Raw genomic sequence first — 61,192 nt, forward strand, 5'->3', positions numbered from 1 at the left:
GCCAGACCGGCAGGTCCCCACTGACTGACGTTATCTGTCTCCTTTGCTGGCTCACCCTCCTCTAGGCCATCTTTAAATGCTAATGTGTCCCAGGACTTAATCACAGTCCCCTTCTCTGCTCTCAGCCCCTACAAAAGCACTTCTCAAACTTCAGTGTAGACACAAGTCACATGCAGATCTCATTAAAATATAGATTCTGACTAAGCAGTTCTGGGGATGGGATTCTGCATTCCTAACAAGCTCCCAGGTGATGCTGATGCTGCTGGTCTGTGGACCACACTTTGAAAGTCCAGCCTCCTGGCTCTATAAACTTTCCCCAAACTAAGAGTCCCAAACTTATACTTCCAATCCAAATCTCTCTCCAGAACTCCAACTTCCAATCAAAACTCTTAGTTGATACCTCTATTTGGATATTTATAAGGCATCTCCCACAGAGTTCTCAAACCTGCTCCTCCCCAACTTCTCCCTCAGTACTCAACTGCTCAAGTCAAAAATCTAGAAGATTATGTATGAGTCTCCTTTTTCTCTTAGCCTCTGCATCCAAACTGACAGCAAGTGCTGTCTACTTTACTTTCAAAGTATATCCTGACCCTGTCTCCTCCTTCCCCATCTCCACTCCCACCACCCTAGTCCAGACTGCCTCATCTCTGTGTGAGCTACTGCAGTAGCCACCGACCTGGTCACCCTGCTTCCTACCAGCCCTCTCCCCACTATCGATTCTCTATACATTACTTAGAGTAATTGTTTTAAAGTATAAATCAAATCACATCACTTTCCTGCTTCATTAAATTCTTCTAGGAGCTTACGTATCACTTAGAATTAAATCCTAACTCCTTACTCTAGCCTACAAAGCCCAGCATGCCTGGCCCCTGCCCTCCTTCCCAAACTTCATCTTGTGCAAACCCCTGGACCGCAGCAGCGATGACTTCTCTCCAGTCCCTGAGCAAGCCCAGTCTCTTTCCCCCTTGGGGCCTTTGTCCGGACACTGCCCTCTGCCTTCTGGTCCTGGCTGGGCCTTTCTCATCATTCAGATCTCGGTTTCTGGGTCTCCTTCCCTAAGAGGCCTTCTCCTTGATCACCCCATATCTGACCCTAATGTAACTCTGCAAGTCACATCAGCAGCTGACCTTTGTCTGTTTCCCCACTAGGAAACAAGACCCAGGAAAACAATGACCTTGTTTTCTACTTGGTTCACCAGCTTCTGGAACAGAGCCAGAATAGGTACTCAGAAAAAATTTATTATGTGAGGAAATGTCATTACCTCTCTGAGCCTCAGTTTCCCCATCTCTTAAGCAGGGATAGTAATAATGACAGCATCTACTTCACAGGGTTATTAAGATTAAATGAGAAGTACAAGCAAGGCCCAGGCACAGTACCCAGCACTCGGTCACCGGTGGCTAATAACCCCATTACTGTTATCAACACCATAATGGAATCCCTGGCAGGAATGTGCGGGCAGGGCCAGCGGGACTCCCACATGCTCCCCAACAGAGCTCCAAGCAGCTGGGCTAACTGGCCCTGGTCCACTACTTGTCACTGCCAAAGTCCTGAACACCTAAGAGCAGAGGGAGGGCAAATCCAGGGATGAAGAGTGGAGGCGAGCATGCTTCAACTCAACTGTAAGTTTATTAGAAAGGCCATGGACAGATGAACCCTGAGTTACCAGCTGAGGAAGAAATGAAAAAAGCCCCTGCCCCCTTAGCCTGCCCCACAGGCCTCCTGTGAACTCTGTTCAGTGGCAGACTCCAACAGAAGTCAGCCAAAAAGTGCTTTCCGAATCCTCCTCCAGGGGCTGCCCAACCTGACTGCAGGGGACCCACTGGTGGGGCCAATGGGGATGCTGGTGCCTGGAGCTGGGAGCCACGGGGCCCTGGTCCTCTCTAGCAGGAAGTGGTTCCAGACCTCCCAGCAGGACAGAGAAGGAGCTGACTGGGGATAGAGTAAGTTCTGCTAAACAGCCAAGGGCTCTGGAAGGTGATGCTGGACTGCCTTGGAGGTGAGTGCAGATGGCTACAGGTGGCCAAACATGGGGGGTCCCCTAGGGGACACCCCAAAGATGCTCTAAGGAGTCTCAGACACAGAGAGCCCTAGTGTGACTCACTGCCCCTCCTGGGGATGCACTGGCTTTCTGCTCCCAGAAAGGCAAATGGATCTTGTAAAAATCCATGGTGGTTGATGCCATTTTTTCCTTAAAAAAGATAAGAGTTTGTACAGTGAATCGATTTCAGCCAGCAGAGCCTGAGCCGAGAAGAATCCGTCCTAGGGAAAGAGAAGGCACTTCTCACACCCTCACTGGGGTGACCTGGGCTGGCTGCTTCCTGGGCCCCTCAGGGCTCCGCTTCCTCTGGCCCTGTGACTCAGGCCCACTCCCTCTGGGAAGTATGCTGCTTTCATAGAGCTAGCACCGCCCTGCAGCCTGGATGCTCTGGCCCTTCACAGGGTGGTGGACGGCAGCTTCCTCACCCGCCGCTGGGCCAGGATAGACGACTCGATGGGCTTCAGCTGAGGGGTGGGCTTGGAGCTGTTGAGCGCAGAGTATGTAGCTGCCATGGCTCCCTGGGGGAGAAGGTGGCAGGTCAGTTCATGATGATGGGAGGGACATGTGTTCCAGGCCTGGACCAGCCCCTCTCAGTGTTCCACAGCCCACCCAATCCCCTGTTACTCCATCTTGGTGGTTCATCATGGTTATTAGTCCTGCCTCCTCCATCAGACTGGAGGCTTCAGAGGTCAGAGGCTGTGCCCTCCAGAGGACTGGGGACCCATGAGTACACTGTTGACACCCCTGTATGTCAGGCTAAGGTTCCCTGGAGAGAGACAGACATGGCATCTCCTGGCTCTGCCACCCCAAGTCCTTCCCCATGGAACCTTGGCCTGGGCCCCTAGATGCCTGGCAGTCAAGGTGGCTGTACCTTAACCAGCTGCAGGTCCTGGTGGGACAGCTGACTCTGGGGAAGCTTGTCTTTCTGGGTGATCCATGGGTGCTGCAGGACCTGCTTGGCTGTGAGGCGCTGGTGGGGGTCCACGTGTAGCATCTTGGACACCAGGTCCTGGGGGAACAGCAGGTTAGGAGGTTGGTGGGAGGAGCTAGCAGGGAGCAGACAGCTGTGTCCTGCTGATGGGGAATGGGTAAGGCAACCATCTCCTGCCGTCTCCCAGTGCAGTGTTGGTGGTATAGTGGTGAGCATAGCTGCCTTCCTGCCACCTCCTGCCTGAACCCTTGCAGTAGACCCCGTGATCCACTCTCAGACCACTCCAGGGCCTCCCTGAGCATGTGCCCTTCTTTGGGACTGCTTCCTGGAAGGCCCTTTCCTTTCTCCTTCACCTTCTAGAAGCCATGCAGGAAGGTGGGAAGAACCTAAGGTTGGGGCTGGGCAGGTTCAAAGCCTGACTCTTCTGCTCATCAACTGCACATCCTTCAACTGAGCAAGTTACTTCAACTCTCCGGGCCTCAGTTTCCCCTCTGAGAAACAGAATAACTGCAATGCCTGACTCATAAGGTCACTGTGAGGTGGTATTGTTCCTTAAGGGCTCAACCCAGTGTCTGACACAGAGGTTCCCATAACTGGAATCTGTTGCTAATATTGAAAGCTCAGATGTTCCCTCTGCTGGAAAGGCCTCTCTGCTTGGCGTGGCCAGTAGCTCTGTCTGCTCTGTGCCTCCACTGCCTGTACCCCTAGCCAGGAGGCCCTGCCACTCTCTGCACCTGGCATCTCAGTTCTTTGTGTGCAAGCCTGTATCTCCCTCCACGCTAAGTTCCCACAAATCAGGGGCTGTAATTATGCAGCCCTCTGTCCCCCTTCAGGGCTCAGAACACGGGAAGGGCCAGTGAATGTTCCCCAAGTTGTCCAAACAAGGGGTGGGGAGCAGTCTGCCTGGGAATCTTTAATTTGGAAAAATATAGTAACAGAGATTTGTGGGATTTTCCACTTAAAGAAATGAAGCTGCAGGTCACCTGTTCGTGAAATGCTAAAAAGCCCTGGGATGGGACTCTGCCTCCCCACCCCTAAATGAGCCGGGTTCGGGCCTTGCAGACTCACTTTGGCTGTGTCTGAAACTGTGTTCCAATTTCCCCCGCTGAGGGTGAACTTCCCACTGCCGATCCGGGTCAGGATTTCCTCTGGTGTGTCACTGGGTCCATTGGCAAATGGAGTGTATCTGAAGAAAAGTCCACCCAGTCTGGGTATAGCCTCTGGCCTCCATCCTGGGGCCAGTGTGGGTTGGGGGACTGTGTCTCCTCCTTCGGACTGGGTGTTCCCAAGGGCGGCCCCTTCCTCCTCAAGGTGGAGCTCCCAAGGGCAGGGCCATGTCCCTATCTTCAGACCTTCCTGAGGCAGGGCTGAGTTTCTCCCATCAGACAAGCAGCACCCTAGCCTGTACACTAGGGCTGGAGGAGGGGTGGGGGCGAGGGGGATCCAGGCAGTGGGGCACTCACCCCGCCAGCATGGTATACAGCAGAATGCCCAGGCTCCAGATGTCGCAGCCCTCATCATAGCCCTGGCGCTTCAGCACCTGGCAGGAAGCGAGGCAGGGGAGGGTGGTCAGTCTGAGGGGCAGCGATGAATGGCCCCATATGCTTGCCTGCTACTCCCTAAAGGGTAGGACAAGGGCCCCAGGTGAGGGCTGATCCTTCCTTAGTACCTGGGCCAAAGCCACAGAGACTGGAGTCCGGGGCAGTGTGGGGCCTCTAGAAGGGAGGGACACAGGCCTCCTGTGACAGGTCCCCTCACTCTTACAGCTGAAGGGGCCAAGCCACTCACCTCGGGTGCCACGAAGTTGGCGGTGTAGCAAGGTGTCATGAGGAGCCCATTCTCAGCCCGCAGCTGCTTGGCGAAGCCAAAGTCGCAGATGCGCAGGCACTCGGGGTTCCCAGACTCATCCACATACAGGATGTTGCTGGGCTTGAGGTCCCTGTGCACAACCTGGGGGCAGAGTGCCCGGGTCAGTTCCCAATGTGGGCAGGCTGCCAGTGGCCCAGGTCAGCTGCCATGGATGGGAGACTTAGGAAGATGGTCCCAGAGAAGGGGGCAGAAGGACTCAGAATCTGAAAGGAGGGGAAGGAGCTGAAAAGGGGCCTTAAGGCTCCTGGTACTACCAATTTGAAACCTCTATGTCAGTGTCTGCAAGGCAGTTCTAACTTCACCCATCCACGCTGAAATCTGCGTGTCATACAATCTCAACCTAATGGCAACTCCATCCTTCCTATTGCTTGGGTCAAAATCTTAAGAGTCATTCTCAATTCCTTTTTTTTTTTTCTCTCTCTCTCATATTCTTCAATCAGTCCATTAGCAAATTCTGTTGGCTGTACCATTAAAATATATCCAGAGCCCAATCACTTCCCGGCCCACTACTGGCAGCATTCTGATCCCAGCCACCATCAATCCTCCCCTGGATTATGGCAACCACCTCCTAACTGTTCTCCCTGCTTCCACCCCTGCCTCCTACAGCCTGTTTTAAACAGAGAAGCCAGAGTGATTCTGTAAGTCAGATCTTGTCATCTTGGCTTGAAATCCTCCAGTGGTTCCCCTTCTAAGAGGAAAAGTCTTCATAACGGGGCCAGGTGGCCCCACCTGATGTTTCCCCCGCCCTTACTCACATCTCTTGCACTCTCTGGTCCCCTAGCAGTCTCCTCCTTGCTCAGCTGGCTTCTGCCACACCAGCCTCTTTGCTCTTCCTTCAACATGCCAAGCATGCTCCTTCCTGCCTCAGGGTGTCTGCACATGCTGTTCACTCTTCTTGGAACACCCTTCACACCCTTCCCTCATCTGCCTGGCTGATTCTCTTGTTTCTTTCAGGTCTCAGCTCAGATGTCACCTTATCAGCGAGGCCTTCCCTGGACCATTCCACATAAAATAGCAATCACAAACCAGCACTCCTTAGTCTCCTCACCCTGCTTTATTTTAATCCACAGCATTTACCACCATTGGACACAATATTTACTTAACTGGTTTCTGGATCCAGCCATGGAAAGTAAGCTCCATGGGTGTTTTGCTGACTGCTGTATCCCAGCATTCAGAATCATTTCTAGCACATAGTAGGTATTTTACAAATATCTGCTGAAGGAATGGATGAATGACACTTACTATTGAGGCCTCAAGCAAATGACTTTCCTCTGGCCCCATCTGCTTATCTGTAACCTGAGAACCACTGAACCACTCTACTTAACTTTTCATCCCTCCCTCTCCCCCTGGCATGGTTCTATTCATAGTCACTCCTCTAACTGTCACCTAATTGTCAACAACTCTCAGATCTCTAACCCTAACCCAGAACGTTCCTGACTGCAGGCTCATATAGCCGCTTAACCAGACAGCAACCACTCAATGTTCCAGAGACCCTAAACCCAGCACATCCCAGGCTAAACTCATCTCACCCTCTTGCTCCTCCTCCCATGAACTCATGGTACCTCCCTGGGCATTGTCCAAAACCTTCAGTGGCTCCCTACCACCTGAAAGATAAAGCCTGGAGTCCCCATCCTGGTGTGGGAGGCTCAGCTACCTGTTCCAGCCTCACTGTCCACCACACGATTCAAGCGCCCTGAACTCAGGTCAGTGGGGGCTCCTTAGGCCATAAATGACCGTATCAGTCTATGGAAAGCCTGCTCATCACCCCCACACGCAGCACAGGGCCTCACACAGAGCAAGTGCTATGTGAACTTTGTGCAATGAATGAAGGAATCACATCTCAGAAACCCATAGAGACCTTGCAGGTAAGATCAACTGCATCCGGCATATTAGTTGGCTTTATGAGATGGTCCTTGCATAGCCCCAGCTGAGCCATACCAACCGGGCTCAAGGGCAGATGCAGCTCACTCCAGCTGACAGTCACCATGCAGCAACTCAGGCCCAGGATTCTAAACCAGCCACAGTACCAAACCAAATCCCAACCAAGAAAACACACACATTGTGCAAGCCAAACAAAGTATGTGTGAGGCCAAACACAGCCACTGAGTCAACAGGTTGTGGCCTCTCTGGAGCTGTGATTTCAGTTAGGAGGCAGACAGGCCTGAGTGTGAAACCTGGCTTTACTAAGGAACAGCTGTGTGATCTTGGCGTGTCATTTTACTTCTCTAGCTCTTGGTTTTCTCATCTGTAAAATGGGGCTGATAAGGTGCTCAGTCCCCAGGGTTATAGGAAGCAGTATTTGAGTTATGCACCAGGGATATTTAGCACAGGACTTGGAAAATGGCAGCTGCTGTCATAGTAACCCCAGCCCTCCCTGGGGCTGAACCCCACCAGCAAGCTGGATGTTAAGATACAGTGAGTGCCTGTTGAGAAGCACTTAAAAATTAGAGGACAAGAAAGACAGGAAGACGAGAAGACAGATGCTGTCCAGAGCAGCATCAGACACACACAAGTCAGCAGCACACTCTCTGAAGCCACTTCAGCTTTTATGAGACTTTTTCTTAAGCTCCCAGAACCTCTGCTCCCTCACCTATAAAATGGGCAAGATGATAATACCTTCTTCATAGGTTCATTGGAACAATTAAATGAGTTGATACATAAAGAGCTTAGGACTCTGTGTGGCCTGTGTAAAGTGCTATGTGGTGCTAGCTGCCAGCATCAGCCACAGCATCTTTGTCATCATCAGCGTCACTGGAGGAAGTGCCTGTGACCAGCCACACACACACACACAAAAAAGATAAAACTCTTCTATGTAAGTCATCTGGTTAAACAGAGAAGTCACAGTGTGAAGCCCTACTGAGTTCTCAAACAGGCTGTCCCAGGCATGCTGGGGGAAGCTAGAGACTTGAAAGGGCTCCAAGTATTAAACAAAGTACTCTTGCAAAATAAGATGAAAAAGGTAGACAATCCAATTTTTTTTAAATGGACCAAAGACTTGAACAGGCATCCCATAAAAGGGGCTGTCCAAATGGCAATAAACCCATGAAGAGGTGCTCAACTTCATCAGTCATCAGGGAAACACAAGTTAAAACCACTATGAGCTACTACTCATCTCCTGGAATGACTATGACTAAAAAGATGGAAAATACCAAGTGTTGGCGAGAACCAAAATTCTCACGCTTCTGGGGGAAAACTGGTAAAACAGCTTTGCAAAACTGACATCTACTACATCATAGTATGGTGAACATACACACATACTCTGACCCAGCAATTCCACTGTTAGGTTTACACCCACTGTTAAATGGACATGTGTTCACCAAAGATGAATGCAGGGATGTCAAAGCAGCATTATTCGTCATAATCAAAACTGGTAACAACCTCATGTCCATTAACAGCAGAAGGGACAATTAAATTGTGGTCTGTTCATACAGCAGAAACCGCACGGCAATGAGAATGAGTGAGCTGCAGCCACATGACATCATGGGTGAATCTCAGAGAAAGAGTGCTGAGTAGCAGAAGTCAGATATAGAAGAGCATGTTTATATCAAATTAGAAGTTCATTTAGAATGGTTATCCTTGGGGCAGGGACTGGAAGGGGTGTGAGGGGGTTGGGCAGAACTGGAAATGCTTTGTTTCTTGATCTGCGTGCTGGTTACCTGGGCGTATTCACTTTTTGAAGATTTATTGACTTGTATATGATGATTTGTGTTTATGCGCTATTTCAATAGAAAGATAAGATAGCGTTAAAACTAACAGGAAGTCCTAGCGGACTCTGCTCCTGGTCACCCTCTTCCCATTCCTTGGCTCTTGTAAGATTCCCGGCTTCGAGACCATGGTTGCTGCCAAAGTGAAACTGGCCCAGAGAATCTCCCTCCAGATACCTCAACCAGAGCATCCCACTCCTTCATCATCTGTCCCTGGTATTGGGAAAGGGCCAAAAACTTTGGAGACCCACAGACTCCAAAATCCTAAAGATTTTCTTTGGGAAAGGAACAGTTTTCTCCCATAACACCTGCACAGAGTCTGTGCTTGGAGCTCACCTATCCCTAATGGAGAGCTCACTACTTTGGGAGGCAGCTCCCACTCTGGAAAGCCTGTCCCTTCTCTGAGCTTTAGGCGGCCCACTGGAAACTCACTGCTTCAGCTCTGTCTTCTAAATCTTCTTGGGGGTAAATTCAGCTAGCATTCATTTGAGAACAAAAACAGGAAAAGGAAACACATTTACTGTCTAACCTGACATATTTACATATCAGTCTGTTTGCAGTGGCCATTTCAAAAAACAAAACCACTTCAAACATGACCATTAACAGTTCACGCAGTAACCAAACTGAAGCTCTGGTTATGAGGTAAAGTTCTTTTTCACAAGAGAATCCCTCCTAATAAGTTAGACAGAATCAGACACTGCTATTTCTGCAAACCCTAATGAAATGACTGATTTAGGCAAAGGTCCTGCAAGGATGAAACCATTGCATGAAGGGCTGGTGAGTATCTTGATGATACACCTCAGGCCCACCCACTGCCTGCCACCCATACACCCATCCCCAGACTGTTACCCCCCGACATGACTGATGCCTAACGGAATGCTGTGCTCGTGGACGTGATGCCGTATGGAGCACACTGCACCCATGAAGTGTTTTTTACTCCTCACTCCCAAAAAGAAGTTGAAGCTGAATCTAATTAAGACTTTGGAGCACCTTACAGTTTACAGGAAATATAGGCAACAGAAAAATCAATTAAAATGATACTACAAGGAAGCAAACAGACACATTCAGAATGTGGAACATCCCACAGAACTGCTCTCTTCAAAAAGGGAGGTATCAACTATACTTTCTATAAAAAATAAAGTAAAATAAAATGTATTACATGCAGGAAAAAAGGGAGTTTTTACTATGGAGGTGACATGGATATACACATTTAACAAAACTCATCCAATTGGACACTTAAGACCTACTGTACTCAAATTTTATCTCAGTTTTACAAAAGAGACTTAAGGGGTATAACAAGGGAACGAAAGGTATGGATTTGCAGAGATTGAACTTGTGAGTCCAATAAACTAATCACAGAAAGGCATTTTTGAAAGGACCATAAACGAAACATGCTATTGACTGGGTACTATGTGAAAACAAGGAATTGTTAATTTTGTTAGTTGTTATGAAAGAAAATGTTTGCCTTTTTTAGAGGCATAGATATAGAACTAAGATGATGTGAGGGCTGAGATAGGTTTTAAAATACTTTAATTATAGGTATTTATGGGTCAAGTGTCCTAATGTCTGCAACTTTTTTTTAAATGCACCCATAAAAAAATATATGTATATACTTGTATATATATATAGAGAAAGACAGAAAAAGAGAAAGCAAATGTGGTTGACTGTTAAGATTTGGTGAATCTAAAAGGGAAATGTTTTTCATTATACTATTATTTTAATTTTTTCTACAGGTTTGAACTTTTTCCTCAATAAAAAGTTGGGGAAAATATTTCAGCAACAATAAAAAAAGAAAGAAAATAGAAAACAGAGAGAAAGGGAAAGAAAGGAGAGGGAAGGAAGAAAGAAGGGAGGGAGGTAAAAATCTTGATAATTCTTGAATCTGGTATCTGGGGGTTCATTACACTATTCTTATAGTTTCGTACATGTTTGAAAATTTTGTACTAAAAAGCTAATGTTAAAAAAGGCATAGCAATGATCTGGTCCTATTTCCCCCTAACATTCCTGTGGCCTTTTTCATGGGACTGCACTGGGTAGTGCTCACCCAGCACAGCACTCGCTTCATTCCACATCCACCCTGTGAGGGGACAGCTCTTTTACCATGAGTTTGCAGATGAGGAAGTGGCACAGAGAGGTGAGAGGCTTTCCCAAACTCACACACAGGACCTGGACACAGCCAGTCTGATTCCAGAGCCTCATCCTTAACCCCCACTAAAACATCACCTCGTCCAGACAGAAACTCATGCTGACTCTGTTTTTGGCTTTGATACCTATAGGGACCTTTTCCAGCTCCACCTTGTGCAGTGATAAAGGCCAGTTTCTACCATTTGGACATACAACTCCTCTGTGTTTCCAGCAGCATTTCCTCCTACATCTACTTCCTCTGTTCTAACAGCCGAACCCATGGCCAGGTTCACCTTCATGAAGCCTTATAGCTCCCACAGTGATCCTGCTGCTTCCTAACTCAAAAACCCACTCCCATCTGTAGTTCTCCACCCAAGTTCCTCAGACAGACATTCTGGCTCCATTCTTCCCGGGCTGTGTGACCTTGGGCAAGTGAACTCACATCTCTGAGCCTCAGACGTCTCACCTATAAAGTGAGGCCAGTAACAGCACCTACTGAATAGGATTGTTGTGAACATCAATTGAGATAATGTAAGGAGAGAATTTAGCATGACGCCTGCCTAGGTACTGAAAAAATGTTCCTTTTCACAATTCGGCCTCATCTCTGCCTACCTCCCTCCCTCCCTTCCTTCCTTCTGTCCAACTACTTGCTCAATCACCCATCCCTAGTCTCCCCTCTGTCTGTCTGGCTGAAGACTCCCTCTGCCTGGGTGACCTATGGTTCATGCACTCTGCTGATGGTATGACCCCTGGCAGCCCCCCCACCCACTCGGTGCCCCCTACGCAAGGCTTACCCCTTGGGAGTGCAGATATTCCACTGTCTTGCTGATGGTGTGCAGGACGAAGCTGGCCTCACGCTCCGAGAAGAATTTCTGCCGTAGGATCTTGTCCAGCAGCTCCCCTCCCCGCATCAGCTCTGTCACCAGGTACACGTGTTTGCCATCATCATACACCTGCCAGAGACCTCACCATCAGGCCCCTCCCCTCGATGCCAGGCCTGGGCCCCTTGGTCAGCAGCTCACCAGGCCATGAGCCTTGGGCATGTGCTATGCTCTGTGCTTCAGTCACTTGGCAGGGCGTTCACCTATCTGGGCCCCTGTCCTCCCTGGAAAGGAAGATGCTAGCTCTGTCCCCTTGATGAGCAGGAAAGCTCTCAGAGAGTGCTCCTGGGGACAGCTAGACTAGAGGCACCAAGGGACCTCCCCATCCATGAGCAGAGGAGGAGGATCAAAAGTCAAAGGAATGGCAGCCTGAGACCAATCCTGGAGTCAAGTGCTCCAGCCCCCATCCTTCTCAAGGACCCCCACTCACATCTTTCAGAGTGATGATGTTGGGGTGCTGCCCATACCGCAGAAGAATCTCAATCTCTTCTGAGGGATCTCGCTTGCTCTTGTCGATGACCTGAGGAAAGGGGGTGCATGTGGCAGTGTAAGGGGGACAGACTCCAAAGTCCCTCCCTGCCACAGAGCCCACACTGCAGGGCATGGAGTCTCAGCTGCACACCTTTCGCCCATCTACAGAGTCTGAGGCACCAACCTCCCTGACCAAAGGGCTGGGGCTACACTGCCCCCACCCCAGCCCTAGCCCAGCGTTCCCGGCCATGGTCAGGAGGCCCACCTTGACAGCATACTCCATGTTGGTGGCCTTGTGGACACAGCGCTTGCACTCAGAGTAGGAGCCCACACCAATCGTTTCCTTTACCACGTAGCCATCGCTAAAAACCAGGTTCTTCCCATGTAGTTGCTGCAGGAGACCAAAAGGTGGGACTGACCCTCTGCTCTTGAATGCAAGGGTCGACTCCCAGAACCTACTGGCTCAGTAGAAATGGTTCCATATCAGCCAGGAGGGCTGTTATGGAATGTTGGCTGTGTGACTTCAGGCAAGTATCTGCCCCTCTCTGGGCCTCAGTTTTCTACACAATGTAATGGGCACACTCGCTGGTTCTAGGCTACCTGGGCTGCAGTCTGTGGTTAGGGGCTGCTGGAGGGGGCAGACAACGAGCTACAACAGACACATGGAGTGGTCTGAGGCTCTGAGAAGACCAGGCAGGCCTGAGAGGGATGCAGGAGCCCTGAGCTGGGTCCCAGCTCTGCCACTTACTGTGGCTTTGGTGAGCTGTCTCCCTTTCTGGATGACAGAGCCCACCTTGTGGGGTATCTCAAGGCTCTGAGACATTAACAGTATCAAGTGCTTCTATGGTGCTTAATGTGTGGCAGGCATGATTCCCAGCACTTTTCACCGGGTGACCCACACAGCCCATGGACAGCCCTGGTTTATGCCTGTCATCCTCACATCCAGTCTGGTTTAATATTTGTCTGGAACCAAGATATTCCAGCTGGAAAATAAATCACACAGTCACCTTAACTTTACACACATTAACTCCCATAATCCTCGAAACAACCCTTGGAGACAGGTTCTATCATCATCCCCATTTACAGATGAGGAAGCAGTTCCTGACCTTGGAAGCCCTGAACACAGGCAATGAACTTCAGAGTCTGTGTTCTTGGGTCTCAACTCTAAATTTCCTATGGAGCTGGGAAAGTGTAGAAATGGGAGGCACGAGTGCCCTGCCACCTACCTATCCCTGTCAGGACCTGACACCCCCAGCACTACCACCCTGGGCACTCCCAGGCATTTATCCAGGCCTTACAATGTCCTGGCTCTGTATCAGGAAATTTATATACATGCTGTCATTCTTGTTTTACAGATGGGGAAACTGAGGCTCAAGGAGGCAGGAGGCCCAATGGGCTCCATGGTGGCATCAAGGTTTGAACCCAGGCCTACCCAAGTCCAGAGCCTGTGTTCTCAGCTGTTCTGCCCTGGAGCCTTATAGGTGGAAAAGGACAACTGAGCAGCAGTCTCCTGTCCCTCACCTGTACCACCGAGTGCAGGGGAGCCTGCGCAGCCCGAGACTTGCCATCGTCCTCCATTAGGCCAGTAGCCACGAAGCTGAAGCCACGAAACAGCTGATGGGCACCAGCACTGGGGGGGATGCCTGGGGAGTCTGCAGGGGCAGGAGGGGGATGTGAGCGGAGGAGGTACCCTTGACCCAAGGTAGCCCAGCAAAGTGGACCACAGGTCTTCCAGGCCTGTCTCAGCAGCTGGCTGTGGTGGGAGCCTGTGCAGGGCCCCTCATCCTCAGCCTTAGTTAGCCCACCGGTCCATGTGTGCTTAGACCAGCCCAGCCCTGACACACAAGGAACATAAAGACCCTTACATCCACCACCCGGCCCAGGCCAAGACACTTCATCCCTTCCTGGAGGCCTCCCTGCCTCTGGTCTGCCCCTTTGGGTCCATCTCCCGCACAGCAGCCAGAGGGATAGTTCCACCACAAATCTACCCCTTGCCTGTACCCTTTAAATGCTCCCCTCTGCCCTCAGGTGGCAACTGAGGTACTTGTGATCTTAGCCTCCTCTCTCCCCACTCCACGGCTCAGCCATGCGAGGCATCTCAGATCCCTACGAGAGACTCTGAGCCACTGCATATGCTGCTCCTGCTAACCAGACAATCCACTCCTGGTCCACCCTTTGAGGCTTAGCTTACACACTCTCGTCTGAAGAATCTGGCCTGATGCTGCTCCTCCGCCCCTTGCCCCTATTAAGGGGCACTTGCCATGCTGCCCAGTAGCTGTGCTCACATCTCTTCAAGCCCCACTAGAGCCTGAGCCATATGAAGGCAGGGCCTGGGTCTGTCTTGTTCATCATCAATCCCCCCATGGCTGGTGCACAGTAGGGACCTGGTACACATCTGTCAGATAAATAAACATGGGACAGACTGGGCAGAGAAATGTTAGCAGAGAAATGCTAAGCTCTCTAACATCAGAGATGTGTAAGACACAGTGAGAAAAGCAGCCCCTCTGCTAAAACCTGCCCCTCCAGGAGGCCTTCCAGAACAAACACTCTTCTCCAGTACCTGGCCAAAATACTGGATTTACCAAGTTCCCTCTAAGAAGCCCCCTCCTTGGCTTCTAGCAGTAACCCCATGGACTAAGTGGGTCTGTGGCTGAGCCCATGTTCCAGATGAGTACACTGAAGCCCAGAGGTCAGAGCAGCTCAAGCTGATTCCCACACTTGCCCCTGACCTGTGGGCGCTGTCACCTCTGCTCTCCCAGACTGTCTCCACCTCATGTTTTTGCTGGGTCAGATTCTTTAGCCCTGATGAAAATGTGAGCCTGATGGGTTTGGTCTTCCCAGTGGGCTAAAGATGCCCCAGGCAAGGGTTCTGACTTTTCTATTGTGGCCTTAACCACCCACTCACCCCCACCCCCTCACCCAGGCACAAAGAGGCCCACAGAGCCCTGGAGTGGGAGAGCCAGGCAGAATGAGATGGGGACAAAGAGTCAGACCCACCCGCCTGCCTGCCCACACACCTGGGCCTGCCAGAGTCCTGACCACTTCTAAGTCCCAAGGGGCCCCCAAGTCCCTGCATCCATCCTACACCAGCCAAAGACAAACCAGACAAGGAACGCACCCTTGGGCGTGCGGGATGTAAACTCAGTGTCAAAGTAGAAGGTGTCATCGGGTTGTGCCACAGCTGGCTTGAAGGGTGGCTTGATCTCACGCCGGTACAGCTTCTGCAAGGTGGGGGTGGGCACCCTGGTCACTGTGGCACCCCCAGAGCCCGCCAGCAGCCCCATGCAGGAGGAGGTAATGGCCTGGAGCACAGGCTATGCAGACAGAGCATAACTGCTCGCCCTTGGGAGACCAGCCCGTGTCTCTAAGGCCATGCTGTCACCTCTGCTCCACATGTGAGGCTCCAGTCAGTAGAAGCTCCCTCCCACCACAGCTGAAGCTCTGAATGGGTCTCTGGGGTGGACAGACACACTCACATTCCAGTCAATGGTGGAGTAGAAGACATGCCGCTTGATTTCCTCTGCCCCATCAGGGCCGGAGCCTGAAAGAGCCCAGATGAGGTGTCTGCCCCTGGATGCTCCAACCTCCAGACACCCACCCTGTCTGCCAAGTGGCCTCACTGTGGTCTGGGACCAGTGGCTGAAGCAGGAGGGAGGCTAGGCTCACGCTGCCCCAAATCCATCCAGCCATCACCCCAAGGCCTATTGCCCACTCAGCATTTTCCACTTTCTGGGGCCCCTTTATGATCAAGTTCCAAAGTACTGATGGGAGAAGGAAGACCCAGAGAAGAGAGGCTCAGCAACTAGTCCAAGGCCACACAGTCAGGACAGAGGTTGAACCTGTTTCAGGATCTGCAGAGGGCTCCCACCTCCCTCCCAACCCAGGCCTCATCTCTGCTGCTCTTATCCCTTTACCCTTGTCAGCCACCAGAGAGGCTCTTGCTCCATTCAACCCCAGGGACCAGGACAGGACCTTACAAAGCCAGTAATGGTCCAGGTGAACCCAGGAGCCAACACATAATAAGCACCTACTACTACTGGCACGTTCACACAACTTCATTTAATCAACAGAGCTTGAGACCATTGTCCCCCATGGAGACGAGAACCTGGGGCTCTGGGGGGTGAAGTCAACTGCCTTGGGTCACTTCACTCATAAATGGCACTCATTTGTTCAACAAATATTTGTGGAGGGACCACTGTGTGCCGAGCAGTAGGGACCTGACACGGGGCCGAGATCTGGACCTGAGCCTTCTGACGCCTGAGCTCGTGCTCCTGCTCCTGTGCCAGCAGCCTTGGCCGAGGAACTGTGGGGGGGCCTCTGTCCTCATCCCCAGGGGGAGTGGAGATGACTCAGTTCCTGCCTTCCCCACACACACAGGTCACCCCCCTGCCACAAACACCACACATGGAGCCAGAAAGCAGGGTGGCCGGCGGCATTGTCTGCCCAAACAAAGGACAACGGCCCCTTTCAGCCCCAGATGTGGCCCCATGGCCTAGGCCACAGCTGTACCCAGCTCCCCTCCCCTGAGTTGGGGCTGCTTACCGAGCCGGTTGGCAGGATTCCGCTTGAACAGGGCCCGCAGGAGGCTCTGGGCTTCCGTGCTCAGAAACTGGGGCATGCCTAGCTTCGCCCTGAAACAGCCCCGGGGTTTCATCAGGGCTGAGCCCCGCCCCAGAAACCCTGTCTTAGCTCCCGCCTCTGTCCAGATCTAGTTTCCAGCTCAGTCCAGACAAGCCATCCACTCACTCACCTACCTCCCAAAGACTTAAGGGATTCCCTCCCACAGGCCCTGATGGGTGACAAGGGAGCCCTGGAAAGCATAATGCTTGACCCAGCGGAGTGTCTCATTGATGGGGAATCTCTGGCAGGTATAGAGCGTTACTCTGGCCCCCAGACTGGGATCAGGGGTCAGGGAGACCCTGAGGTGAGGGGCCGGAGCTTACTTCAGAATCAGTGTCATGGTCTCCTTCCGGTCCTTCCCTTGGAAGGGCAGGGAGCCTGTCAGCATCTCAAACTGCAGAGGACAAAGGTCTATTCAGGTTCTGGTCCCATCTCCCATGCCCCACCTCCTCACACCCAGGCCACGTAGCTCCATTCCCAGGATTCTTGCTGGCCTATTGGAGGTCCACCTGGATCATGAATTGTGTCTGCCCCCTCCCCTCTGTCAGTCACATCACGAGGAGCAGTGGTACTAATGACCCGAGGCTGGAAAGAAGCCCAGTCCTGGGCTGGGGGTACCTGGGGTAGAGCCGAGAGTCCTCCCACAGAAGGAAATTGCAGCTAGATGGAGGGTGAGGCCAGCTTGGCTATGAGAGGACAAGAGGACAGCCTTAGAGACCATCAACCCTTGACTATACAGATGCGGAAACTGAGGCCCAAGGCTTGGGCTGCATGCTTTACCCCTGCCTGGGCACTCACCATCAACACTCCATAGGACCACCAGTCTGCACTGTGGGTGTGACCCTGGCGATTGACAACCTCGGGGGCCATGTACTCCACCGTTCCGCAGAAGGAATAGGCCTTCTTCTCGTGGTCAATGGCCTCCTTGCTCAAGCCGAAGTCTGTGGCAATGAGGGTAAGAAGACACATCTTCAGGACCTGCCTGCCTCCCTCACTGCCACCCCTGCACACTCATCCCCCCTGCCCAGAGGCCTGAGGGGATCACCTCCATAACACTCAGGAGGAAGCTAAGGCCCACAGAGGATAGGTGACTTGCCCAAGGTCACACAGTAGGGAACTGGGATTCAAACCTAGGCCATTCCAGGTCTGAGGCCTGGGCCTTTGACCACTTCCAAGTGCCTGGCACAGCCTCTCAAGAACAGATCCCCTAGCACTCAGCCCAGGCCCATTAAAAGTCCATCCTGCCCTCCCCTGAAACCTAAGGGGGCAGGTGCCCTCCACTCACCAGTGAGTTTGATGTGGCCCTCCTCATCCAGAAGGATGCTGCAATGGAGAGAAGGGAGTCAGGACCCCTCAGCTGCTGTGGGCCTTGGTTGGTTCAGGTGACACCAAGGGAGCTGAGGGGGTTGGGCCCAGCCCAGAGAAGGTGATCTGCCCAGGTCCCTCTGATGAATGGGTGGGTGGAGCTGGTGGTGGCGGTGCTGTGTGGGTTTGTTGCCTACCTTTTTGCTAATTCTTGAAACAACTGTGTGAGGTAGGTACTTCCACGGCCCCATTCTAACGATGAGGAAACTAAGGCTCCGGGAGGTTAAATAACTCCCCCTGGTCATAAAACTTGTAGAGGGTGGAGACGAGACTTAAATTTGGGTCTGCCTGACTCTAAAGCCACATTTCCTTCCACCTCAGCACCTGCCCCTGGCCCACAAGTTATCATTTGAGGATATTTAAGTGCTAAGGAAAATTCCAGAGAGGGTCATACCAAGGAATGACCTTTAATGGTGGCATCGAGGTAACACCCAGGCACAGAGGTGCCTGGCCCCTGGTAATGGTAGCAGTAGTGTTCAGGCAGCCCCCCTAGTAAGCCTGCTGCCACCACCACTCTGCTCCGCCTGCCCATTCATGGGGCACCCCAAAAGAGCAGGACTTTCTTGTGGGGAGTCAGACCCATCCCTGTCAGGCTAGGGGAGGCTGGGTGGGGCTGGGGCTTCACTCACTTCTCAGGCTTCAGGTCTCTGTAAATAATGCCTAGGCTGTGCAGGTGGTCCAGGCCCAAGGCCAGTTCGGCCAGGTAAAACTTCACATCTTCCTCCGTGAACATAACCTGCAATAGGTGGGAAGAGGCTTCCGCTGGGATGGCTTCTTCCTCAGGAGCTGGGCCACTGGGCAGTCAGCAGCTCCCTGGTCCTTCCTTAGAGATTCCAGTGCCATTCACCCTTCTCTTTATGAAGGAGTTTGAAGAATGAAATGACTAATATCCAAGTCACTCACAGACTCACAGTAGCATTGAAATGCAAATAGCAAAAGGCTGGAAACAGCCGAAGGGTCAAATGGTAGACTAGAATAAACTGTCTCTCCCCCACATAACGGAGCGCTATGCAGCCATAAACTAGAACAAGGAGTTAGTTCCTCCATGTTCTGATACGGATCCATCTCCGAGACATACTGTCTTGAAAAGTGCAAGGTACATATACAAAATAATACTTTTTATGTATGAAAGTAGGGGTCAAGGTTTAGAACACATATTGAATTGGTTTGTATTTCCAAAGAAACATGGGAAGCTTAGACAAGAAACCAATTTTTATGTTTTTATGTTTACCTATGGGGGGGGTAGAGGGGGCTGGGATGGGAGGACTTCTCAATGAATATTTTTCTTTGCAATCATGTATTACCTATTCAAACATTAAAATAGCATTTTAAAAATTAAAAAAAATTTGGTTCTGTTCTGAAGTTTAAGTTATATTAATGGTCTCATTTTTACATCTGGCTCAAATTCTTGGATGTCAGTTTAAGATCCTTTTGGTTAACAGGTGGACATAACGTTCAAGTATCTAGCTTCCTGGGTAGAACCAGCTTTCTCCCTATCCTCATAGCTCTGCCCAGGGAAGCCCTGAAAGAATGGAAGTGAAGAGGTGACAGCCACCCTTAGCTCCTGGAATCAGGGTGGCATCAGATCTGGGGCCTGATCCTCCTCAGTCCATCTTGAGGGAATCCTTCAGATGCTTTCCCAGGGAATGGGCTCTGTCCCAGGGTGGGTCAGGGACTGCTAGGCAGACCTGGGGAGCCCGAGGTTGAGGCCACATCGGACATGTTCTTCACAGAGCCCTGGGATGGGAGGCCTCACTGTCCCCCCAGCTCCACCCTGGGGCCCTCTGGCAGTGGGGCATTATCTCACCTCCTTAGAGAGCCGTGTGAAGAGGTCCCCACCACGCAGGAAGTCCAGAATAAGATAGAGTTTGCCCTCGGTCTGGAAGGCTAGGGAGAGGGGAAAAGGCCATGGTGGAGCCAGCTGGGCCCTGAGCCCTACCCCTCTGCCCCTGGCTCCCTTGGTCTGCTGGGTGGCAGACAGGGCAACATACAGCGAAGGCAGCAGCCCACCGGCAAAGGGCAAAGGCTGGCAGGTAGGGTGGGAGCTCAGGTAGGGTCTCTGGTCTCACCATAGTGCAGCTTCACCACAAACGGATGGTTTACGTCAGCCAGGATGTCTCTCTCCATCTTGGTCCGAACACGGTCACGCACTGGCCAGAGGAGGAAGGCGGTCACCAAGAACCTAGCCACCCAACACAGCCATCCCCCCAGCCCTGAATAAGAAGGGATCTCTTTTCTACTTGTTTCTCAAATCTCTTGGCAGTGCCCAGGGCTGGGCCCTTGGTGCCCTGCCCATCTCTCCAGCCCTGTCTCTCACCATACCCCAAGGAGGCCATTGAATCCAGCCAGTCTAGCAACTTGTTCCCTGTGTGCCCTTAGCCTCTGCCCCTGTGGCTTCCCCTGAGAGCCTTCATCAGCTCCCTCTCCATCTAGCATAAAAGTCCCCAATTCCAGTCTGGGGCAGATTCCCTGGGCCTGAAATTCAGACTCATGGGTCTCAGCAAGTATCCCACAAACACTTTTTTCTTTTTTTAACTTTTTTAAAGAGTAAAAGATGCTAGGCAATTCTGATCATCAGTAGGTTCTTCTTTGACTCAGTTCGGGCTTCCTCTCCTCCAGGAAGCCTTCCTTAACCTGCCAAGCTGAGTTGGGGCCTTCTGGACTCTTGCAGTGCTATGATTCCCCCCTTCAAAGCACCTTTCACTCTTATTTTAACTTTCTTTGTTTCCCTCACCAGACATGACTGAGACCATGCTAGATAAACTATCCTAGTCCCTGTTTTCCAAGTACACCTTACATTTTCAAACCATGTCTATACTTCTATTCAGACATAGTTACTCCTTCCTGGGGTATCCTTCCTCTGCATTTTCAGTCTGGAGAACGTCTAACTCATCCTTCAAGGTACGGCTCAAATGGCTACTCTTATGTGAGCCCAGCCCTTATGAGGGTATAACCCACCCTTCCCTGGGATCCCCGGTCACAGCACCAATTGCACTGCATGGTGGGATCTGCTCAGCCTCTGCCACCCCAGCCTGGGAGCCCTTCACAGCATCTTTCTCCTCCTACCATCCCTCCTGGGGAAGGGCTCCCATCCCTACCAGGCTGGCTTTGGGGCACCGCAGCTACATCACCCCACAGACAGCCTTTGTAGCCGCACGACCCCAAGGCCAACCCCTCCTATTCGCCTCCCTCACCTCAGCTGGGCCTACTCCACCTGGTTCCCAGGCTGGTCAAAGAGGCACTGCCCAGCCCAAAGCCCAGTTATCAACCACCCTCAAGCCCCTTGTAAGTCCTGGAATTCTAGAACTAGGCTCAGCTCCCTTCTGAATCTCTCTGCCATCCACCTCTGTGGCCCTGACTTGACTGACCCTCTCCTACCTGCCCGGCTGCCTCCGCCCTTGGGTTTCCTCCTCTCATGCCCTTCTCTACCCTGAGAGGTTTGAGCACTGCAAAGCAACTCCACTGACAGAACGCCTCTATCCAACCAAACTGATGCCTGATATCTGAAGCCCTGAGCCCCACAAACACACTGCCCTTAACCTCTGCATTCTTCCAGAGAGTCACGTTCAGCTACGGTCACTGGCATTGGCTTAGGGGGAGAGGGATGGGGTCAGGTTAATCCTCGGGCGTCTTTTCTTCTGAATGGACCCTGTCTTTGCCATCAGGTGAGGGGAGGGATAAGGAGTGGCTGAGAACAGGCCTGTTTCTCTACCTTCAGACCATGTACTCCTGGTGATAGAGCTATCTCCTCCATCAGACCCCAGGTCCTTGAGAACTGGGCCATCTCCTTCAATCCTGTGCCCAGCCTGGGCTCTGCACGAGAGGTACCCCCCACTCACCTTTCAGCGTTGCCTTCTTTAGTACCTTCATGGCATACAAGTGCCCACTGTCAGGCCGGGTGACCTTCCGCACCAGAAAGACCTGAGAAGGCAGTGAGGAAAAGCAGGGGAGAAGCTGGGGAGGGGGCTGAACCTGACAGCTCTCACGCATCAGCTTCCAGGCTGACCTCCAACTTCCCTGAGCACCAAGGCGACCCCTGGGTATCAAAGTGACCTCTCTCCTCCTCCTCTCAGATCCATCAACCCTAGCCCTCTAATCTTTTGAGCCCCAAGGTAACCCTCCCACCCCCATCTCTGACATGACCAGTGCTGCCCTCCCAGCTCAGGACTCACTTTGCCAAAGGATCCCTGGCCCAGAACCTTGAGGAGCTCAAAATGGGACGGGTCGGCCTTCTCGGAGCCAGCCTTGACATGGTGCGTGATGGAGATCTCCTTGAGGACGCCCTCATCCTAATGGAAGAATAGAGCTGGTAGGCACAGTGGGCCCCACTCAGGCCAGCATGGGGCGTGTCCCCCCATCCAAGTCCACTCCCACCAGACTTTAGCAGACAGGGTCCTACAGGCCAAACCAGACAGCTACCCTGATAGGGCCTCCCAGTTCATCAATACCAAAAGGGCCTCAAAAGCTGGGGAGGGTCAAACTACCAAGGTGCCGGCTAAGGTGAGGCACTGCTCCTATTGCTCCTGCTGCTCCAGCCTGGTCAGGCCCAGAGGGATGCCTGGGCACAGCCAGGCTGGCCAGGCTGAGCCAACCCCAGGCTCTGACTGAGGCCCACAGACCTGCCCCAGGTCCTCCCTCCCCCTGCTGCAAAGCTTTTGGTTTTGCCACAATAGGAAGTAGGGTTTGTTCTCACACTAGGAAGGTATGGCTGGGCTTTTGTTCCTGGTCGGGATGGATGATAGGCTCTCTCTGGCTAGAAGGACAGGGCTGAGATACACAAGGACCCAAGTCACCTAAGGCTCTACCACCAACCCAGTGAGTGCCAGTCTGGGGTGGGTAGGAGCTAAGACCAGAGACTCCATGCCCCACCCTCTGATACTTCCTTCATACAAGTCTATTAGAAACCCCTTGCCAGGGGTCCCAGTTGTTCTAGGACCCCCCTGCTCTCCCTCCAATCTAACCGATATTGCCCTGGAGCCCTGAAGTGTCTCCTCATTTCTCCTGGTAGCAAGTCGTGGCAAGGTCCAATCACCCAGGAGGGCCAGACCTCGGCAAGGAGAGCCCAGAGCCAGCTGAGGCCAAACTGGCTACCCAGGCACCTGCTCCAAGGGCCACAGCCAAGCCAGGCCCAGACATCTGGGCACACTCACCGAGTCCCGCCTGGGGCCAGAGCCAGGGCCAGAGGCAGGCAGAGAGGTCTGGCTGATCCTGGGCCGCTGCTTCCTGGGAAGCCAGGGGAGCAGGGCCCAGAGCCGCAGACGGGGCGGCTTGGGATCCTGCTCCATCCGCCCCACAGGGCCGAGGCACCATGGCAGGAGCAGGCAACGGGCCGGGGCTGCTGCGGAGGTGGCCAGGCCCAAGGCGGATGTGCAGGGTGAAGGCGGGGGCTGGGCCCAACCCAGGGCCACCAATCACTCAGGGCCTGTGGTTTCCCAGCTCCCTTACCACGTTCCCTTCCTCTCTCTTCCCCCCTCCCCATTGCCTGAGGGCTGCCCTCTGGCCCTCCCCCCATCCTCCCTGTGGGCCTGCAAAGGGAAAGTCCCATGCCAACCCAGCTGCTAAGGAGTAGATAGCCACCCAACAGGTAGAGACAGATAAAGAGGGACACCCAACAAGCAGAGGCAGACACCCAATAGGTGAAGACAGATGAAGGCAGGCATCCAACAGACAGGTAGGAGAGTACACATGCCCAACAGGCAGGGATGGATAGGAACATGGACCTAGCAGGCAGAGGCAGGAAGAGACTCATACCTAATAGGCAGAAGTGGACAGAGACTCATGATTAACATGCAGAGGCAGATGGGGATCCAATAGGCAGAGGCAGATGGGGGCTTGCATCCAACAGGTGGAGACTGATGGAGACATGTATTCAACAGGCAGGGACAGAAGGGGACATGACCCAACAGGTGAAGACAGGCACTCATTAAGTGGAGACAGAGACAGGAACCCAACAGTAGAGGCAGGCGGGCAGCAGACTCAGACAGCCAGTGCTGGTGTGGCCCAAGGAGGCTGACAGATACCCAGGGCAGACACAGGCAGGAAAGACACACAGATACCCAGAGTCAGATCCTGGACTTAAGGATGGAGCTCCAGGTTCTTGCTGGTCTGCTTAGGGATGGGAAAGTGGTGAGGGGACACCACATACAAACCCTCAGCACTCGGGAGAGCAGTCTAATATGTGTGGCAGACCCATCTCTGAGCATTTCCATTTCTGTGGGGTTTTCTTCCCATGCCAGGGCTCGAGAAGGGCCTAGGACCAAGACACTGGACCAAGAGGGACATCTCCCAAATGCAATCTGATGACTTTGACTCTGATCCAAATATCCCAAGGCTGTCATCCCCATTTCAGGAACAGGAAACTGAGGCCCACAGGACAGTGACTCATCCAGGCTCAAAATGAACCAGTGGCAGAGCCAGCTTGAACCTGAGTCCTTCCCCTGGTCAGCAGACCTCAAATGCCAGGAAAGGGTGGGCAGGTAAGTCAGCCAGAGCCACGACCTGCCTTTTCAAGGCTGCCCCGTCCCTCAGTACCAGGGACAGTCTGGGGACTTCCCATTCTAGATCCTGACCCTAAGAGACACAGCCCCCTCTTCAGTGGACCCTGAACAGCCACAAAAGCTGCAGTCACAAAAGGCTGCAGGCTAGTCAGGCCCCTGAGTGTAACCCAGTGGGTGGGACAGGTAGAAACCCTGATTCAGAGAGGGCCTGGTGAGGGCCAAGACCACACAGCAATACCTGCCTACCAGGCCCTGAGGTCTGAGCCTCCGCGTGTCTGGCTGCCTCTGATTGAGAACACTCCCTGGGGATAGAGGCAGTCACCCGGAAACCCTAGGGGACAGAGCCACCCTCAAACCCATTTCTTGCCCAGAGTCATGGTGACAGATACCGCTGGAGGCAGGCCAACCCTCTGCTCACCTTTCTGAGACAGGGGAGCGAGTCTCTCTCAACCCGGGGGAAATCTGCTGGGGTCTGCATAGTGGGGCCCCAGCCGCTGGCCAGAGGGCCCGGTTACTCCCCTTACTTCTGCTTTTTCAGCTTTCCTGGCCCAGAAGGCAGGGTCCCTGACACCCTCCTTCTCACTTCCCCCTCTGCAGGGAGGAGGGACAGAACATGATGGGTCAGGCTCCCCTGTTGAGGAGGGGATACAGCAGACCCCAAGCCCATGACTCCAGGGGGCCCAGGGAAACACTCCTCAACTCCTCTGACCCTCAGGAAGGGAGACTGGAACACAGACAGAAGTTACAAAGCGATGGGGCGGTGACACAGTGGGCACCTCACACTTGAAAACATCCCCTTGAGAGAATGGGGGGGCAGAGCCAGCAAGGCCACCATTTCTACTGCCCCAGCCCAGAGCATGTGCACTCACTCCTTCTCCGAAGTGACCATCTCATGACTGGGCCCATCCAAAATGGCAGCCCACAGAGCAAGCACCACCACACCCAGCCCTGCCCTAAAGAAGCCTGCAAGCCTCGGGCCCTGGGACAGGCAAGGGGACAGAAGGCCCTAGCATGGACCTCATAGAGGCCTGAGAGGAGGAGCAGGTAGCCGTGGGGCAAGGGTTGACCAGGCCCAGCCCATTGCCACATGTCCTCACCACATCACTCACACCAGTACACCCACAGGAACTGACACACACACAAATACACACAGTCTGATGATCGGAAACCATTTCCACAGACATCCCCCACATACACCAAACTTCCCCTTCCAGACCTCACAAGGCCTCCAGTAACAGGCTGATGGCCTGCTGGCTGTTGTGAAAGATGCTTCCTTAGACTGAGGACTTTCACTGCTCCCCAGCTTCTTCAGGCAGGGGTCTGGAGGCTGGGGCAGCCCTGGGAGCCCCAAAGCTCTCCGGTCCAGTGCCAGCTGGGCCCCCACCAACCCTTGTGTCCCTCAGAAGCAAAGGACTCCCAATGGCTAGCAGAGTACAGGAAGGGGCAACAGGAAGGAAACAGTCTCAGAAGTGCCTTCCCTGAAGGGTATCTGCAGGGCCTCTGAGGCCTCTGGTGGCAGAAGTGGGGAGGACAACAGCAGACCACAGCCCCGGGTCCCTGCCCCATTCCCCCTATAGACACTTCCTCTTATTAACTTCCTCCCACAAGGCAGCTGGAGAGAAGCCCAGAGCTCCGCAGCCTGACCCCAAGTCCCCATCCGGGGCCTCCCTCTACCAGCTGCAGCCCAAGCCCACCTGCTAATCTCTGGCCCAAACAGACACCAACAGCCCCTCCCCCAGCTGGCAGCATCTGCAAGACACATCTCCCAGTATGTTTCTGGGCAGGTGAGGAGGGGTCCACAGTTCCCAGGCATCCTTGTTGGTGGAGCTGGCCTGCGGCACGAGGCCAGGACTGGCATGGAATAACAATAAGAACTGCATCTATTAATTGAGCATTTATTACATGAAGCCATTCTTTCCTTCAGCCTTTGTTGGTGTAGATTCTGCCAGGCCCTGTGTCCTAGCTCCAAGGGAAGTACTGTCATCCCATTTCGAGGTGAGGAAACTAGACTCAGAGAGAAAGTGACCTGCCCAAGGCCATGTGGCTAGAAAGGGGGAGAGCTCAGGGCAAAATCAGTCTGTTTGCTTCCAAAGCCTACACTCTAAGCACTTCATTATCACCGTTCCTGCAAGGCCTGCCAGCCTGCTTCCCCTCTGGACATCACTCACAGCTAATGGCCTCTCTGTCCCCAGGTCAGAAGCCAGACACTAGGAGGCGCACACATTAAGGGAGACTTCAGCCTTGTCCTCGGGCAACTCCCCAAAATTAATACACAATAACAAAACACAACTGTCCCACACAGAGCTGTAATCAACGTGCTGTAAATGCCCAGAGACTGTAACTACCTGCCTGGGGTGAGGTCAGGGAAGATCTTCCAGAGACAGGGCAGTCCTGTTGGACTCTGAGGATGAACAGGAGTTGGCCAGGCAGAAAGGAGGAAAAAAGATATTCCGTGTAGCGGGAGACCAGTGTGGAAAAGAGACTTGAAGCCAGGAGTGTAGGAAGTTAAGAACCATCTACTCACTAGCTGAGTGTTTCCAGGCAAATCTCTTTCCACATCTGAGCCTCAGTTTCCTCCTCTGTAAAACAGAGGTTAAAACTAAATGTTCAACCCTCAAAAGGTTGCTTCTAGAAGCAAAATGGGCCACAGAGACAAAGGGATGTGGTAAACAGAACTCCCTAGATTACATGGGAGTCTTACTGCTGCAGGGTCTTCCCTGGGTGGGCTAGAGGGGCAGAGCCTACCAGGTCTCAGGTGCTGGGAGAGAGAGCTAGCCTGCCCTGGCCAGTCCAAGGGAAGTTCCCCCCAACACCTGAGGCTCCCAAGGCTCCCCGAAGTCCACAGTCACATCCTGCCTGAGCTCCAGCCAGAGGAGCAGGAGGGATCCGGGAGGGATCAGGGTTTCATAAACAGGAAGAGAGGAGGGGAGGGGGGATGCTCAGCTCTCAAAATAGACCTGCAGGCGCTTCAAAGGGGTCCAGCTCCGGAGATAGCTGGGGGAGGGGGCCTGGGGAGCCCAGTCCACCCCCAGGAAGGGAGGGAGGGTGAATGGAGCCCCAGCATTCCTGAGGGCGCCAGGTGCACCAGGGAGCTCTCACCCTAGACTGCAGTCCTCACTGTGGCTCCTAAAACCCCAATTACCCACTTCTCCCTGAAATGGGTAAAATAAACAAGCATTAAACACCAACATTATACCTCAAACCCTGTTGGATTCTTTAATTTATACGCATCACACTCCCTCCTCTGGGTGGCCCTGAGGGCTGGACTCTATTATCCTTTTACAGAAAAAGCATCTGATCCTCAGAGGGCCAAATCACTCGCCCAAGGTTATACAGCAAACAGGAAAGAGGGGCGGGATTCTAAACTCAGAGCACGTGACTCACAAGTCCCCCTCTCAGCCTCATCTCCACATAGAAGGCCCATGTCTCCAGCTACCTAAATCCTGTCTTTTGAGGTCCAGCCAAATGCCAGCTCTGCAGGGAAGGTGACCTGGTGCCCCACAGCCCACCCCAACTCTTCCTGTTCTGCCACACACAGCCATGACCATCCATCTGGTCACACTCAGCCCCAAGTTCAGATGCCACTGGCTGGGTTCCACTCTCACGCTCCTCTCATCAGGCCGCCAAGAGACATGTGGGAAGGTGGTATATTTCACTGCCCACCATAAGGCCTGGCACAGAACGCAGGTTCTCTGCGCCCACAGCATGCTCTTCTCCCTCACAGCTCTCCTGTCACTACTCTTCTCCCAACATTAGGAACTCCCTGAGGGTGGGGATGTTGACTTCATTTTGTGGTCCCCATGCCACAGCAGGGTGCACTGAAAGTCTGATGAAGCCAAAGATAAACCAGCCTGCTGCCAACTCATTCTACTGCACAAAGCCATGAGGTCCTGACCACAGGCTGAGCGCCCCCTGGTGTGTTGAGCCCAGAAGTGGGCACTGGGGATACTATGAGGTTCTGGGGCAACAGAGAAGGTAAATGAGCAGGTGCCAAGAAATGAGGGAAGTTAGGGGTCACTGGGACCCAGTGCTCCTTCTCCTCTTCATCACTCAGTGTTCCCTGGGCTGGGAGGAGTGTGGGTTCTGTGGTCAAGCAAGACTTGACTCCATCACCACCAGCTATGTGACTCTGGGCCTCAATTTTCTCATCTGTAAAATGGGTATAGTAACAATCTCTACTTCCAGGGGTTTTATGAGAACCAAATACAAAGTCCTGGCATGGTGCTTTCTTTTCCTTAATGTGGCATTTGAGGCTCTCCCTGCTCCATCCATGTCCAGCCTCGCCTCCCTCCCCACCCCAGGATCTTCTGCTCTGGAGCAGGAAGGAGTCATAGGCTTAGAAGCAGATGTAGGTTACCCACCTTAGTAAACTCCTGCCCTCTCCCAACTAGTCCCTCTAGCTCTGAGGTGAGAAGCTGCACTCGTCACCAGCTCCCTCCAAGCTGCAAACAACTCTGCAACCCCCAGAACCACAGCCCCAAGATTTAAAGATCGTGGGTCTTCACTGGAGACCTACAGCCCCTCATTCCATTACTAGGCAATCAGGGAAGCTACTCTGTGGGAGGCGGTTCTCCAGACATGGCGCTGAGACAAGTCAAGGGGTCCAGTCCACACGATTTAGCCTGGCCGTTGGTGGCCTGAGGTTGCCATAATACCAAAGAAGAAGGGGTTAGGAGCCTACTTCTCTCACCCTGCCCTAACCCCAGGTAGCTTAGCTCACTTATCTTAGGAGGTTGAGTCAAGACAAACATCAGGACCAGCCCTAGGTCTATCTCAAAGGTCGAGCTTACATTCTGGTGCCCAGGCAGACCCAGGCCTGGAGGGTGTGGCCACTAACAGGCAGTGGAGCTGAGTTATACATCAGGGCATTCATGCAGCTGGTGCTGAAGTCACTGTATGCCAGGCAGTTCCTACCTCATTTGTCCTTCACATCACTCCTGCGAGGTAGGCACTATTATTTCCAATTTATAGCTGAAGAAACTGAGACTTAGACAGGAGAAGAGATTTTGGTCAAATGGCAAGGATGGAGCCAGGGCTTGAACTCAGGTCAGCTCTATGGCCAGAACCCATGCTCTGTCCTGCCTAGGAGGCTTCCAAAGTCCCTCCACAGCCAGCAGCTCTGTGACCTCACATCTCCTTGAGAATTGGGTGTGATCTTTCCCAACATGGAGATGAGAAAGCTCAGGCCCAGAGGGGACAAAGGACCCACCTAAGGTCACACAACTGTCACCCAGCCTTGGCACTTTTGTCAATACACAAAATCAGCAACAGGAGCTGAGGGACTAATGGGAGGGGCTCAGGGAAGCAGAGATGGCAGAGGGAGTCAGCCTGGGGCTGGGGAGTGGGAACCCTGAGAACTGGTCTGTGTGCCACATGCCAGGCACTAGGCCTTGGTTAGACTTGAGGTTACCAGGTTCCCTCCAGCACCATGTGCCCAGATGATTCCAGGCCTTCGTCAGGCCCCACAGACCTGAGCCTCTCCCATCACCCCTTCGGACCCCCTCAATATAGTTGGCCAAGCTGCCATGAGTAAATAAACTGAGTAAGTGTCCTGCCCTGGGTGATGGGTAACCTGAGTTCTAGCCTAGATTCTGCTCCTGACCCTGTCTGGGCCACAGTCCCCTCACCCGAGAAATATGAAGGTTAGAGCAAGTAATCTCAACATGCAGGGTTGCCTCGAGGATTAGGTGTGATCAGAGAAGGAAGGCTGAGCTGGGTCAAGGGTCCTTACACTCAGGTGGGATGAGAGTAGGCCTCCTTACTCCTCCACAGCCATACAAACAGTCTCCCCATGCCTGACAGTCCCTAGCCCCAGTGCTAACCCTGGTCCTTACCTTAGACAGCTGAAGTCCAGCTTCTTCCCCTGGGGCCTGTCCATTCTGGAAAGAGAAGGGAGATTGGGGAATATTGTCAGAATTCACCAGAGTAGCACAGAGTGAAAATAGATCCCACGGGGTACCACTGCCCTTGGCTGCCCCCGATAGCTAGGAGGGCCATGGAAGTGGGGGCAGAAGTTCTGGGTGAATCCCCTCTCCCTGCACTCTCACAGTGAGGGCAAAGGCATCAAGCCTCGTGCAAAAGCCCCTCACAACTCAGGCACAGCATCTCCCAGCATCCCTCCCTCATCCTCTCTGCCTGGCAAACACCTCATCTTTGAAGTCTTGGCTTAAATGTCACCTCCTCCTAGTGAGAAGGAAAGGGCTCCAGCAATGCCACAGGCAAACTGTGACTTCATGCCAACTAATCAACTCAAGAGGCTTCAGTTTCCTGATCTGTAAAATGGGGGTATTTACACCCACCTCCCAGAGCTGCTGCAAGGGCTGAAGAAGACAAAGTCTGGGAAAGTGTCCAGCCCAGAGATGGTGGCTGCCCTGGCTTTCCCTGTCAGGGACCCCTCGCCATCCTTGGAGAGTCACTACTGCTCCACTGTGGCCCTGCAATACTTCATTCTACCACTTATCACCATGCAGGAGTTATTTACACACAGGTCTGCCCCTCCTAATAAACTGGGAGTCCTGGGAGGGCAGAGATTAGGGTTTGGTGCTAACAGCTGCTCTCTTCCCAGCCCCTGCCACATGCCCGGCACTGGCTCAGTGCCTCACACTTCCTGACCTGGGAGGGAGGCCTTGGCACCATTTGGCAGAGGAAGAAATTGAGGTGCGTAGGGACCTAGCGAGGGTGCCTATGGTCACACCGCTGGTAAGTGGGGATTCAAAATCTGGTCACTGACACCAGAAGGTGCTCAAAAGAGCACAGAGAAAGAACAGCCCACAGCTCAGCCAGGGGAACTTGCAGAGAGGCAGGCACTGGAGCCCATCTCTGGGCAGTCCTGCTTCCTCCAGCCCCCAGACTTTGCCCTCAGGTGGGTATTACTCACCCTGGGGCATACCAAACCCAGCCTATCCGTTTCCTGTGTGATATGAGGTAACCTACCCCATCTGGGCCTTAGGAAGCTGGAAGGAGCTGTTCCCGCCCCTCCACAGCAAGAATGTGAAGAGGCTAGGAAGACCCAGGACTTTGGAGCCAGGGGCCGGGTCCACAGGGCAGCTGTGGCTTTGCTCGGCAGCAGCAAGCACAGCTGTGCTCTGCCCATTACATAATCTCCCTGCCCCTGGAGCAGCGCCTCTATGTCTTATGTTCCTAGGACACCCTGCCCCAGAGCTCCTTTAATGCCCCAATCCTCCCCAGGGGCCAGTGTTCTGCAGGTCCCACCACACACAAATACACATACACATACATGTCATCTCTCAGAAGCCTGGGGAGAAGGACCAGGTCAACCAGGGCTGAGGGGTGGGGGAGGCATGTGCGATGCATTTGTAAATGGAGTTCCACTTCACTCAGCATTCTAGACTCTTGACATAATTCCTGGAGATGGTCAACAGCCTACACACCAGCCATCCTCATTCCAAACCCTGACCCTTCCTAAAACTCGTTACATCACATTAATCATTACACTTGAGTCACTGACTCCCCTGGTCACTCACTCCTTACTGAGAACTTTCTATGTACCAGGCCCCAAACCCTTCCATGACTCCTCACTGCCTGCAGGATAAAGTCCTAGCTCCTTGGCATGGTGTTCGAAGCTGTCATCTCCAACTGCCCAACACAGGTGACTAAGAATGTGGGTTCTGGAACCTGATTTTGTGGGTTCAGATTCTGGGTTCTACCACCTGCATGAACCTGAGGTTACTTCATTTCTCAGACTTCAGTTTCCTCATCTGTGAAATGAGGATAAAATAATGTACCTCACTGAGTGACTGTAAGAAGCACACAAAATCAAATCTATAAAATATACACACCTGGCACATAACTGGTTCATAAGCAATCACCATGATTATTACCGGGCCCTGTTCTGGAGCTAAACCGAACAACATGAGACCCTGAACAGACCAGCTTATTTCATATCCACAAGCATATGCATGATGGCTCCTTCTACCAAGAAAACCTTTCCTGCCTGGTCACTCTGGCAAACTCCTGGTCTTCTTTCAGAACTCAGCTCAAATGTCATCTCCTCTGTCCATGCAGCCTCAAATCCTTTCCTCCCTCCTCTGGGCCTCACAGTACTGAGCAAACTGCTGATTAACTCAGGGAGGAGCTGTGGCTTGTCTAGCATCATCTCTCTGGCACCCAGCACACAGTCTGTCAAACGAGACACAGTATGTCTTAGCAAAGAGAGTAAGGAGTCCAGAGTAGGTTCTGTTACTCCCATTTTTCAGATGAGGCTCAGACAGTTAAGGGACTTACTTGAGATCCCTCAGCTAGCAAGTGACAAATATGCGGTCATGACCCAGAGTCACGTGGCTGTAAGCCTGAATCCCCGACGAGGGAGGGGAGGAGGTGCTGGGTATTCTCAGAGGTGTGCACTCATAGAGCAGCATCCTGGAGGATTCAGGGGACCCCAAAGGCCCTGTTTGGCTGCCCCCAGTCCCAGGGCCTCTGGCCGGGGTGCCATCCTCATGGAACCCCATGCCTGTAGGAGCTGATGCACAAGGTTTCTACAGGGGCATAGGCAGCCCTGGAGAAAGGACTGGAAGTGCAAGAAGGACCACAGGTGAGCTTCCCTCTCTGAACCAGGGTTCTGGGAGGACAAGGTTCATTTGCCCCTCTGGCCAGACTGCTACACAGTTGGTGAAAAGAACATAGCTGCTAATCCTAGCACTACCAGACGCTCACTCTGACCTTGGGTCTGTCATATTGCTTCTCTGAGCTTCGGTTTCCTCATCTGTACCATGAGGGTAGGTCTGTCTTGTTCACAGCTGCACCCTGTTGCTTAGAATAGTCCTTGTCACATGGTAAGTGTTCAATAAATATTTGCTGACTGAATGAATGAACGAATGAATGAAAGGGGGAAATGATTCTGAGTTTGCAGAATACTGAATAAAAGATCTTGTCTAAATAAAAAGTCTTGTACAGGAAAGGCCCTTTGGCCTCTTAAAAGGATGGAGACCCATTCTTTTCCCGCTTCCTCAGAGAACACTGCTCATGGGGACAACTGCCGAGGACCCTCAGACCACTGTGCCCTGTCCCCAGAGGTCAGAGATGGGTTCCAACAAGCATCCTTCCTTCCTACCCAAGTAGCTCTGTTTTGGGAAAAGGGGCCAGGGCAGCGTCTGGAGAAGCTGGGCAGCAGATGGACAAAGATAACACGTGCCCCATAGACAGGAAGCAGCCCCAGGAGCTGGGTTCAGAGCCCAGCACTGGCAGCCCTGCATGCTGATGGAAGTTGGGGCCAGGTGCCAGAGCCGGCTGGCACCACCAGCCCTCGGCAAAGGCTGGACAGAAGAGTCTGCCAACATCCGGAGCCTCTCTTGGAATACCTTCCACCTGGATCAGTTTGATCGCAGCTCTTCCCTCTCCTTAAGCCCCACTAGACTTAGTAGAAGAAAGATCTGGGTTCCAATTCTGACCCTAATATTAATTCACAGCCAGATCTCCTCTGAGTTCAGTTATTCTGTATGAAAATGGGTAATAACCCCTACCTTGAGAAGTTGTTTTCAGAATTATTTTATTTTAATAAGGTAACAGAGGTGAAGTGGGGTGGGTGGCACCCCACAGTGAAACTCTGTACACAGCGAGGCTGGGCCTGGGACCAAGGTTACTGCCTCTAGCGGGGTCAGGGAAGGCCCAGGCAGCATCTCACCTATACTTCCAATGGGTTTACTCCACCTGGGCCACACCCTGGACAAGGCCCTGCCTCCTAGCAGCCCATTTTTAGTAGCGTCATGGGGAAGGCAGGGCAGTCCAGATCCCAGGCCTCTGCCAAATGCCCCCCGCCACTCCCTTGCCTGCCTCCTTCCAGGCCAGGAGCCGGCGGCAGCGCCTGTACCTGCAGGTCAGGCTACTGTATCACTTACATTTCACCTGGGCTAAGAACAGCGAGGCCCTGTTCTCCAGTGAGAACAGCCCAACCTTCGTCCTGGCTCCAAATGGCTCCTGTTACCCAAACAATAACATCCAGTCGCCTGGCACCTCCATGGAGTGGGGGAGGGAAAAAAATGGGCCGCAGTACCCAGAGCTCGGCACACTCTCAGGCCCAGAAAACAGAGACCAGAACCCAGCCCTGTCCACTGGAGAAACAGAGGCCCAGAGAAGCTAAGAACTGACTGAGGGTCACACAGCATTTCCAAGGTGAAGCTCCTGAAGAAATCACAGCCCCTCTAATCCTAGGAAATAAACCAGTCTTTTCCTCTCACAGAGTTCAGGTGCAGTAATACTAAAACTGAGTTGAGTTTCCTGTTTAGACCTGGCCCCTAGTTAAGCTGACCCTGCCCCAGGATTCTCCAAAAGGAATCAGGAAGTAGTGCCCTGAACTGGGAATTGAGTTCCTGGGTTCTGCCTTCCCTACTAGTATGACCCCATCCTCAGGTTAAGTCCCTCCCTGGTCTCTCCCAGTCTACCTTCCCCTAGGGAGGCCTAGGTCTCAGGGGCATGCCAGGGCAAAGGAATTCTCCTCTGAGCACCCCAGCCCAAGCCCCTTGTGCCCCAGGCCTGGGCAAGGGAGTGGGGAGGTGGGAAAGGGCTGGGGGTTGGGAGGGGTGGATAGGGGCTGCAGAGGGCAGTGTTCCTCACCTTGGAGGGTGAGTCAGCGAGAGAACCTCCTCTGAGCTGTGCAGGGCCTGTAAAAACCCCATGGCAGGGATCCCAGAGCAATTTACTCCAAATTGCGCCTTCAGGTTGGTTACCTAATCCTGCCGTGCCCACCCTCCAATAGCCAGTGTCAGCCGTGCTCATCCCTTTAAAGGGGCAGCACACCCTGGGTGCTGTGGACCAGAGATCCTCACTCTGATCTCAACCTGTAGTCCTGAGAGACAGGGCACTTGGTGGTTGCCACAGGTAAGAGAGGGCAGAGCTGGGGTTGTAAGCAGGGGCTACAGCCCAAGCCAGAAGAAAATCACCTTGGCTCCCAGGTTCACTAAGGTCTCCCTGCATATCCCCACATACCCTCTGGAAAGGGGGTATCACGTACCTCCTTCCCAGAATGAGGCTAAGGGGAAAGTTTTCTCCATCTGCTGGTTCGGGGGCTTGACCTTGACCCTGGGGGTCAAAGGGCACAGGAAGAGCTGGCCTTCTGCATGCTTAGGGTCTGGTACCACAGAATCTTCAGAGGGCAGGAGTTGCTTCTGGGAGAGGCTAGGCAGGTAGAGGCCAAACTCACCAGGGGCCCAGCCCTTCCTATGGGAGAGGGCACATGAAGGGAGGTAGGCATCAAGGTCCTCCTCATCTCCACGAATAATCTTCACAAGGTCCAAGGGCTTTTCCCCACTCTCTTCTCCACACGGGGCAGGGGACATAGGTGTCCGCTGACCCTAGCCTGGGGCAAAGAAAACCAAGAGTTTCAGCCCCAGACGGGCAGTATCACCTCACATTCTACAACTGCCAGGGTCAAGAGGGGCAATCTTTCTAGGGTCAGCAGTGGAAAAGTGGGGAGCTCTTGGGGTAGGGCTCTGGGACATGTCAAGAAGAAGTGCGGGTCCCATGACCCTTGTCTCTTATAGAATCTGAGACATCTCGCACCCCAGCCCTGGCCATCTGCGCCAATGAAGGAAACTCCGACAGCTCCCGGTACAGATCCTAGGTGAGTGGGTTGAGGGGGGCTAGATATCAAAGCAGCACGGGATCCCTCTCCAGCCTAAGGGGTTTCTCGGCGCTTGGCGAAACTGCCCTCGAGCACACACAAGAGAGCACACACAAACACACCCAGGGAATAAGGGGGTGGAGCCGGAGAGGAGGCAAGAGATCGGAGGGCAATCGCGCCCTCGCGGGCGCACGCCAGGCTACAGAGGCGCGGCAGGCCGCCCCGCCCCTGTGGGGACCCGGGCTCGCCGGCCGCCGGCGCCTGTCCCCCGCCCCGCTCACTCACCTCCGGGTCCAGCGGCACCAGCTCCATGAGCGGCCAGGGCTCCTTGAGCTGGGCGAGCGGCATCGCGTCGCCGCCGGGCCGCCCGCGCTCCTCCGGCGGCCCGGGCCACGCCGCCTCCCGGGCCTCGGAATCCCCGGCCCTGTGCCCCAGCGCCCCCTCGCCCCCTCGCCCCCTCGCCCCCTCGCCCCCTCGCCGCCTCGCCGCCTCGCCGCCTCGCCCGAGCCAAGACCCTCGCGCTCCGGCTGGGCCGTCCGCCGCCGCCGCCGCCACCGCCACCGCCGCCGCGGCACTAGCACTTCGGCTCCCTCCGTCACCCGGCGCCGCCGCGCCCATTGGCTACCTGCGCAGGGGGCGGGGCCACACAAGCCCCGCCCCAGCCCCCGCGGCGCGGCATTCCCGGCGCAGACCCCCGCCCCCGCCGCGAGGGGCGTTCTGGCCCCGCCTCCACTGCGAGCCCCTGACCCGCGCTCTGCACCGCCCAGAAGAGGACCTCCCGGCTCCTCCCTCCCAAACCTGGTCCCCTGCAGCGGACCACGCCGCTGGGGTCACCGGTCTCCTACCCTCTGCTCGTTTGGGATCGCTCCCTAGATGTTCCTTCTCCTCGCAGCGGGCCTATTTTCCCTGTTCCTTCTTCCTCCCCTAACCCCTCGCACACTCACCCAGTGTCCTGGGCCTGACCCAGGCAGAGGCTGGAAAGGACCCTGGGCCCTACTCCCCTCATTACGAGGCCCTAGGACCCCCGCTACAGCCAACACAGGGATTCCCCTGGGGATTTCAGGGCTCCAGTCCCACGTAGGGTCGAGCACTTCTTTCGCCATCATCAGGACCCACAGTGCCCCCAGAGTGATGTTTTAATGCTCATGTTTTACTCTTTTCAAGCCAATTCTCCCCAGAATTTCTCCAGCTACAGGCCTAACTCTGGTTAATGTGAGCTTGCCCCACTCTGAGGAGGACAGAGACCAGGCTCCCAGTATTGACCGACGCTTGGGCTGCACTTGGAGTAAAAGTCCAGGGAGAGGGATTCCCCCTGGAGAGATTCAGCCTACACCTAAAGAGGTGTTTGGGGTGGAGGTGCTGTGACCCATTTATTGACCCATCAGGGAGTCTAAAGATTGGCTTGCAGGTTTCATGGGTGGAGAAGAAAGGCCATTTGCAAAGCTGTTATAAAGAAGGATTGTTTATCAGAAGCCTTCTGCAAACAAGGCTTCACCAACATGTGATTTCCTTGGGTCCTCACCACCACCAAGTTTACATATTACAAAACAGCCTCAAAAAGTGAACTACCCAAGGTCACACAGCAAGTCTAGAATGGATTAGGACTTTTAAAAAATCAAAGCGGGTGACGATTTCCCCTAAATCCAGATGCTTTCATTATTCCATGACTTTCCCAAGGTAGTACCTCAACTGTTGAAGTGAATTGAGTTTTGAGTGGAAAAGACTTTGGAACCCAACAAATCTGGATTTGGATCCTAGCTCTGCCACATTTTTAACATTGGGAAACTAATTTCATGTCTCTAAACCTGTTATAATCCCAATCTTTCAGGTATACCCTGAGGACTAGATTTAATTCAATAAATATTTATGACTATATATTACATCCCAGGCCCTCTTCTTGAGCATGTAGTATAAACCAGTCCTGCTTCTAGATGCTGAGCATATAGCAATGAATAAAAGAAAGCCCCTGCTCTCATGGAGTTTACATTCAGTCTGGTTTGACTAGATAAATACAGCGAACATTAACATAGCACTTACTGTTCCAAGCACTTTACCTGTAAACTCATTTAATCCTCACAACAACCATATGAGGTTATTAGGTGCTGTTATCATCTCCAGCGCACAGATGAGGAAACCTAGGACAGAGAAGTTAAGCATCTCATTTTCTGGGTCTCTCCAAGATCACACAGCTGGAAAGTGGCAAAGCTGAAAGACAACCCTGGCAATCTGGGCCCAGAGTTCATTCTCTTGTTCAGTCACTCTATTACCTCCCCGCTAAACCAGAGGCAACCCGGGCCAGGCTCGGCAGCTGTTATTAACATCCATGTTAGTATCACCCAGTTCAGCTGCCTAGAGTCAGTCTGCAAAGCCCAACCCCTGCTGCTCAGGGCTAGGCTTGTATATTTGGACACACTTAGACTTAAAAATTGTTGTTGTTCATCTGAATTCAAATTTAATTGGGTATCCTGGGTATGTTGATTTGCTAAATCTAGTCATCCTACTCAGGGCTTGGAACAGGTTGCACACAGGTGTCAAATATCTGGCTGCAAGCCGGATTTAAGTTAAACATAGTAAGAGATATTGGGACCCAGAGAGTGAGGGCAAAGGACTGGGCGAGGGAAATGAGGTGGATAGGCAGGAGTGGCAGAGGTGAGGGGAAAACTGGAGTGATTCTGCCTTCAGCCTGCCCTCTTCCTGTGCTCCTGGCCCTCTTCCTTCCCCTTGTTACAGGAAAGGATTCCCTATCAACTGCATCCTGCCAGTTTAAGGACCCAGGAGTGATTGTGCTTTCCTATTAATAAGTTTGACTTCCTGTGTCCTCTCTCCCAAGGGTATCGGAGAGGAAGTGGGTGGTGCTGGAATGGAGGGGAGCGATGTGCCCAGAGGACACCTGGGCCCTGCCTCGGGAGCTTGGGCAGGTCAGCCTGCCCATCATTGCTGTAGGTGTGCTGCAGTCACTCAGCAGAGAGCTATAGAGACCAATTCATTAGCTTACAAAGCCTGATACTGCTGCAGCCTCAGCTCACAATTTTCTCCATTTCTTACTCTAGGCTGCAGCCACACTGACTTTCCTTCAGTTTTACTGCCACAGGGCCTTGCTCCTTGTTCTTGCAACTGAATTCCCTCTTCCTCAAGGCAGCTTATCTCCACAATCACTTCCTCCAGGACGTCCTCCCTTACCTCCTTGTTATACACACTCATGGCAATGGATATTTCTTAGCGCTTCTCAAGGTGTACTTTTCCATTTGTTCTTGTGATTATTCAGTTAACATCTGGCACTTCAGTTAGACAGTAAGCTGTGAGAGGGCAGCAGTCAGGTCCTCTTGGCTCTTCGTTGTCTTCCTGGCACCTGACACACTTCCTAGCACATCATAGATGCTCAAAGAGGCTAAGTGATAGGTTCAACATCATCCAGCTACATACAAAATGGTAATGTTAGGACTTGGACCCTGGCAATCTAACCCCATGCTCTGAAACGCTACACTGTGAGTCGTGGATAAATGCTATTATTATTAATAATAGTGGGGTTAAAACAGGCTGTTCTGGGCAGTCATTTGAGGTGTTTATTAAATGAATGACTCATGAATGTGAAAGGGATCTGCTGGACATCAATGAGGTTCATACTCGTATTCTGTACCGTGTGGAAGAGATTATTCTGGCATGGAGCAGGGAGCTGAGCTGACAGGGCCTGAGCGCTGGGTTTTAGGTCCCTGTACTGCAGCCTGGACATGTGCTTGCTGTGATGTTCAAGAGCATGGGTTCTGGATGGGCTCTGGGAAGAGAGTCTGTCATTATTCTTTCTTGGCCTTTCAGTAGAGGAGGGTCTTGGCACACGTGTCTCTTGGCAGCAGGTGGAACATCATGAGGGGAACAATTATAATGGCAGTTACCTTTAACAAGTGATTACAAAATGCCAGAACTTGGCTCGGCATTTAAATAATAATCAGCTACGATGCTTATTGAGAGAGAACTATGTGACCTGCCTAGAACTGAGTGTATTACAGGCAAGAGCTCATCAAATCACCCCAACACCACCATGAGACAGAAATTATTGTCCCCCCTTTCCAGATGAGAAAACTGAGGTTTAGGGAGTGATGGAATTGCCCATGGTCTGACACTTAGTATTACTTTTAGGTTGGGAACCCAGTTCTCTCAGACACAAAAGCTGATGCTCTTGATCACCTCACTACACTGTCAGCCCAGAAGTTCAGGGGGACTCAGTGTGCAGAGGGTGGGTAGTGGTAAGCAGGGGAGGCGGTGGAGTCTCTTGTCTGCCTCATCCAGGTCTGAGGGATGGGGGTGCTTGAAACCCTCCTGTGGCTCCCCCGTCACGCTTCATACAAAATCCAAGGACTTTGCTGGGCCTGCAAAGCCCTGCAGGACCCAGCTCCCTGCTCCCCCAGCCCGTCCTCTCCTACCACTCATGAGCTCACTGCCCCCCTGCCACCAGGCCTCCTGCCAGATATGTTCCCACCTCATGCTTTGGCTCCTGCTGTGGCCTCCACCTGGCACGTTCTCTCTCCAGCTCTCAGAGTTCACTCCCTCACTTCATTTGCACCTCTGCTCAGATGTCACCCTTTCTGAGAACTGACCCTATCCAGGAAGCGCCACATGGATGGTATCACCTTACGTTCTTTTTTTCATGGTATGACTCTCTACCAGCAATCATATTGTATATTTATTTGTTTGTTTATTATTTGTTTCTCCCACTAGAACAAAGCTCCATGAGGTAGGGCTTGTCTATTTTGTTTACTGCTATATCGTTGGATGCAGCTGACATAGGGTAAACCCTCAAAATATGCTTGTGAACAGAGCCACACCAACCTGGGCTCTAATCCCAGCTCTGCCACTTCCTAGTTGTGTGACTCTGAGCTTTTCTGTTAATCCATCTGAGCCTCAGTGTCCACATCGGTAAACTAGGAGTGGTTATAAGTATTGAGATCAGGCAACAAAATACCTGTGCGGTATCTGGCACATGCTAAGTGCTCAATAGAAATGGTAGGTGACAATCATAGACTCTCTCCCTGCCCTTCAAATTCTTCCCCCTACAAAGTAGGAGGGCAGGAGGCTGGGGTCTGGGGGGCTCGCTGGATCGGTTTTCCGTGGGTGCGAGATGAAGATTTGAGAAGAGGCTTCAGCTTTAAGGAAATCCCATGACTGTAATCACGAGGCTGGTAAAGAATGAGGCCGAGAACCAGGACATCTATGTATGACTGTTGGTCAGGCTGTATAGGTTTCTGGCCAGACAAAGCAACTCCTTCAATCAAGTTATGCAGAAGAGTTTGTTCATGAATTGCACCAACCAGCCGCCTCTGTCCCTTTCCCAGATGATCCAGAAGATGAAGCTTCCTGGCTGGGAAGGCAAAACAGCTGTGGTCGTAGGGACTATAACCAATGATGTACGTGCCCAGGAAATGCCCAAACTGTAGGTGTGTGCAGCCGTACCTGGAGCCCCATCCGCAAGATCCGGGGCAAGATTCTCACCAGCTGGCCCTGGACTCCCCCAAGCACTGTGGCACTGGCCTGCTTTCGGGTCCTCACAAAGGTGAAGAGGTGTAAAGGCATCTCAGTGAGACCTCAGGAACCCTGCACAGCCACGTGCAACCTACTACCTTCCAAGGGCAGGAAGTCTGAGCACCAGAGGCAGATAGGCCAGGCGCTACAAAAACTAACCCCAGATCTTTGCTTTGTTATTAAAATGACTTTGGATGATGGAAAAACAAACAAGTGAATGAGGCCAAAGATGGAGTAGTCAGAGAAGAAGAGAAGAAACAGGAGCATCCAGATGGGATAGGCCCAGGGCTATTGGAGAACTGGCTAGTGGGCTCCTCCACTGACCTGGAGCTGGGACAGTGGGGCGGGGGAGGCAGAAGCTTGTTGCTACTGTTTAGAGAGGATGGAGCTAGCAGTAGAGGTGGATACAGTAGCAGCAAGAGATGGGAATGGAATTGCAGGTAGAGGGACAGAAGGAGAAGCAGCAGTTGGTCATCAACAGATACTTATGGACACCAGCTGTTTGCCAGACACTGTCCTGGGCACAGGGGCCACAACAAAGGAATATCCGTCAGGGTCTCTCCCCTCTAGGATAGAAGTGGGTAAACTATGAATGGCCCGTGAGCCAAATCTGGCCTCTTTTTATGTGCCTGTAAGTTGAGAATGGTTTTCACATCTTTAAAAGATTGAAAAAAATCAAAAGAATATTTCATAACATTTGAAAATTATATGAAATTCAGATTTCAGTATCCATAAATAAAGTTTTATTGGAACACAGCCATGCTCCGTTTACGTATGGTCTAGGGCTGCTTTCACACTACAACAGCAGAATCGAGTAGTTGCAACAGCGACCATATGGCTGGGAAAGCCTCAAATGTTTACTAGCTGGCTCTTCAGAAAAAAAGTTTGTCAACCCCTGCTCTAGGAACTTACATTCTCTTTGGAGAGAGAGTTAAACAAGCAGGTAAGCTCATTTCAGAGAGCTTCTGAGGACAAGAGCCAGCTGGCATCAGTGTTTCCTCACACCCTGCTTCGGCCTCAGCCCCCTTCCCCTGGAAGGGAAGTGCTCCATCCAGCTGAGCTATAAGACAGCAGCACGGGAGCCAGGGTCATTGTGATCAGCCCCCTGCTTCCAGGCCAGGATGATCAAGCCTTTTCCTGAAAGGAAAAAGTCACTGTCAGTGATTTGCAAAGACCAGCACCCACTGGATCCCTTTCTCCTATTCCAGATCCTTGATCTATGAACAACTGCTATATGACTTCAAATGAACAACATCACCTTTGTCATCAATGTCTGTCACCTGTGTACCTGCCAGTTATGTGCAGTTCCTCCCTCTTTACAAAAAGTCTTCTCCCACACTACCTCATGGACCCCTTATAGGGTAAGGCATGGGTTGGGGTCATGTTCCCGTTTCCCAGATGAGGAAACAGACTTGGAGAAATGACCTGACTTACCCAGGGTCACATAGCTTGAAATAACTTGTAGAGTCAGAATTAGAAAGTAGTGCAATGTCAGCTGTGGAAGGGCTTTTGGGACTGTGTCAGCCAGAGATAGGAAACTGATGGCCTGAGGCAGAAGTGAATCAGGTAAGGGTGGTGGCAAACCCTCCATGTGCAAGAAATAAGGCATGCATTGTCTATGGAGAAGTTTAAAACATTAATGAAACTGGGTGAGCCTGCTTTTATTATCACCATGCCCTGGCAATTCTAAACAACTTTGGTGATAAAATCCTTCCTCCTGAAGAGATCTTTCTTGGTCCAAGTTGGTCTAAGTTCTAAATAATTGCTATGATTATTATGAGTTTTTAAAAATATATATATGTGCTTCAAATCAGTACATTTTTATCACCTAACCTTTAATAAATAATATATTCTACATGGAAGCTAATATGAAAAACTCCAGGTTACACAACTGGCCCCAACATACACTTTCAGTTTGAGAGTTCATAGCAGGTCAGCATCATTAGAGCTCACTTCGCAAGCGTTCATGTCCCTGCATTTAAACAGCAGATTTGAAATCAACAATGATAGCACAGTGATTGTAAAAATGAAGGGAAAAAACCCTTGAGTTACTGCAGTTCTGTCATTCTCTGTGCAAATCATTCTCTGAACCCTACCAAGTTGCCTCTTTTGGAGGCATTTCTTCATGTATGTGTGTGTGTGTTCCTTTTTATAAAAAAAAATATATTGATAGAACTAAAAACTATTCATCCATTACTTTTTCTCCTTTGTACTGTAATTTCTATTCTACTAAAATATTTTTATTGGTCTGAGTGTATATATGATGTTCAATAAAAGTGAATTTTTACTGTCTCTTTGCTTTTCTGCCGTTATTTGTTTTATTTCATGATTATTACTGAAGAAAATTCTGTCACGTTGGGGTTAATAAAATGATCTGTTCTGGCTGTCAAATATACTAGGTTTACCATTGGCCTGAAGATAGAGTAGGACCCACAGACAATGACATTATTGTCTTCATTTTTGTTTGTTTGTTTGGTTTTTTTTTTGGAGGGGAGGTAATTAGGTTTATTTACTCTTAGAGGTACAGGGATCGAACCCAGGACCTCATGCATGCTAAGCATGTGCTCTACCACTTAAGCTATACCCTCCCCCCATCATTATTATCTTCTCAATCATAATCATCATTATTATTTTATTGAGCACCTACTTGGTGCCAAGCACTGTTCTAAGGTTTGACATGTATCATTTCATTTTTTTCCTCATTCAGCAAATATTTATTAAAGTCCTACCATGTATGAGGCAACCTTGTAGGTGTTGGGGATATGGCAGTGAACAGAGTCAAATGCTTTATCTCTCTCACCCTTGAGTCACTGGGCCAGGAGGCGGGATGGGTGATCTCCTTGTATATCATCTTATTTTAAGAATAAAGACAGAATCCAAAGACCCAGGATTAGGGTGAGGTGAGTGAGTCCAAGTCATACAAGTGCAAGGTCAGAACATGTCTTTACTTAAAATGTTGGTATTTTGCTCATCATGGATTTTTTTTTTTTGGCCTTAACTGTGACTTCTTACACTTAATATTACATTAAAATATTAATTATCTTGATTGTTGAATGTCTTGGTGCCCCCTTAAACTTTGCACTCAAGATAATTCCTATTTACCTCACTCTAGTAACCTCACCCTAGTACCATCCTTGCTCATGTGACCCTGACAACAATCCCATGAAGTAGGTGCAATAATTACCCCATTTTACAGATAAGAAAAGTGAGGTACAGAGAGGCTAAATGGTTTGCTCAAGGACATACGTTATTAAGCAGTAAAGCTGGTGTAAGAACATCTCTGACTTTAGAGCCCATGCTCTTGACCCTACTTTCTGTTTGTTTTGTTTAGTCCATACAGGTCGCTAAATATCTCAAATAACTTGTCATCACTTTAGTTTAAAATTAAAAATACAGCTTTCCAGCTTTGGTAAAATTCAGGCCATTTGGGCTCACACTTTTGTTTTGTGACCATTAGCAGGATGGAGTGGCAGCCCCTCGTAATGTGTTTTTTAAATGGAGGTACTAAGGATGGAACGCAGGACCTCCTGCATACTAAGTATGCACTCTACCACTGAGCTATTACCCTCCCACCTGTGGCTTCTCTTAAATAAAGCAATCTCATCGGGTCACTACAATCCTCATCACCCCCTATTATCTCAACTCCTGGCCCATTTTATTTGCTTGTTCCTTGTCTGCTCCCTGGGGCATTTGGATTTGGACTCCTAATCTGGCCATTTCACAAGTGGAAGAATCCAAGCCCCACAGAGGAAGAGGTTTACCCAATTCACACAACACTTTTATGACAAAGCTGGGCTCCAAGCCAGGCCTCAGCCTTTCAGTTACAGGAAACAATTGTGACTTTACACCTGATGGGAGCTCAGAAATGGAGTTCCCAAACAGATCAAGCTAACTCCTATTTCCTGAGCACCTCCTGACAGTTGTCTCCAAGTTGGGCATTTCCACATCAGCATCTCAAGTGGTCCTCCCAACAACTCTGGCAGGTCAGCCTTGACAACCTCTATCTTACAGGTGAGAAGCTCTGGCTTGGGAGGTTAAACAACTCTCACAGGATTTCACTGCAAATTTGTGGCAGGTTTGTCTGAGTGCAGATCACTAGCTCCTGACGAATCCACCTCCTGCTTCCTCCCTGAGACTGCACCCCCCACCCCAACTCTTGCTAGGATTTCCTTGGGCTGAAGCTGGAGTCACTGCTGGTTAAATTTTCTCTTTTCCAGGAGAGTGCTGAGAGCCAAGCTGGAGTTGTCAAAAATACCTACTATATGCCAAGCATGTGCTGGATGCTTTTCACAGAGCTTATGGTATCCTTCTCTTTGTGTTTATCTGCATCCTCTAAACTTTCTACAATGAATATATTTTACTTCCTGTACAAGGAATTGCTTTATCTAGGCCTGGAAGTGATTCTACTGAAGGTTTGGGGAAGTTGAGATCAATATCCCCAACTTGCAGTTAAGGAAGCTGAAGCTCAGAAGGATGACCCAAGGTCACACAAGTAACAAGTGATACAGTCAGGATTCTGTCTAAGGCCTGTGCTCTTTCCATTCCACTACTCTACTTGCCCTCACTTTGAAAAAAAAACAACACTTTGTTCCACAAAGGAGTTTAGGCAATTTATAAAAATCCATAAAAGGAATCAGCATTTATCCTGTCTTTCTTGTACAAACTATTTCAGGAAAATCAAGTAATGAATGAGGAAAAGTTATTCTTTGTGGGAGAATTCCTGCTAATGAATGCAAAATGAATGACAGAATCAAGAAAGCCACTGTTTTATAACACCTAATGAAATAATGGATCACGAGTGGATGCTAAAACCAACAGATAGAAGGCTGATGGGGAATTTTATAATGAGAGCAGGCCAAGTGCCCAATATTACGTGTCTTGATGTGACATAATAATAAGTAGAAGGCATCACCACCATAAGGTATTCTCACCAAAGACATTAAACCTGAATCTAATCAATCTCTAGATCTAACTTTCAGTTTATTAGAAATACAAGGGACAGGAAAACAAGTTAAACTACACCATCAGAAAGCAATCAGTCAAATCTTCTGGGATGTGGGAACCTTTACAGGACAAATGTGTTGGTTTCTTTTACAAAAAAATAGCATGAAAAAAGAAAGGAAAGAAAAGTGGAAATGTAACAGATGAAAAGTTACTTATAAGACATATCAGCCAAATGAAATGTAGGAGCCTTACGTGAATCCTGATTGGAACAAACCAAGTATTAAAGACATTTGAACATGAACTAGATATTAAATGGTTTTAGGGAATTTGTATTAATTTTGTTAGGCATGATAACTTTGTTACTGGCATTGCAGTTATGTTTGAAAGGGCCCCATCTGTTAAAAATACATGCTGAAATAATTCCAATAAATGATATGAGTCTGGGATTTGCTTTATAATACTCCCGAGGGAGGGAAAGGTGGGGAGGTAGAGGAAATAAGATTGGCAAAATGTTGATAATTATTAAGGATGGGTGACAGGTAATGACAATTTACTATATTCTCTCTACTTTTATGTATGTTTGACATATTTCATAGTAAAATTTTTTTAAGGCCAAAAGTAAATAATTAAGAAAACTGGGACAAGGAGAAAATACAGATCCAGAAATAGAAAGGTTCTGAGCTTCTTAGCAGTCAAAGCAAAGAGTGAAACAAGAGGTACTCTGGCCAAGTGTTGAGAAAGGCAGTCTCATGCCTGCAGTCTTTTGACTCACTTAATCATTTAAGAATGAGCCTTAGGCCTAGAACAGTTCCTAGCCAAGAGATAAAGAACACACACAGCCTTATCACCTTATGTGGGAGTATCTTTCCTGTTTCAGACGCCAGGAATACTTTTTGTCTCTGCTTAAAATGTGTCTGTCATATGGCATCTAGCCAATTCCACTGCTATATCTGTCCTCCTCTGGGAGGGGACCAGGTCCTTCCACTGTGGCGCAAGAAAGGGGAGCTTGCCTTGGCCACTGGGAGAGAGAGATGTGCAGGCTGTGAAGGGCCAGCACCCACTACTGAAGGTGATCTTGTTCTGTCTCTTCTCTGGGTGAGTAAAGCGTTGTTCCATCCAGCACTTGGCTGCCTTGTGTTTTCCTTGGCTACTCAGATACATGAAATGGGCAGAAGTGTTTAGAGTTCTGCCCTCGGACTGGTAACTGGTGCAAGGGTACTCTGCTGGACATGTAGAGATGTCTAAAACCAACAAACCAGCACAGTTTCTTGTAATCAAAGAGATTCTGGTGTTGGAAAAATCCCTAATTAATATGGTCTACCAGTAGGGAGCCAGTCATCTGTCCTGATCTGGGTGATAATGAGCTGGGGCCAACAGGAGGGGAAAGAGATGGACAGAGGAGGGGAAAGAGATGGACACAGGTGGACCTTAGAGGTTGAGGGAAATGGAGATAGACAAAGGAAAGGCAGGGCATTCTAGGTGGAGGGTACTTTGTGAACAAGGGAAGAGAGGCTATTTCATTTTCATAAAAGAAAAAATATACACAATGCATGTGAACCCGAATAAAGCTGGTCTTTTTTGCTCCCTCCTTGCCCAAAAGAAATCGATCCAACTACAAAAAGCATTGACAGGAAACAAAAGGTCTCTGGAGGACACTGCAACTGCAAAGGGTTACACAGCACAGCTCTTGGCAAGACATTCTTTCAAAACCCTCCTGAATCTCTCTTCCTCAAAGTTCCACACTAACACAACAGCTCCCCAAACTCTCCCTTCTTTCTCTTTTCTCCAAATTCCTGACCACCCAAACTCTGCCAGCTCACTCCCCTCCCTTCTCTCAGTAGCAGCTTTTCCTGAGGGGACTGGGAGGAAATTCCTCCAGGTCACTGGACTCTTTTGCTTAGGTCTATTCCTCTCCCTCCAACCTCCTTACAAAGGCTCCTTAGATCTAAGCCTAGGATGGAAGAAAAGCAGTGCAAATTTACGTGTGAGTATTTTTGTCCTGTTGCATAGAGGAGGAAAAAAAAAAAAGATTGGAAGGAAATACACCTGAATGTTAATAAGATGCCACCAAAAAGCTTTGGAATCAGAGAAAGTTGGGCCCAGGTCCTGGCTCTGCCACTTTCTAGCTGTGTGACCTTGGGCAAGCCTCACTAGAGTTGTTTCTCCAAACCTCAGGTTGCTGTTCCATGAATGACTTAGCATGGTATCTGGCATATAGTATGCATTCCATAAGGTGTAGCTTACAAGATAAAGGAGTTATCTGTAGTTGGTAGGAATATGGTGAACTTCATTTTGTCTTTGTCTGTATCTTTTGCCTTTATCAATGTTTCATTAAAAAAAATTTACAGTAAGTACATATTTGTAATTTAAAATAAAAACAACACCAAGATCACTATAAACATGGGCATGAAACTAAATGTTTATGAGTAGAGGACCAAATGAATTATAGGGTATTCATACTCTGATATATTATGAACTCTTTAAAAATGAGGTATCTCCATAAATAAGACAAGAAAAAATGTCCACAGTATATGGCAAACTGCAAAATAGTAATGTGCAGTGTGACCCCCATATATATATATGTATATATATATACACACACACATATATTTAATATATGTTAAGTATGTTATAAACACGAAAGAAAAGAAAAAAGAAAAAACAGCTATCTGAGCAGTGAAGATGAGGGTTTTTCAATTTTCAAATCTGTATTTTCATAAGGTTTAATTTTTTCTAAGACGTATTAATTACTTTCACATAAAAGAAAAAAACTTAAGGGGCGGAGAACAGGCTGGGTTTCCCCTCGTTTCCCAGGCCCACAACAGAACAGAGCACCAGAAAGCTAAAGAATCCAAGACTCTGTGCACCTCAGTTCTACCGCTGAGCCGGCTGAGCTCCTGCCAGCTTCTAGGTTGGGCAGGAAGGGTTAAGAGCGCATCCCGTCTTCAGCCCTGCGAAGTTCTCTTTTAGAGACAGCAACCGAAAGGAGCCAGTTGAAATTGCTCCCTCTTTTCTCCCCATGGGGACCCCTCTAATACCTCTGCTAAGGAGAGTAAGTTTGCTGGAGTCAAGAGGGCTAGGGGGCGAGAAAGCCCTGGGGCCTGGAGATCTTTCCAGATGTATGTGGCATGTGGCCCCCCAAGACTTCCCCACTCCCCCAATCTTATTGAAACTGAAGATAAGGGCGGGCTCTGGAGGGACATCAGGGCCTGGTCGGGTTCTTGGATGGGGCCTGATCTGCAGGGTGAGGAGGGAGCTGCTTAGCCCCCACTTTCCGGAAAAGCTTGAGCAGTTCCTGGAATGTAGGGGAAATGAGTGCCCTATCAGCCGTCTCTATAAAAACCAAATGCGGGCCCCTATCAGCCTTCTCTATAAAAACCATTGCCTACAGATCTAGGCCCCAGATTGAGTCCCAGGATTTCCGGGCTAGTTCCAAGAACCCAGCACGGAAAGTGGGCGGGGTTCCTGCCTCCTTCTCTCTCCACTGAGTCCCTTCTCGCTTTCGGGCCCCAAATCCCGGCCCAACACCAGGGCCGGCCCATTCAGCTCCCAGGTCTAGTCGGCCCTGAGCTCTCTCAAACCACCGCCGGTGCCCGCCCCGCCCCCAGCCTTGCACCTCCCCCCGCCCCATTTCCGCATAGTTCTCGCTCCCGGCACCCCACGCGCGCCTCGTGTGTCTCCTTGGCCCAAGGGAACCCTTGGCCGGAGGCCCCGCCCCTCCGAGCCCCCGCGCCTGAAGCCCCGCCTCGGCACGTGCCCGCGCGCGCCGGGTTCGCCTCTCGCAGCCTGCAAAAGGAACCCGCTGCAGGTCAGCCCCTGGCCGTGCAGTCAATCCCTGGGACCAGCGTTCTGAGGGTTGGGAAGCGGCTTCGCGGCGTTCAGGGAAGCTCTGAGAAGATGCAGGCCCGGAAGCGGAAGCAGCGGGCGGAGAAGGCCAGAGGTCCAGGCAGTGAGGGCTGACGAGCTGGAGCCCACGCCCACCTCCTTCCCTCCGGGCTGGCGCACTTGGAAGTGTGACCAGACGCTCGGTCTGCATCTGGCGAGCTTGGATCCTGAGTCTGAGCGAGGTCTGGCCTGGCACCCGTCAGGTGTGCTGCACGGGACTGAGGACGAGGCAACGTGGCCCCCAGGAGCGGTTATCGAGGTAGAGGGATGTCAAGTGAGCTGGGAGTGCCTGGACCAGGATCGGGAATCCAGGGTCCAGCCGGAGGTATTGAGGCGAGGCTAGACCCAACAGCCCTCGGCTAGAAGGCCGTGACCTGTCCTGGCAAGGATAAGGAGCAGAGAGCCCAAGAGGGCCAATCGATAAGGCTCTGCCTCCCCAGCGCTTCCCAGGTAGGGCGCGGAGCTCGGCTCTATGCTGCCACCGTGTGGCGGCAGGGAGCAGCGCCTGCCTGGCACCAGGAGACTTCTCAGGGCTGGGGCGGGGGACCATGCCTTGGCTACCACGGGAGCGGAGTGCCGCCCTCGGGGAGACCTGCTTTTGAGACCCTGCTCCTCTCGAACTGAGTTTCAGGAATGGTGTTGAGGTTGCCAGTGGCCTTCTTCTAGCCGCTGTGACTCCTGCTCAGAACCGCGTGTAACTTAGTGTGGACTTCCAGCATCCGCCAGCATCCTGCTCACCGAGTAACTAATAGTGAGATGTGGATGACAGTGATCCCTCCCAAAGGCAGTAAGGCCTCCAGCAACCAACCCGCTATTGCTAAGCGTCTACTTTCACATAGTGAAAGGAATACAAAAATGAATAATTAAAATAGTAAGAAAACCCCTCTCATATTCGTGGCTCCCTATTCTCATGAAAATAACGGATAACATTTAAGGAGGGCTTGCTGTATGCTAGATACATTTATATACATGATATTAAATTCTCACTACAGCCCTCTAAGGATAGGCAATATTATTCCTATCCAACAGGTGAGGAAATTTAGGTTCAGAGACGTTAAGTAACTTGCCCAATGTCATGCAGCTAGCTAAGGATCGAATTTCTAAGCCTTGGCCTTTTTTTTTTTTAACTAGATTTTATTTTTTTTAAAAGCAGTTTTAAGTTCACAGCAAAATTGAGCAAAGATGCAGAGAGTTTCTCTATGCCTCCTGCCCCAACACAGCCTCTCCCCTGTCAACATCTCACCAGAGTAGTGCATTTGTTACAATTCATGAACCTGCATTGACACATCATTATTACCCAAAGCCTGAACTTTACATTTGCTAAGGCTTGGCTTTTAACCACTATGTCAATCTCCTACCCTGATTGAAAGCCACTTTCCTGAGGAGGGGAATCAACTGGGACATTTTAAGGATGTGTAGAATTTCCAAAGCAGGGGGTGGGGAGGGTGTTTCAGGCAGGAGAGTTCTATAAAGACACAGAGGGGTTTTCAGTGTACTTGGCAAGTTAGACTTGAGGCCCCAAATTTTAGTCAGTCAGTTGAGTATCAACCTCATGAAGTTTGTCCTGAGCAATAATAGCCATGAAATCAGGAGTTTAGTATGCAAGGTTTATTTTTTGAGTACCGAGATAAATATATAAATCTTTGAAAAATATTTGGTCATATCCCACAAAAATTATCCCTAGAGCCCCCAGTGGTGGTCATGCCCCATTCTGGAAGACACTACCATAGGGAATTACTGGAGGTACCCTGTGGAGGTAGGATGAGGCCACTGTTGAGCAAGGATCATCTAGGCCCCAAGTAAGTGGCTTGCTGCTGCTCATAAATCTCTGAGCCACAGACCTACCAGCACATTTGATCTTATCTTTACTGGCTGGTAACATTTTGGTGGCTCCCTGTTCTCTTCTGGATAAAGAGTAAATGCCTTTGTATAGACTACAAGGTCCTTTGGGATCCTGGGATAGGCCCCATCAGGGTGATAAAGAGAGGGAGACAGGAGATAGGGACGATCTCCTGGAGGAAGTGACATTTGAGCTGAAATCCAGCCGATTTATTGAAGAGAGAGGTGATGGTGGTGAATAGCTTCTTAGATAGAAGGAACAGTATGTGCAAAATTCCTGAGGCAATAAGGAACAAAGTGCATGTGAACACCTGGAAGAGGCACATGAGGAAGAGTCAGGGAGAGGGGTTTGCAGGGGGCCAGACCCTGCCTGTAGTTCCTGGACACATCACAAACACTGTGATCTTAATGCTGTGCCTTAAGAGGAGCCGCTTAGAGTTTCAAGTAGGGTGTCTTCTATTCAGTTACGGGAATAGTAGAGTGCTGGGGATTTTATAGAACAGGACTCTGTGCCTGCCATCAGGAAGCTTATATTCTTTCTTTTTCTTTTTTTTTTAGTTGAAGTATAGTTGATTTACAATGTTGTGTTACAAGAGAGTGATTCAGTTACATATTTTCTTTTTCATTATAGGTTATTACAAGCTATTGAATATAGTTCCTTGTGCTATACAGTAGGATCTTGTTTATTATATTCTTTTTAAAACAAAAGTTATGCATACACGTAGTTTAAAGAAATAACAAGTATTACAAGGTTTTCTATGAAAACAGAAGGCAGTCCACTACCCTTTTCCCCCATTTCCACTTTTCCAGAGGCGTCTGTTTTCAACTCTTTTAGCTATGTTTTAGGTTTATCTCCAGTATTTCTAACTAACCTGCTTGTTTTGCCAGTTCTTGATGTTTCTGTTTTAAACACTATCTTTCGATTTTCTACTATGGAAGATAAAGTTTTAATTCTCTTCCCCATCACCTGCCCCACCATACACCTGCCCAGACTGCCATCATAATTTTGGTTAGTTCAGTAGTCATTGTTCACGTTACTGTATATGAGCTATGGTTACTTTTCCTTTCCTGTACCACCTTTTTGTTTTCCCTGTAGTTAATAATTGTCCTGTTTTGTCACTTGCTTAGTTTGTGTGTGTTCCAGTCTCCACCAATTACCTAAATGTTCCTACAAATCAGGTGTCTCAGGTTGGTATCTCTGGAAGCGGAGGTGGGGATAGAGATGTTTATTAGGGATCAACACTTATGAAAGGAAGTGGGCAAAGCAGGACTGGACAGAGGGAGAGGAACTGCACCGAGGCCTGGGAAGCCTCTGCCCGACTGGCAGTATTGTCTGTTGGAGTGTCCTGAGCCCCGTTGAAATGGCCAGGCCTTTATGCTCTGCCTAATTCAGACACTAGTGTGGGCTCCCCATCCTCCCCTCCCTTTCCCCGCCAAAGATCTGATCTTGCGCAGGGCAGCTCTCTGCATTGGAGACTGACCCCGAAGGAGCTCACAGTCGGTGTGGTCTACTATCCAGACTCCCCACAGCCGGGCGGCAAGCCTTTCCTTGAAGGGGGCTCTGGGAGGCACATCTCCATAACTACCACATTATATGTTCTGTCAATTCCCTCTTCCTGAAGAAACTTCTCTTGGAGTCTTCCTTCTGCTCCAGTCCAGAGTGTTTGCCCTTTATACCTGGCGAACAGCTATCATTCTGAGCCGGGAAAGGCCCAGGTTTTATAGGATTTAAAGTTTATACAATCTGGGGGCCCTTTAAAAAATCCAAAATTAGGTATAATTTATTTGGATCGATAAATCAATATATTCTTGGAGCTTGAGATCCCTTGGAGACTCAGGACCTTTTCTTCTGAGCTCTCATTGGGCAGTCTAGCACAAATGCTTTGTCATTGGCTTCTCCCACCAGCCCAGAGAACCCTCTGCAAATCCCAGCACTCCCAGCGGCCCCCAGAAGTGCCAGAACCTAAAGCTTAGGCTTCTAGGTAACCCTGCCTGATCCTGGGATCGTCTTCACAAGCATCCCTCACCTCCTGCCTGTGTTGGATTTTTCTCAGTCTGCTTCTTTCTTTACTCCCTCCTTTTGATGGAGCACTGACTCCAACAGTTTCTCGGGAAAGAGGGTGTGGGAGGTGACATTTTTGAGACCTTGCAAGTCTGTAAATATCTTCATTCTGCCTTCACCCTTAATAATTTGGCTCAGTACAGAATATATGAAAACTTTTAGAATGGTGCCTGGCACATCGTAAGCGCTATAGGAGTTTTGCTGTCATTATTATAAAAACTCTCATTGGAGATTATTTTCTTTTAGTGCTGCTATTGAGAAATCCAAAGGCATCCTGGTTCCTGGGACTTCTATGGAGTCTCTTTTCTTCTTTGGAAGCTGCAGGGTCTTCTCTTTCCCCACCAGGTTCTGACATTTCACGATGGTGCCTTTGGAACAGGTCTGTTCCCACGCATGGCACCGAGCCCTTGGAGACACCTTTCAACATAGGACAGTATGTCCTTCTGTTCTGGGAATTTTCTTTGATTTTTAATTCATGACTCCTCTGTTTTTTCTGCTTTCTCTTTCTGTAATTTCTATTATTCAGATGTTGAGTGTCCTGGACCAGTACTCTAATTTTCTTTGTTTTCTTTTTCTCTCTGCTCTTCTATCTCTTTTCATTTTACCTTCTGGAAGATTTCCTCAAATTTGTCTTCCAACTCTTCCATTGAATTTTTAATTTGCTAGGGCTTTATGTTCTTGATGTTTGTTTCTTTTTAAAATAACAGCCCGTTCTTGCATCTTGGATGCAATATCTTGATGTAACAGTAGATCCTTCTTCTTGGCCTCATCAGACTAGCTTTGAGAAAGCTTTTTTTAAATGAAGCATAGTTGATTTACAGTGTTGTGTTGGTTCCTGGTGTACAGCAAAGTGATTCAGTTACGCATATATATTCTTTCTCGTATTCTTCTCCATTATGGTTTGTTATAGAATGTTGAATATAGTTCCCTGTCCTCTACAGTAGGACATTGTTGTTTATCTATTTTATTTTATTTTTTTTAATTTTTATTTATTTATTTATTTATTTTTGGCATAGTCGGCAGGATACGAATTGTTTATCTATTTTATATACAGTAGTTTGTACCTGCTAATCTGAAACTCCTAATTTATCCCTCCCCCACTCCCTTTCCCCTTTGATAACCATGTTTGTTATGTCTGTGAGTCTGCTTCTGCTTTGTAAATAAGCTTGTTTGTGTCATATTTTAGATTCCACGTATAAGTGATATTTTATAATATTTGTCTCTCTCTGCCTGACTTACTTCACTTAGTATGATAATCTCTAGTTCCATCCATGTTGATGCAAATGCATTATTTCATTCTTTTTTATGGCTGAGTAGTATTCCATCATGTATATGTATATACCACGTCTTCTTTATCCATTCATCTGTTGATGGACATTTAGGTTGCTTCCATGTTTTGGCTGTTGTAAATAGTGCTGCTGTAAATATTAGTGTGCATGTATCTTTTTGAATTAGAGTTTTCTCTGGATATATGCCCAGGAGTGGGATTGCTGGATCATATGGTAAGTATATTTTGAGTTTTTTAAAGAACCTCTGTACTGTTTTCCATAGTGGCTGCACCAATTTACATTCCCAACAATAGGAGCTTTCTCTTTTCTCCTCACCCTCTCCAGCATTTGTTATTTGTAGACTTTTAATTTATTAATTTATTTATTAAATGGAGGTACTGGGGGTTGAACCCAGGACCTTGTGTGTGGTAGCACATGCTCTACCACTGAGCTGTACCCTCCCCACTGTAGACTTTAAGGATGGCCATTCCAACCAGTGTGAGGTGATCCCTCATTGTAGTTTTGATTTGCATTTTGAGAAGACTTTTTCTGACTCCCTTGCCCAGAGAGCAGAGCCATGGCTGCCAGCTTTCTGGGAGGCAAGCTGGGAAACAGGCTGGGGGGACTCTCAGCCTTTACAGTGTTACTTCATCTCCTGATTTGGGAGAGACCTCTGCCCTCCACTGTGCCTGTGACTTCCCACTCCAGTGATCCTTTTCAATTCTCTCTAGAGAGTAAACCTCCAGTTTTCTGCCAGGATTGGGGAAGAGACCTAGGGACCTAACAATTCTGGTCCCAAAACAGCTTCCAACCTCTTCTCCTAATTTCATCCCTCCTCCCCCCCGCTCCCCCCCCCCCCCGATTTAGCCTTTTGGGGAAGTCTGATCTAAACTGGGTTGGTTCCCCTTCCCCATATCCAGCTTAGGTGACAGTTTTCTTGAATTTGCTGTATAGTTACCACCCAGCCACCTGTTTTCCAGCTTCCAAATGCTGTGCTCTTTCTCCTCGTCTTAGTGGGTTTGTGTGTTAAACAAAACCTCTTTACTGTAGTTTTAGTGGAGTTTGGGGAGGGAGTGAAATTAGGTGCGTATGTTCAATTTCACATAATTTTCAGAGCTTCCATTTTCACCTAAACCAGTAAACAGATTAATAATTACAGATTGTGAGAGCTACAGAGGAAACAAATGTAGGATCAAGACAAGAACTATGGCCGGACGACTCAGACTACAGAAATGCAGAGTCGTATCTTTAAAATATGTACCTTGCTTTGGTATAGGAACGTGCATGGAGTTGGAGGCAGTGAGGAAGCCAGTGGAGATCAAGATGAATGCTGGGTTGGATTGGAAAGGTGATGGCTGAAGAGCTGGAAGGAGCCATTTAGGATATAGATACATTGTAACCTCCAAGAGGGCAGACACCATGTCCATTCTGTTGCCTGCCATGTATATATGCCCAGCTGTCTGGCTACCAGAGACACTAGATAAATGTTTGTGAATGGACATGGCAGGTGAGGAGGAGGGAAGAGATGAGAGTGACCTTGAGGTTTCTCCCTCTAGTGTAGACCTGGGAGGTCAACTAAGGGCTGTGGAGTGTGTGGCCAGAGGGAGCCACAGAAGACCTGGGAGAAGGGGAATGACCAGCAGTTGAGAGCCTGCACACAAGACCTGCATCACATGCCCCCTCACCCTCCGTCACACTCCATTCTGGCCGCTCCAGTGGTTCCCTCTGCCTGACCCATCCTCCTGTAGTCTTGGCCCCTCACCTGGCCCCTCCACACTCCCATACTGGCCTCAGGAGGCTACAGTCTGATTATTAAACCATGTGCTTTTTTTCTGCAGAACTCTTACATCAGTTTGCAATTGTGTGGCCATTGGTAGGATTCTGGGTTTGATGTCAGATTCCCTCATAGAGTGGGAACATCATGAGGGATGGAACCTGTCTGTTTATTTGCCAGCACCTGGGACTGGGCCTGGCATACAGAAAGGGGGTGTGATACAATTTTTAAAAAATATTTATTTATTTATTTTCATTAAGATATAATCAACATATAACACTGTATTTGTTTTACTGGATTCCATATTTGTATATTGTGAAATGATTACCACAATAAGTTTAGTTAGCATCCATCACCACACATAGTTACAAAATTTTTTTCCCTGTGATGAGAACTTTTACCATCTATTCTCTTGGCAACGTTCAAATATACAGTACTGAACTGTTACCTGTAGTCATTTGTTGAACCAGTAATTGTTGAAGGAACCAAATGAAAGGAGGTGTCACTTTGCAGAGATGGTGGCATGGAGAAGAGGTTGAAGGATAAACCATGGAGGAGGTATGACAGCGACTTGGGAGGGAGAGGGCACAGCTGGAGCACAGGCGAGTGGCAGAAGTCCTGAGAGGAAGTGACAGGTCTCAGTCCCTGCTGGGCTTGAGTTGAGTGAAACCAGCCCTGAGCCTTGACCTGCCTCTGAGCTCTGCAGACTCAGGTGCATATGAGTGTCTAACTCCAGGCCTGATGAGATAAGCTAAGAACTATGCTATGGGCATAACCCCTAGTGAGAGCATCAGGGAAGGCTTCCTGGAGGAGGATGCCCTGGAAATGGACTTTGAAACCTGAGAGGACATGGCCAGGAGGAGGGGAGTGATTCAAAGGCCTCTAAGGTTTTAGATACATTGATCAGTGTTCAGGATTTTGGAGGGTGGACAAGGACCTGTGAGGGGGCCCAGGGTGAGAGGCAGAGTATGGCATGGGTCTCAGGCTCACTCCTCTTTTGGAAGGGCCCTCACCCACTCCTGCCGCCCCACCACTGCACACCCCAGCCTGGGTTCCCAGCCACTGAGACCAGGCTGTCCTGGCCCCATTCCTCAATTTCCTGCCTCGGTGGAGCCTCTTCCCAAGGCTGCCCTCCTCTTCCACTCAGGAACCTCATTCCCTCCCTTTAGCTCCCCCAGGGAGTCTTCTAGGATTTTCTGTGCTGGGTACTTCTACAGATCTCTCTCTCACCCTCCTTGTGTTTGGTAGTGTACCCTACATTTTAAAGAGGAGAAAACTGAGGCTCACAAAGCTCCCACAGTCATGATGGTGGCGTTAAAGCTGGGTCTGCTAACACAACCCCATTCTCCTCACTGCACCCCAGAGGCCAAGCAGGCAGGCAGGAGCTTGGGGGATCAAGGCTGCTTCTCCTAGCCAAAGCTCTCTTCTGGGTGCCCTGGTGGGGGTCATATTGTATTAACAGGAGAGGTACAATAGAGCACAGTGGTTAGAATCATAGACCTAAGAGCCAGAGTGTTTGGGTTCAAGTCATCTCTGCTGCCTACTATACCTCAATTTTCACTTCTGCAAAATGGGATAATACTACTTACCTTATAGGGTTATTGTGGGTATTAAATAAGGCAAATAGAAAACAATGACTGTTACTATTATCTCCTTTTCTATTCTTTTTCTTAATGAGGTTTTGCTTTTTTTTTTAATGTTCTATTTATTATTTAATTATTTTTTATTTTGGTGGGGGGAGGTAACTAGGTTTATTTGTTTTTAGGGGAGGTGAATGGGGATTGAACCCAGGACCTCATGCATGCTAAGCAAGTGCTCTACCACTTGAGCTATATCTTCCCCCTATTATTTCCTTTTCTGAAGGCCCTCTGCTCAGTCAGGGTCTGCTGTTTCTCTGACTCTGGTCACTGGCGGGAGGGAGGTTCCTCTCTGCTCTAGCCTGAGGATTGAAGACAGGATTTCTTCACTACTAGTAATTTCCTACTGTCTCCGTTTTATAGATGAGGAAGTCAGGCTTCAGAAAGGAGAGGTCATTTGCCCAAGGTCACACAGAGACAGAGTCAGGAGTAGAACTTGAGCCTACTAGACCCTGAACCTGGCATCTTCCCCCTGCACCAGCTGCCTCCCAGCATGTTAACCCCTCTGTGGGCAGGACAGGAATGTTTCCTTCACTAGAGAAATCCAGAATGCTCTTTGTCCAGGTCAAAGGCGTGCACAAACCCCTTATATCCAGGAATGAGGCTCAACCCCTCTCCCTCATCTCTTGTGCTAGGCTGGAGCCCAGCCCACAATTGCAGTTTGGGAGCTAGTGACAGACCCACCCCCACCCCAATTCCAGTGGACCTTGAGGATGTTGGCAGGTGGGGAGTTGGCACAGAGGGCAGACACAGGCTGGTAAGGAAAGTGAACCATGGGCTCTGCAACCAGGTGGCCCTGGGTTTGAACTCAGCTTCTCCACCAGTTTACTGGGTGACTTTGGCTACATCACTTCACCTCCTTGTGCTCCATGTTATTCAGTTGTAAAATAGGTGGAATAAAACCTCTTCTTAGGGCTCTTGCGAGGTTGCCGCCTCAAGGTTGGTGCCAGTAGGCACCCAGGACATATTGAGTGACCGACAGACTGACCATATACATGTGGAAGGTTTGTTAGCACAGGGCCTGGCTCAGGAATGGCGGCTTCGGAGGATTGGTTCCTTGGTACTTGGCCTTACCCTGTGCTGCCCCTTAAATGCAACCTCCTCTCTGCAGTCCTTCTGTCCTTTCCTGCATGGGTCCTCAGGATGCTAGGCGCTGCTGCTGCCCTCCTCATCTCCCACTTATAGTACCCCCAGTGCCTTCCAGCCAAGCCCATCCCTCAGCTTCTCAACATGTCCCTCATTATCCCATCTCTGGCCCTGCTTATGACCTCAGACCTGAATCTCATCTCTTTTCAACATCTTATATTTGCCCTCAACCACAGTTACTTGTTGTCAGAACATTTACTGAGTCCAGTACAGCATCCCACAGTAGAGGCCTGGTTGGATAAATTATAATACATTAATACTGTACAATGATGGATATCCATGGTTGCACAGCAGCCACAAACTTAACCTCTGTGGACTCAGAATGCTTGAATTCAAATCCCAGCTCGACCACTCATTAGCTCTGTGACTTTGGGGAAATTACTTTTCTGTGCCTCAGTTTTCTCATCTATAAAGTGGGGTAACAATAGTATCTACCTGGTATAGTTACTGTAAAAAATTAGCAACCTGGAATGGGAGCTCTATAAAGGCAAGAATTTTGGTCACTCATTCATTGCTGTATCCCCAGTGCCTAGCCTAGGGCCGGACACAAAGAAGCTACTCATTAAATATTTGTTGAACAAATCTGTGGAATAATGAGATAATTTACATAAAGCAGTGCTGTCCAACAAATATAATGCAAGCCACATATGTAATTTTAAGATTTTTAACAGCCATATTAAAAAGGCAGAATTTATTTTAATCATATACATTTTAATATATCCAAAATATAATTATAACATGAAATCAATATCAAAATTGTTTGAGATATTTTCTATTCTTCTACTAAGCCTTGGGAATGTGGTGTTTTACACCTATAGCACATTTCAGCTATATCTCTAGCAATGTAATAAAGCGTATTTCTACTAAAAAAAAGTCGTATTATCAGATAAATATTTTTATTTAAAAATGTAATTAAAATAAAATAAAGTTTAAAACTTAGTTCTTCAGTAGCTACCAGCCACATTTCAAGGGCTGAGTAGCTACATGTGGTTAGTGGCTACCAGGTTGGGATAGCACAGATATGAAGTGCCCAGCACAAGCTAAGTTC

General features: G+C 50.1%; 1 protein-coding gene across 4 annotated transcripts; it reads right to left on the bottom strand.

The window, feature by feature from the left end:
* Positions 1–1,607: 1,607 nt before the first annotated feature.
* Positions 1,608–36,511, bottom strand: RPS6KA1 (ribosomal protein S6 kinase A1). 4 transcript variants are annotated; one of them, XM_031464438.2, is made up of 23 exons: positions 36,361–36,493; positions 35,656–35,811; positions 30,335–30,379; positions 22,176–22,292; positions 21,843–21,924; positions 20,073–20,153; positions 19,811–19,890; positions 18,633–18,739; positions 17,924–17,961; positions 17,437–17,579; positions 16,962–17,032; positions 16,561–16,649; positions 15,495–15,559; positions 15,137–15,239; positions 13,540–13,670; positions 12,284–12,409; positions 11,978–12,067; positions 11,461–11,619; positions 4,758–4,919; positions 4,433–4,509; positions 4,038–4,155; positions 2,910–3,047; positions 1,608–2,556 (listed from the first exon to the last, which is right to left on the bottom strand). In XM_031464438.2, exons 2-23 carry the CDS (start codon positions 35,719–35,721, stop codon positions 2,434–2,436), a joined length of 2,211 nt encoding a protein of 736 aa, XP_031320298.1. In that variant the 5' UTR covers positions 35,722–35,811; positions 36,361–36,493; the 3' UTR covers positions 1,608–2,433. The 4 variants fall into 4 exon arrangements, with proteins under 4 accessions (XP_031320298.1, XP_031320299.1, XP_031320300.1 ...); XM_031464439.2 differs by lacking the exon at positions 35,656–35,811 and having other exon boundaries at positions 36,361–36,511; XM_031464440.2 differs by lacking the exons at positions 30,335–30,379; positions 35,656–35,811; positions 36,361–36,493 and adding an exon at positions 24,919–25,055.
* Positions 36,512–61,192: the final 24,681 nt, after the last annotated feature.

Source organism: Camelus dromedarius, chromosome 14 (assembly GCF_036321535.1).
Source record: "Camelus dromedarius isolate mCamDro1 chromosome 14, mCamDro1.pat, whole genome shotgun sequence".
Lineage (NCBI taxonomy): Eukaryota > Metazoa > Chordata > Mammalia > Artiodactyla > Camelidae > Camelus > Camelus dromedarius.

Coding starts and splice junctions, on each gene's coding strand:
- RPS6KA1 (XM_031464437.2), bottom strand. CDS start 23,288: ATGGAGCAGGATCCCAAGCCGCCCCGTCTGCGGCTCTGGGCCCTGCTC. Junction 17,962..18,632: donor AGAGACCTGAAGCCTGAGAA/GTGAGTGAAGCC, acceptor TCTCCATTGCAG/CATCCTTCTGGATGAGGAGG. Junction 15,560..16,560: donor GAATCCTGCCAACCGGCTCG/GTAAGCAGCCCC, acceptor GGGCTCTTTCAG/GCTCCGGCCCTGATGGGGCA.